At 44.8% G+C, this 72,089-nt stretch overlaps 1 long non-coding RNA gene and 1 pseudogene across 1 annotated transcript; both read left to right on the plus strand.

Annotated features, from left to right (window-relative positions):
• The first annotated feature begins 19,474 nt into the window (after nt 1-19,474).
• Nucleotides 19,475-36,029, plus strand: LOC119243981 (patched domain-containing protein 3-like; annotated as a pseudogene).
• LOC129145743 (uncharacterized) lies at nt 29,640-31,790 on the plus strand. The gene is made up of 3 exons (XR_008551739.1): nt 29,640-29,659; nt 31,099-31,224; nt 31,767-31,790. It is a non-coding gene; the product is annotated as an uncharacterized LOC129145743 (long non-coding RNA).
• Nucleotides 36,030-72,089: the final 36,060 nt, after the last annotated feature.

Here is a 72,089-nt window from a genome sequence, read left to right on the forward strand (position 1 = left end):
AGACGGGAAGGCTGTGCACAGGACAAAGGAAGGCCTCCTTAGGAAGGAATTATTTGAGTAAAGACCTGAAGGAAGTGAAGGAACCAATTGGATATGTGGCAAAAGTGCTTTCCCAGATTAAAAAAAAAAAATCTTTAATTTTCCCCCTATTCCTTCTGTAATCAAATCTACAGTATCTGGCATTAGCTGCAAGTGTAAGAAGATGAAAGAACTGTTCAGTGTCTGCAAAGTACCAAGCATTTCATTAGCTTTCATTTCCATATGAGATTTGGGACTTTCAAGAAGATTTTCAACTTAGTGAAGGAAAGAAAGCACATGTACACGATTCCTCTAGTTGTGTAGTTTTTATGAACAGAAATAGCTGGTTTGAAATTGCACCACCATAAGTTTTTATGCACTGGATCTATAGAGTCTACAATTCCCTTTCAAGAGGTACAGATGTAGGGAGGGAATTCTTCATTAAAGGAGGGTAAATCAGGAAATTCATACTTGGTCACTCTTATATGGTTTACTTGCGTTTACAAAGTGTGTTCATAAACGATCTCACTTACTCTTCACAGCAATCCAAGAAGCTGGTATTATTCTAAGACATACGATGGCCTCCATTTCTGAGCCAAGCTAACAGGTTCAGAAGGCGAGATAAATTAGCTGGCCATGTGGTACACTTGGGACCTATTTTTACCCTAATTTGCCTTTCCGCACAGTGCTTCCCCACGCCCTATGGCTGTTATGAGCAGCAACTAAACCAAACAAGCCTTACAATCCCTTGACTCAGCCCCTTCCCTTCGCCCATTGCACAACCAAGGCCGACTGAGGCCAGGGCCGGAAGGAGGAAGTGCGCAGGCGGGTGAGGTCACACACTTCCGCCCCCTGGGTCTGCGCTTGCGCGCGAGAGGACTAACCGCTCGGGGAAGCCGCCTGGAACTCTTGGTTGGCGCAGACGCAGAGCAACCTCCAGGCGGAACTGGGGCGTCGCCGGCTCCGGGGCCAACACACCCGGTGTGAAAAGGTGGTGGCACGCGGAGCAGTGCGCCTGCGCGGGCAGGTCTCAGGGTGAAGGGGTGAGAGCCAGACCCGGCGGCCAGCTGGGCTGGAGCGGAGCAGCGTCAGGATGGACGAGGACGTGCGGCCCGCCCTGAAGGTCCTCATCATCAGCGAGAGCGGCGTCGGCAAGTCCAGGTGAGGCGGCCCCGCTGTCGTGACGGGGGCGGCGGACGGGCCCGCTGTGGCAGCGTCTCCCAGACCGGCCGGGAACCGTCAACGGCTTGCCCCAAGTGGCCGCGCGGGGTCCCCGCTTGTGCGCCGCGGGCACCTCCGCCTCGCGGCCAGGCGGCCCCGGCTCCCGCGGCCTCACTGCCCACCCTGCCCGCCCCGCCCCGCACCCGCAGCCACCCCGGCCCGCGCCGGCCCGAGTGGCGGGTCTTGCTCCCCGTCGTGGCGAGAGCGCCCTGCGGCTGCCGCCAGCCGCGCGAGGCCTGGGCGCCAGGGCAGCGCTGGGTCCCACACCGACTGCCTGGAGCAGCCCCTCGCCCCGGGATTCCAGAGGATGGGGCTGGCTGTGGGCTCACACCCCTGGCTCTTCCTGCTGGCTCCCCTGGTGCTGACGGCTTTCCTGGGGACCGGGTGGATTTACCTGTGCAGCGAGACTGAAGAGAGCCTGGAGGAGCAGGACACCCCTTCGTGCAGCCCAGCCAAAGCCCAGCGGCGCTTTGTGCAGGCACATTTCTCCACCAATGAGTCACACCTCTTCTCCCCATTTCGGTCCAGTGCCGAGGTCAACTTCACCTGCATATTGGTGGTCTTCAACACTGCCAATCTGCTGGATCAAGTCATCTCAGAAATGAGTCAACTGGACGAGGCGGTGCAGACGCTGACAGTGCCCTGGGGAGACGGATCCCAGGTCTTCTACCCTCAGGTGTGTGCCAGGTACCAGAGCACCTGCATGCCCTCCAATCCACTCCTGTTCATCTGGCAGAAGAATAACAACATGGACGGGAAAAGCATCACCTTCCCTATTTACAACACCTCCGCTGCGCCCCTCTACTGGGCTGGCCTCTTGGGAGGAACCGTCCTAGGTCCCAGCTCAGGAATTAGCAGGTTACTCCTGCAAGCCAAGGCCGTGTGGCTGCAGTACTACCTGAAGACCGCGGACGCCAAGGACAGTGCGCGCAGCCAGAAGTGGCTGCTCGAGTTCCCGGACCAAATTCATGCCATTGAAAAGTGACTGGCCTTGAAGAACATCCAGGTGCCTGGGGCTGGGTTTAGAGGGAGGAGAAGTTGGGAGGTATAAGACCTGTCCAGGGATGTGTCCACGCCTGGCTACTTGGTGGAGGCCTTGACTTAAAAACGGCTCTGCTCCACTCTCTTTGATGCTTAAGCCAGCTGTCTTCAAGGGAAACCAAGGGAAGCCGCCACCCTAGATACTGGGTCGCATTCTAAAGGAAAACACTCATTCTACCCCCCAGCGGTGGGCATGTTCAGGGCAGACATTGATCTTCAGGATTCCTTTCGTTTTTCTAGTCAGAATGCTCTCACTTCACGTCTGTGCTGTTTCTGGAGCCCCTGAAAACTTGCTTGGTGGCACTGGAAGAAAAAAACAAACCTTTAAGCTGATGTTACAAAGTGTTTTTCATAAACACAACTAGCTCAGATTTCTGAAGTATTTTCTAGCATCCTGCCAGGCACCTCAGATAATGAGCAAAAATGCTAATAATTTTGTCCAGGTCTGGTGAGAGACACCTGCTGAGACACCTGCTGGGAAAAGGCCTTGAATACCTGGTCTTGCTGAAATTATACTTTGTATTTAAATAGCAAAAGATAGCAACCTACTCGTCATTTAGAAAAAGCCAAAATTTTGACAGTTATTAATGATTACACAATATTAGAGAAAATTGAGAATTTGTATACTCAGGTATGTTAAGCATTGACTTATTTTTTTTTAACAAAAGATATATTTATTTATTTATACAAGCACTGGGCACAGTCAGATGCCGGGAGGGTCAGAGAATTCACCAGAGCCAGAGTGGGGAACAGAACAGGCAGACTGACGAAATACACTGCTGAGGGGAGCAGCGGGTGTGGCAGGAGAGGTCTGTTGCATCAGGTGGGACCCTCACTGGTGGCCTGGGATGTAACCAGTGCTGCAGAGGCTGCCGACAGCTTCTCAGCCCACCTTTCAACTGCTGCGCCACCAAGGGAGGCCCAATCATTGGATTTTTGAAAGAAATATTAGAAAGCATGGCACGGAATGGTGGGGGAAATTTTTTATTACCTTTATTCTAAAATCATAATTCACACTATTTTAATCTTTTACCAAACTGTAACATGTTTCAATCAATAAGCTATAATATTTTGATACATCTTGTCACTCATACACAAATATTGGAATTCAAAGTTATCTACCTGCGTGTATTTTTACGACAGGTGGTCTACTTCACATCACTTTCTAGGAAACTGGAATTTGAGGCGAGTGCTAGGACAGTGGTCCCTTTGTTTTACACGGCATACCTTCCGATCATATTATCTGCAATTGTATCATGCCACAGATAAAAAAATTGTATTAGTTTTTAAACTTAAAAAATACTTGTTGTAAGATATTTAACGTAACACGGGCCATTCTAACCACTTTAAGTGTACAGTTCTGTGGCATCGGCCACATCCCCATGGCTGCGTACTCTCGTGACTGTTTCCAGTATCTTTCAGAACCTGAAGGAGGAACTCTGTGAGCAGTGGCTCCTGCTGCTCTTCTCTCCTCCAGTCCTGATAAACCTTGACTCTATTCTTTCTATGAATTTGCCTTTCTTAGATTTTTATGTCAATGGAATCATACATTTTTTGTGACTGACTTATTTCACTTATCATAATGTTTCCAGGGTTTATCCTTGTGCACATGTGACAGCTTCATTCTACTCAATGGCTCTGTGCTCCATTGTATGTGCGCTCCACAAATTGGTTACCCACGGTCTTTTGTGGGCATGGAGTATTTCCTTCTATTGACAATTGTAACACTGAAAGGAACATGGTGTGGTCATGTTAAGAGAATCATTTACAAGTGTAATTGGAGGGTTGCATGAGAATTCCATAGTCAGCTATTTGAAGAACTATCACATTGTTTTCCAGAGTCTAAACCATTTTCGATCCCACCAGCAGTAGATAGGGGTTCCAGTTTTTCCAAGTCTCCCTATAAACCAATACTCAATTTTTTTCCCTTTTATCGATTTTGCCTGTCTTAGTTGGTGTCAAGTGGTATCTCATTGTGGTGATGATTTGCATTTCTGTAAATATCTGATCACGTTGATTGTCTTTTCAACTGTTTATCGGCCTCTTGTATATCCTCTTTGGAGAAATGTCTATCCAAGTCCTTTGCCCTTCTTATAATTGGGTGTTTGACCTTTTGTTTTTCACTCACATTTTTCATTAGCACTTTGCATATTTCAGTTATTAAGCCCCTTACCACCTATATGACTAGCTGATTTTTTCTCCCTCGATATAGACTGTCTCACTTTGATTTATTGATTGATTGATTTATACAAGCAGTGGGTACAGTAAGAAGCGCGGGACGGTAAGAGAATTCACTAGAGCCAGAGCAGGGAGCAGAGCAGGCAGAAGGACCGAAGTACACTGCTGAGGGGAGCAGCGGGCGGCAGAAGAGGTCTGCGCACCATGCAGGACCCTACTCCAGTGGCCAGGGAGCAGCTGGGGATTGAACCGGTGCTGCCGAGGCTGCGGCCAGCTTTGCAACCCAGCACTCAACCTCTGCGACACTGTGGATGCCATGTCTCTTCACTTTCTTGACAATGGCCTGTAATGATTAACATTTTTTTTTTATTTTTTGATGAAATCCAACATATCTAATTTTTTTTGGTACTTGTATTTTTGGTATTATATCTAAGTGTCCATTGACAAGTTCAAGGTCATGCACATTAACCCTGTGTTTCCAAGTTTTATTGTTTTAACTGTTTTATTTAGATTATTGATCAATGTCTGTTTCAGTTCGTTTATGGTATTTAGTAAGGTCCCAGCATCATCCTTGTGTACGTGAAGATCCAGTTTTCAAAAATACATTTATTGAAGAGAACTTTCCAGTTTGCTAGACTTACAACAATTGTCAATCAACTGGCTATATTTATGGATTATTTCTGGACTCACAATTCTATTCTGTCAGCGTGTATGTTATTTGCATGCTAGCACCACATTGTTTTCATTACAGTACCTCTTTGTAAGTTTTGAAATCTGGAAATCTCAGTCTTGCAACTTTTTCTTCTATTTCGAGATTGCTTTGGATAGCCTGAGCTCCTTGCAATTTCAAGTGAATTTAAGGGTTGGCTCTTCCATTTCTGAAAAAGAAAAAAGGAAATTGCAATTTCAATAGAAATTGTGTTGAATCAGTAGATTGCTAGGTGATTGACATTTTAACAATACTAATCCTTCACATCAACTAAGGATGTATTTCTATTAAATTAGGTTTTCTTTAGTTTCTTTCACCAGTGTTTATAATTTTCAGTGTACACATCTTTTACCTCTTGGTCAAATGTACTCCTAAGTATTTTCTTCTTATAGATGTTATTTAAATAGAATTGCTCTCTTAATTTCCTTTTGCAATTCCTTTTTGCACATAAATAGAAACACAGCTGATTTTTGTAAGTTGTTCTTGTATCTTGTATTTTTGTTGAATTTTTTGTAACTAGTAGTTTTCTTGTGGATGCGTTGGAATTCTCATATCTGTGATTATGTACTCTGTGAAACAGGATAATTTTACATTTCTTCCTTTCCAGCTTGGTTTCTTTTTATTCTATTCCTTGACTAATTACTCTGGCGAGCAAATCCAGCACAATGCAAAATCTGGTCAGCATCTCTAAGTTTCACTTGTTTGTATTGTGTGCGTGTTTGTTGGTTGGTTTTTTAGCTTTTCAGCTCTAGAATTTGTTTTGTTCCTCCTAAGTTTTCTATGTATATTATTATAGCATTTATATATTTTGTTCCCTGTCAGTGTTCTCCTTTAGTATTCTGAGCTTATTTAAGATAGTTTTTCTCATAGTTTTTGTCTAGTATGCTTTCCTCCTTTCCATATTGCAAAAATACTTCCTGGGTTGGAGCAGGCACAAAGTGGAAAAGGAGCAGGAAATTTCTGTTGGCACAGGTGCTGAGTATAGTCGTAATACTTGCCTTGTTTGGACTTGAATATATGTAACTGATTTTCCTGCTAGTGCTTTTGTAGATTCTTTTGACATCTCGCCCTCCCTGTCATGTTATCAGTATGACTATCTTGAGTTTGTTTAGCTCAGGGATTCAACACATTTGAACATCCATATTTTTTGTCTTGGAATGAAATCATTTGGACAACAGTAAGACCTTCCCAAGAGAGTATGGCCAAATTGAACATGATTCTATGGCAAGTAGTGGTATATTGAGTTTGTAGACTATTTCAAATTTGGCATTTTAGAAATGACAAAACTTATTATACCATTAGATCAACTTCTGATAAAATCTAAGATTTCTGATAAAATCTTGAGAATTCAAAGATATCACTTTTCAAAGTTGGGAACGAGTCCAGAATTTTCACTCAGTTCATTCATCAAACATTTAGTATAATTTAACATTATATGCCAGGAACTAGACACCAGGGCTCTTTCTGTTCTCTTTGGGGAAGATTAGACAGTGAACAAATAAACTAGTAAACTATATATGAATATAAAGCAGAATTTATTTATCATGCATATGTAAGGATGGCAAATTCTGCGCAGAAAATGTGAAGAGTTATAGGGAAGACTGGAAGGCAGTGCACAGGACAAAGGCAGGCCTCCTTAGGAAGGCATTTAGTAAAGACCAAAGGAAGTGAAGGAACCAATGGGATATATGGCAAAAGTGCTTTCCCAGATTAAAAATAAAATCTTTAATTTCCCCCCTATTCCTTCTGTAATAAAATCTATTGTATCTGGCATTAGCTGCAAGTGTAAGAAGATGAAAGAACTGTTCAGTGTCTGCAAAGTACCAAGCATTCCATTAGCTTTCATTTCCATATGAGATTTGGGACTTTCAATAAGATTTACAACTTAGTGAAGGAAATAAAGCACATGTACACGATTCCTGTAGTTGTGTAGTTTTCATGAACAGAAATAGCTGGTTTGAAATTACACCACCATTAAGTTTTTATGCACCAGATCGATAGAGTCTACAATTCCCTTTCAAGAGGTACAGATATAGGAAGGGAATTCTTCATTAAAGGAGGGTAAATCAGGAAATTCATACCTGGTAACACTTAAATGATTTACTTGCGTTTACAAAGTGTGTTCATAAACGATCTCACTCTTCACAGCAATCCAAGAAGCTGGTATTATTCTAAGACATACGATGGCCTCCATTTCTGAGCCGAGCTAACAGGTTCAGAAGGCTAGATAAATTAGCTGGCCATGTGGTAGAGTTGGGACCTACTTTTACCGTAATTTGCCTTTACGCACAGTGCTTCCCGACGCCGCACAGCTGTTATGAGCAGCAGCTAAACTGAAAAAGCGTTACACTCCCCGGACTCGGCCCCTTCGTCTACTGCACAACCGAGGCCTATGGATGCCAGGGCCGGAAGGAGGAAGTGCGCAGGCGGGTGAGGTCACGCACTTCCGCCCACCAGGTCTGTGGTTGCGCACAAGAGAACTAACCTCTTGTGGAAGGCGCCTGGAACTCTGGGCTGGAGCAGACGCAGAGCAACCTCCAGGCGGAACTGGGTTGTAGCCGGCTCCAGGGACCGACACACCCGGTGTGAAAAGGTGGTGGCAGCGCAGAGCGGTGCGCATGCGCGGGCAGTTCTCGGGGTGAAGGGTTGAGAGCCAGACCGGGCGGCCAGCTGGGCTGGAGCGGAGCAGCGTCAGGATGGACGAGGACGTGCTGCCCGCCCTGAAGGTCCTCATCATCCGCGAGAGCGGCGTCGGCAAGTCCAGGTGAGGCGGCCCCGCGGTCGTGACGGGGGCAGCGGACGGGGCCGCCATGGCAGCGTCTCCCGGGCCGGCCGGGAACCGTCAACAGCGCGCCCCGAGTGGCCGCGCGGGGTCCCCGCTTGTGAGCTGCGGGCCCCTCCGCCTCGCGGCCCAGCGGCCCCGGCTCCCGCAGCCTCGCTGCCCGCCCTGCCCGCCCCGGCCCGCCCCGGCCTGCCCCACGCCCGCAGCCCCCGCCGGCCCTCGCCGGCCCGAGTGGCGGGTCTTGCTCCCCCTGTCGTGGAGAGAGCGCCCCGCGGCTGCCGCCCGCCGCGCAAGGCCTGGGCGCCGGGGCCGCGCAGGTCCCGAGGCTCGCCTGGGCGAGGCCGAGGCCTGGGGCTCAGGCCGCTCGTGCCCCGGCGAGCTGGAGCCGGGACTTTATCACTTCGGGATTCAGGTTGGACTTTCTCTAAGGACGTGATGCGCAGGGAAGTCTCGTGACGCCGCAGGTCGCCATCCTGGCCGCGCTGCAACGCCCGCCCTGGCTGCTGCTGTCGTGTTTCATGAGTCAGCCCTGAAAGATCTCTTTGGTCTTCCAGCTGCTTGAGTCACTCCCTGTGCTCTGAGATAGTTTTGCTGAAGCTGTGAGCCACCTTGACAAATGATGGTTCCTTTCTGCCGCAGCACAGAAGATAACAGAGTGTTGTTTTTTCTTTCTAGGTGCGAGGGGAGTGATACTGACAATAGTTAGACTTGAGTGTGTGGCGGAGACATGGAGCTCGCGGTGTAGGAAGAGCGTCCTGATTTCGTCCAGGTCTGTGGAGCAGTTCCCCGGGTGAATTTATCCTCACCATATTTCCTGTTATCGCTCCTGATATGCTTATATGTCAAGTCACTTTCTTAATCGCTTCCAAGTTAAGGATTTTTAGAGACTTAAGGATTTGAAATCTTAATCTCTAATATGTTCTGAAGGTTTATATATTTTTTAAGTATGGTAATCTATTCTCATATTTCTCCTTTAATGTCCTCTGCACCGTAGTGAAGGATTTGTGTTCAACAAGGATTGCAGTCATGGAACACTGGGTTAGGGAAAGTAAAGGGTGTTGGGGGGTGGAGGAGGGTGGGAGGGAAAGAGAAAGGGCTAGATAGAATGATCACCGTTCGTTTTGATGGTGTAAAAGGTTTATACTGGCATTATCTCAATAAGAACTCCATAGCCTTGTGACCTTTCTTTGTTTCTTGAGATATGACTCTCATTTCGGTTAAGGCATATCATATTGCTAAATCTGAAGTCAAGATGAAATCATTTCATGTGATTCAAGCCAATAAATGGTAGGGCACTTTTTCTCAATGTATTGGGTAGATCACTGCTTAGGAAGGCTCTGTGACAGGACTTTTGAAGATGAGCTCGAAGTACAGTGTTGATTTGATTGAGGTTCTTCCACCACACCACAGTCTTTTAAGTGATTTCTTGTTTTTCATTCTCCTCCTGCAAAGGTATGTGGATCTAATCTGTTCCAAACTTTTCTTCCATACTTAGTAGTGAGTTGTCAGATGCTCCCTGCAGTAGTTGAACACCTTTAATAACTCTTTCAAGAAGGATGGCGTTTGTGAAAAACTGTCTTATTTTTCTAGCAAGATAAACATTATTTATGATATGCTATGGAAAATAAACCGTGATACTTATTTTTCTGTATAAGATGAAAATAAATAATTCCACTAAATTGGAAATAGATGCTTTTTAAAGTGAGTGAGTATAAAAACATGGGTCATGGATATAATCTGAAAGTGTTCTAGCCAGTAGTTGGTTTCTTTTTTGCAGAAACCCAGTGTGTCAATGATAGATCACTTGTGTTGTTGAGAAATCATTGCACAAGTGTCTTTAATTCAAATTTGTGGGTTATTTTTCAAGTTAATTTCAGACTGTTGGAGAATAAACTATGTGTGAAATCAGGATTTTGAAATTAATGCTTCCATTTATGTGACCTTATGTGAACACTGAAGGCCTTCATTTTTCACTTTGACAAATGAGGGTAGAATAGAAATCTCTCAAACCCTATCTGATGTTAAATATGTCAAATTCTTTGATTCTGTGTCTAGGCATAGTGAACTAAAGTAGCAAAGTGTTTCAGAAGGGGTTAGAGAAACCTATTATCCAAATTGCTTTCCCTCCAATGCCCTTTTTATCCCCTTTCTTTTTGGCCTGTTTCATACCTGGGATGCAACCAGTGCTGCAGAGGCTGCGGGCAGCTTTGCAGCCCAGCACTAAACCACTGTGCCACCAGGGGAGGCCCTGCTTTTAAAGTTATTTTATGTTCCAGAAGTGATATGACCTTCACTTTAACAGCACAAATAATGTAGGAAATGGATGGTATTTGTTGTTCAACAATCAGATAAATTCGTAATATTTTGCCTCCTCTTTGACTCTCAGGCTCCTAGCTTAGGCGCTCGCTCACACAGAATTTCCATCAGAGAAGATGAAAGATGCAGGTGCACTTTTTTAGGGAACATTATCTGGTAGCCCATCTCAGAGAATAAAATATGTCTTAAGAAGAAACAATTCAGTAAAAAGAAGAAAAACAGAAAATAATACCTTGACATATTAGTAATTTCGGCAATCTAGTTTGCAATCTCTCTCCCTCTACATCTCTCTCCATCCTATGAGAGAGAAAAAGAGAGAGAATGGCTGTCACCATTACTGGTAACATCTCCTTAAAAATTGTGCGTACTTACTATGAACTTCTTGTATTCATGCAAATATCTGTTTCTTCAATAAATGAAAAAAAAATATTTACAGCTTCATCATTGCCTGCAGTTGATTCTTGGCTCAAGATTTAGTTGGCTTTAGGATTTTATGGATGAATTGTGCATTAGTTTAACATCTCAATTATAGTTGTTTTTATTGTTGTTGTCTTAGAGAAAAAATAGAAATATATTAAATATATTAAATATATTAAATTTATTTCCATTCAGGATTGGAAACAATCTAAATGAAAACCCCAGGAAACTGTCCAATATATCTCACATATACATAAAACGTTACAGTGTTCAATGAAGAAAGTGGAATATAAAATTCTAGATAGTGGTATTCCAGTTTGGATATAAAATATTAATGCAATAATCTAGTGTGAATGTAGAATAGAGTGGAAAATTACTTGGTATTAAGTGGAATAATACACAGCAGTGAAAACATGAGGCTGTAGCACAGCCAATCCTGTGGATCATCTTGCCCACATATTGTTGCAAGAAAGAGTCTAGATAGAAAATGAACATAATAAAATTTATTTATATTTTAAATACCAGACAAAATGAAAATCATGTTTTAATTATATATTTAATAATACGAATTATATGAGAATTTGTCATGAAAAGCAAGGGAAATAGTTACTGTAAAGATCGCATATTGGTGCAAACTCAGAGAAGATGATGATGATATGTGATTTTGTTTTTCCATCTAATTAATATGAGTTCATTTGGTGATTCTTAAATTCTACATTTATACAACTTGCCCTTATATAAGGGTGTTATAGTTCACAATTCAAAATAGTGGCAATCAGAAGGAAGAAAGTAAGCTAACTCATAAAAAATATTTCTCTTTTGATGAAAAATCACAGTTGGCCATTGGTCATTTTATTTCATTCGACTGTTCAAATTTTCTATAATGCATTTAGCACTCTCTTATTATCAGAACCAGTTGACTAAAACTAATGAAAACATCATCATTGCATTTACATCCCTGATCCTTGGCAGGTGAAAAGGAACTGCTAAAATTATTTTAAAATTAATAATTCCTTGATGGCCATAGAAAAACTACTATTAAGGATGAAATTGTGGCCTTCCTGCTAGTCAGGCAGGCGTGGGCACAGCAGCTTCATTTGGAGTGAATGTCAAATATACCTCATTGATTTTAGTGAGGGGCCTAAACCTAGGCTCCTGCTCATTTGCAAATCCAAATAAATACATTTTTTCTACAAAAGAAAGTAATTATAAATGTACTCTGTTTAACCCATAAGCCTTATATTGCTTTGATAAAAAAAGTGAAAGTAAGACATTAAATCAGAGCCCAGACCCTTCCAACTTTCATGTACAAGAGTTTTGAAAGTTGTACATACCTATGGAAAGAAAAAGGCAAAATGAAGAATGGAGCCATGATGTCTCATAAAAGGAAATCTGAAATAACTGAAAGATCCTTCCTCTACCTAGTTACCAAGAAACAAACAACGAAAAAGAATAGGGTAGAATAGAACGAAATTCCTGTGTTCCAAATCAACTCACCCCATGTTGACATCCTGTGGCAGACCAGCCCTGGCAAAACGTCCTTTCAGGCCGCAGCGGTTGAGCGCTGTGTTGCGAAGCTGCCTGCAGCCTCTGCAGCAACGGTTATATCTCCAGCTGCTCCCTGGCCACTGTAGGAGGGTCCCACATGGCTCACAGAGCTCTCCTGCCTCCCGCTGCTCACCTCAGCAGTGTACTTTGGTCCTTCTGCCTGTTCTGCTCCCCACTCTGGCTCAGTGAATTCTCTCACCCTCTCGCGCTTCTGACTGTACCCAGTGCTTGTATAAATAAATAAATAAATAAATATTAAAAAAAAAAAAAACTCTGGGAATAACCAGAGCCTTTTCAAGGAACCTTGAGAATGACAACAATGTCTAAAGTCCCTTTTTTATAAAAGGAATTTTATCTTTAGGTGAAAACATTTCACTCGAAATGAACTGATGTCAGCCGTCAATGAAAGAACATCACAAATACAATGCAGACGCCTGTTGCAATGTCCATCGTGCCCTTTATTGTTTTTTACAATTGGTGACTTTCAAGGTAGCAATGATGACAACCAATGTTCTAATCTAAAGCGCAACACATTTGAGCAATTTTGAAATGGAATTGCACACAGACCACACAAAATTGATATCCTAACCAACATTTCCACCAGAGATTGTACGAACACTTTCTTCCCCACTTATCTTAGAATTTTTAGATAGTCACGATCTTTGGAGAAAACAGAGGCTATTTATCTCTATTTCACTTTGAATTTCCACACCACCATGATGCAGCGGGACTGTCAGTTGGGTGATGCCAACATGAGCGAGTCCCATCCTCCCAATAGGAGCACCCTAAGAAATTGGAGAGGAGTCCCAGCCCGGGCCTGTGGGCACAGATTGGGGAAGGGGATGGACCTGGTCCAGCAGGATCCAGTGGGGCAGCACCCTGTTTGCTTACATCTGGGGAGAAAGTGAGACCCCAGAGGGAAGGCAAGTGAGGAGTATCTCCCTATGGGTGGCCTATGGCAGAGTTGGGGAGTACCGTTCAGGAGAACTCGGGGGAGAGAGGGCTGGAAGTGGAAAACTGTCAGGCTTTGGCGGGTTGCTTTATGGGCATGGAGGAGCACAGAGGTCCGGCTTCATGCATTCCTGAGCAGCCGAGTGGGTCAGAACCTGCACTGATTGGGGATCCCCAGGAGACACTTGGTCACCCTGGAAACTGCCCAACACTGTGAAGTCAATGAAGACGACACATGTAGGTGCTCACAGCTGTCAGGATGGGGTGAAGGTGTCCAGTCCACCCAGGAGGAGGAAATACCAAGCCATCTGGTGTGAGCACAGCCTGCCCATGTGGCCACAGAGCTGCGGGGTAAGGACGTGCAGTGTGGTGAGCAGCCACGCTAGGTAGGGAAGAGTAGGTGTGATGGAGAGAGGGCTGGAAAGAGGTGAAGGTGACTGAGAGGGGTGTTTTGAGCAAAGTGTTCTGGGAAGGCCCCTCTGAGGAGGGAGCTCTGTGGGAAGGAAGTGAGGGAACAGGCCCTTCAAGCACACAGAACATCAGGGGCCAAAGCACTGAGGCTGACAGGCTTTGTCTTCAGCGTACACTGTCAGTACGGCCAGCGGAAAACTGACAGACATAAAAGGTAGAAAGAAAATGAGGCCTAGACGGGAAGACCTCCTGACTGAAAGAGGCCACCCAGAAAAGGCCACCCATGCAGGAGTCGTCCTTGTTCTTCATCCCTGTGAAAGTGAGTAAAGGACTCAGGAGCAGTGACAAAAAAGGATCTGAATGGAATTAAGACCTGTTCACGTGGGCAGGGCAGGTGACGGGAGCTGAAATGGGCCCGTGGGTTGGATGATCATGTGGACACCATGATGACCACTCACTGGGTCCTAGGTGGTAGCCCCCTGGGATAGTTTGGTGAAAATGCACAATGGAATGGTGTGAAGAAAGCACAATGCAATGTGGGTGAGTTCAAACCTGCACTGGAGGAAGGCTCCTGGGAATCCCTGTGTAGAGATAGAGTGCTCTGCTATGAAAGATTTCTCTGCGTGTGAAGGAAAGGACAGTCAATTCCTTGTCAGGAGGCCTCTCCAGAAGAACAGAGAAGACACTGACAAGGGTGATGGAGGGCCAAGGTGAGGGGCCCAGGCTGCAGATGAGAAAAAAGGCACTGCCCACGGCTTAGGAATCTGCACAGGCACCCCTCCTCTGACGCGTAACATGTTTGCTCTGAGTTCAATTCCTACTCCAGGAGGTTCCTGGAAGAGGCATGGAAGGATGCCATTTCTGTCAGAGACTGAGCCATCCCAGGAGGCTGAGGGGAGCTGAATTGAGAGGCCAGTGGAGGGGGAGTTGCCAGGGAGACAGGCCTGAAGGGTCTGCCGTGAAGGTCATTCAGGGATCACTCCCGTCTAGGCTGAACTCCATCAGATGCCTGTGAGAGAGCAGGTGGCCACGGCTCTCTCTGGAGCATGCTGATCTGATCAAAGTGCATATCAGAGTCAATCCCTGATTGTCTTCACTGGGCAACAGGATGGTGGCAGGAAGAAAGGCAGCCGGCTTTTCCCAGGAAGTCACCAAAGGGCCAAGTTCGCATCCCTCCATGGCCATGTTGCTGAGGGTTCCAGTCTCAGGAAGAGGCTGTGTGTGGAGATTCCACCAATAGACCTGCTGCCTCGGGTGTGGCAGACGACCCGGGCTGTGGTAGAAACAGCAGCAATCTTTCATTCCAAGTCTCTGTCACTGCACAAAAAAAAAAAAATAATAATAATAACTTGGAGAAGATGAAATCAGGAAGGTGGCAGGACACAAAATCAACAGCGAAGCTCAGCTGTGTTTCTCTCCCCTGACAGCGACCAGACAGAGAAAGTCTTCAGGGAAACGACCCCACGAACGAGTGTCTGGAACTGCGCTGAGGCCAAAGGAGGGTGTCATGATAGCGCCTGTGCCTGGCCCTGCCCAGGAAGCCAATGCCCGACTCTGCTTCCGCAGCTTGCCCTGCCCAGAGTTGTGGGATGGGGGTCCTGTGCCTCAGGGGCTGAGGCCTGGGCAGGGCGGGCATAGGCCCAGGTGGGGCAGGGCCGGCTGTGGCGGGCCAGGTGGGGGAAGCATGGGGAGGGGCGGTAGGTCGGGGGCGGGGCTGGGGCGGGGAGGGGCAGGGGCAGCCTAGGGCGGGGCAGGTGCGGGGCGGGCCAGGACCGCCACAGTAAGGCTGGGCCCGCCAGGTCAGAGCACAGCAGGGAGCTCGGAGCTGCATGGTCTGGGCCAGGGAGGAGCCCGGAGCCCGCACCCAGGGAGGGGCCAGGTGGGCAGGGGATGCGCTCAGGGTCAGCGTCAGCAGAGCCAGGGACAGGGTCTCCCGCTCAGGGACGGAGCCGGGTCCCTGCGTCGCTTCGCGCCCAAAATGCGACGAGAAAAGCCTCCCGGTTGCCCGCCCGGAGCCAATGGCCACCCAGCGTCAGCGGCCCCAGGGAGAGGCGCTGCTCGCGCCGCTCTGGGCTCACCAGCCCAGGCCTCTGCCGCGGGCCCCCGGGTCACAGCGCGGGCGGTTCCGCAGGGACCCAGGGGCGGAGCTGGCCCCAGTGCCCCGGGGGCGGGGGGTTGCCCCCCATGGGCTCACATGGCCATGGCCAGGCCCACAACCCCACCCCATCTCCCCCCACACACACACCCTGGCTCAGACACTCAGGGGCGCACCAGAGCCCAAGTTTGCTCCAAAAAGGGCCCGGGCAGTCTCTGGCTCCTGGAGACACAGTGAGCTGCTGTGCGTGGAGGGCGCCTGGTCTCTGCTCGGCCCCACAGGCCGCTTGGAGGGGGCTGACTCCAGCACGTTCTGTTTGGAGGAAGCTGCGTCCAGCTCTGTGAACAGACAGCGCCGTGGGGGCCCCTGTCCCACGCAGATGTCTCAGATCTCTTCCCTCCATCTGTCTGCCCAGAACGCCCAGTCTCACACACAACAGAGCGGGCGCCTCAGCCCCGGCCCCGCCCCTGTCTCAGGAGTCCCCTTCCAGAGGGCTGCCCTGAGCCCACGCTGTTTGCTGTGGCTTCTGTAGGGTGGCCCGTGTCCTGAGGAGGAACCATTTTCTTGATAAATGCATGATAGAGGGGCCTCCCGGGTGGCGCAGGGTTAGAGAGAGCGCCATCAAGCTATCGCCAGCCACTTCCTTTTCTGAGACACCACCCGGCGAGCCGGAACATGGAGCCAGCCTTCTCCTCCTCTCCAGAGGAGTCTGGAAACTCTGGGGTGGCAGCTTGGTTTGCCACTACTGGATGACACTCGGACAAAGGGCCAGACTCCCGCTCCTCCTCTCCTGAGGAGTCTGGTGTCTTCATAACGGTGGGTTGGTTTCTCTGAACTTCTTACCCAAGAATCACCAAACACTGTTGCAGATCTTGCCTCTAGTCCTGCAGTTGCTGGATTCTGGATCACTCTTTGTGCCTAGACTCTCACAGAGCTGTGAGAACCACCCGCATACAGCCCCTGCTGCCTCACAGGCGCTATAATATCTAAAGTCTCTTCTATTTCGTATATGGCCTGCACCAACTGCAATAGGGATTCATCAACTTCTGGCCATTCCTGGGGAGGTGCCCGCTGGGATAGGAGGCTGGCCCTGAGTACCATCTACTTGTGGCTGGTCACCCCTTCATCCCTGCCCAGGTTTCCAAGGATTAATTTACCCGTTTAAATTCAAGCATCCTGCTTTCTACCCAAAAGAAAGGCAAACCCCAACATGGGTAGATTCATCAGTGTTTGAAGCAGTTGGGTTGTTTTCCTAGCTGTTGTCATCACCTTCCTATATTCTGCCATAATCCACAACACTCTACCCACTCCTGATACTCCAAAATAGTCGCCCAACCCCAAAGCTTGCCTAAGAAATACACAGCACAATCCACTCAGTGGCCAGCCAAAGGCGCACCCAGGGCCCACTGCCATCCCCAGGACCAAAAAAATGAAACCCATGGCCCCCCAGTGGTACAGCCAGAACCACCCTTCTCTCCTGGAGCCTGGCTGGCACCCCTGCCTGCCGGTGTTTGAGCGCCCGCCAGCAGTACCCACGGGTGTCCCCGGTACCCGGGTCGACCCCCGCAGGGCCATTGGGGCTGGCGTCCGCTGGCTGGGCGCAGGCCGTGCCCTGGGCCAGGCGACCCCAGGCCGGCGAGGAGGGGACCGCTTGTCGCTGCGGCGGCCAGTGTCCATTCGGGCCCTGCGGGACCGCTGGCCAGGTTGGGGACGCGGGCCTTCCTGCGCCTGGGCTGTCAGAAGCCGAGTAGCGAGGCGGGCCACGCCAGCCTGTGGAGTCAGGGTGGGTGCCGAGCTGCCCGCCAGCTTCCAGGCCTGGGGTGCTGGACTGCACCAGCCGCCCTCCCCTGGCTGGCCCTGTGTGTTTGTGCGTGTGAGTATTTTTTGTGCCCGCGGGCAAGCGCATGTATGCTTGCGTATTGGGCGCACCGGGGCCCCGCGCAGACGACCAGGAGCCCTCGGGTGGGGCCGGTGGTCACCTGGGCGGGCAGGCAGGGGGCCGAGGCAGGAGGGTCCCAAGGCCTTTGGGAGTGGGTGGAGCCCCAGCCCAGGCCAGTGACAGACGCCGCAGGGGCGGGCCGAAGGAAGCCAGCAAAGCGTAGATAGCACAGGGGCCAAGGGCCATCACACCGGCGATGCCCCTGCCGTCCTGCAGAGACCGAAGGCGGGAGATAAAGGCGTGAGCACACACAGAGGCGAGCCCATGACCCCAACGACGACCACGGGGGGACGCAGTGAATGCAGCCAGGATGGAGGTGGCCTTGCTCCTGGGGAAGCCAAAGGTCCACAGGCCCCGAAGGCAACAAGCCAGCACCCCCTTCCACTTTCAACCATGACTTTATGGAAAACCAACATTCAAAATCTATTTCTCCTTTAAGAGACTGTAAAAGATATTCCCATAAACTCTTGGACAGAGTAGTCTTATAATCTGGAGATTTTATGAAAATTTTTTTCTACTTAAATTAAAAAAAAATTGCTATTAATGCAAAGTGAATGCAACCATGGGAAAATTCAGGCAAATTTCCTTATAATTGGAACTGTACATCATCCGCCTTTCCAAAGCCCAGTTAAAAGCATGCTCTAAGAGGCTTTTCTTTGACTGAGTCATTCCCTTACTAGAGAGAGGTCTGTCCATTCGGCCTTGGTACCGTTGCTATTCCAAGATTTTTGTCTGTTTCATCCACTGTGCACAATTTATTGGCATGCTGTTTTTCAGAGTATTATCTTATAATTGTTTTAAATTTCAGAATGATCCATGGGTAATCTTTCATTTCTGACTTTAGTCATTTGGATTGCACTGATTTTCTCTATTTATCAAGTCTCTAATTTATGCACGTCCATTGTACTTTTCATTGTTTTCTTCTGCTCTGGAATTTTAAAAACATATTTTGAGACTACAATCTCCGCATATTTTAGGATTGTCCCATAAATCAAACTCTTTGTCACTATGTGGTCACCTGTTTATCTGCAATATTTTTTATTCTTCTGAATATCCACTTTCGTGATTGTGATCTAACTACCTCAACTTTCATGACTAGCATTTTATTAGTATTCGATTTCTCTTCACTTTTAAAATGAAAAGTGGGGCCTCCCCAGTGGAGCAGCAGGTTGAGCCCCGCACTGTGGAGCTTTCCGTGGCCCCGGCCACAGGCGAGGGTCCCACATGGCACGGCAGACGTCTCCTGTCTCGCCCGCTGCTCCCCTCAGCAGTGTATTTCAGTCAATCTGCCTGTTCCACTCCCCGCTCTGTCTCTAGTGAATCCTCTCAACCTCCCACGCATCTGGCCTTTACCCCAGTTCTTGAATAAAAATAAACAAATCTAAAAAAATAAATAAATTAAATGAAAAGCCCCCAGCAGGTCTTCACTCTGGGCTTCTCTGACTTCCTTCTCCCTTTCTGTCCCAGCCTCTGCTTCTCTCCCTGGATATATCAACACTCCCGCCAGGCCACAGGAGGGAACCCCACGACTGATAACAGTGTAGCAAATGAAGGCCTCTCTGGAAGGGGAATCCTAAGGGCAGGAGCGCAGACCCGCCTGGAAACCACTTCCCCCCACTAGGCCAGCTGGAAAGACCCGGCTCTCCAGAAAAGTACCCCCCTCGCTCCTGCCACCGCATCCCAGCATGCACAGCAGAGGTCAAAGTTTGCAGGAGCGGAGACCATTGGCTCAGCCTCCCTGTGGACTCCTCCTGGAAGCCGCTGGGGGCGGGGTGGGGGGCACTGAGCTTGCCAACCAGTCACTGCTTTCCAGGTCTCCTATTGAACAACTGGTCGGTCCTTCCGGAAATGGGGGTCCATTCCTCCAAGGTTGCACCCCAAGGGGGGTTCGAGCAAGGGGATGCTTCAGGGGCTCAGAGGCCAGAGCAGGAGGACTGGCCCGAGCCAGAGTCTGAGAGCAGAGCAGATCATGGGGCGGTGTCTGGGCCCCAGCAGCTCCCCGCCTCCACGGGGCAGCCAGAGCAGGTCCTGGTGTCCAGTGAGGGACAGGAGCCCAATGTTAGCTGGGCTTCAGAGCCTTCCTCAGACCCACCCCGACAGCCGTCTGAGAGAGGGAATTCACCGGTCCCAGAAGCCCAGGTGCAGCAGCCACCCCCTGGGAGGCCCCGCTGCCACACCAACTGCCTGGAGCAGCCCCTCTCCTGGGGAATCCAGAGGATGGGGCTGGCTGTGGGCTCGCACCCCTGGCTCTTCCTGCTGGTGCCCCTGGCGTTGACGGCTGTCCTGGGCACCGGGTGGATTAACCTGCCCAGCGAGACAGAAGAGAGCCTGGAGGAGCAGGAAACCCCTTTAGGCAGCCTGGCCAAAGCTGAGCAGCACTTCGGGCAGGCACATTTCTCCAACAATAAGTCGCAACTCTTCTCCCCATTGCGGTCAAGCACCGAGTTCAACTTTGCTTCCATCCTGGTGGTCTCCAACACTACCAATCTGCTGGATCAAGTCATCTTCTCAGAAATGAGTCAATTGGATGAGGCAGTGCAGACGCGTATGGCGCCCTGGGGAGATGGAACCCAGGTCCTCTACCCTCAGGTGTGTGCCAGGTACCAGAGCACCTGCATGCCCTCCAACCCACTCCTGTTCATCTTGCAGAAGAATAACAACATGGACCTGAAAATCATCAACTTCCCTATTTACAACACCTCTGCTGCGCCCCTCTACTTGGCTGGCCTCTTGGGAGGAACCGTCCTAGGTCCCGGCTTGGGGATAAGCCGGTTACTCCTGCAAGACAAGGCCGTGTGGCTGCAGTACTAACTGAAGTCCGCGGACCCCCTTGGACAGCGAGCACAGCCAGAAGTGGCTGCTTGAGTTCCTGGACCAAATTCATGCCATTGAAAAGTGCCTGGCCTTGAAGAACATCCAGGTGCCTGGGGCTGGGTTTAGAGGGAGGAAAGGGTGGGAGGGATATGACCTGTCCAGGGATGTGTCCACGCCTGGCTACTTGGTGGAGGCCTTGACTTAAAACCGGCTCTACTCCACTCTCTTTGATGCTTAAGCCAGCTTTCTTTAAGGGAAACCTAGGCAAGACGACAGCCTAGATGTGGGTCGCATTCTAGTGGAAAACACTCATTCTAAAGCCTAGGGTTGGGCGTGTTCATGGCAGATATTGATCTTCAGGGTTCCTTTTGGTTTTCTAGTCAGAATGCTCTGTGCTGTTTCTGGAGCCCCCGAAAATTTGCTTGGTGGCACTTCAAGAAAAAACAAACCTTTAAGCTGATGTTACAAAGTGTTTTTGATAAACAAAACTAGCTCAGATTTCTTAAGCATTTTCTAGCATCCAGCCAGGCACCTCAGAGGATGAGCAAACCTGCTAATACTTTTGTCCAGGCCTGGTGAGAGACACCTGCTGGGAAAAGGCTTTGAATACCAGGCCTTGCTGTAATTATACTTTGTATTTAAATAGCAAAAGATAGCAACCAACTCGTCATTTAGAAATAGCCAAAATTTTGACAGTTATTAATGATTAAACAGTGTTTGAGAAAATTGAGAATTTGTATACACAGGTATGTTAAGCATTGACTTATTTTTTTTTAACAAAAGATATATTTATTTATTTATACAAGCACTGGGCACAGTCAGATGCCGGGAGGGTCAGAGAATTCACCAGAGCCAGAGCGGGGAACAGAACAGGCAGACTGACGAAATACACTGCTGAGGGGAGCAGCGGGTGTGGCAGGAGAGGTCTGTTGCATCAGGTGGGACCCTCACTGGTGGCCTGGGATATAACCAGCGCTGCAGATGCTGCCGACAGCTTCACAGCCCACCATTCAGCCGCTGAGCCACCAAGGGAGGCCCAATAATTGGATTTTTGAAAGAAATCTTAGAAAGCATGGCATGGATTGGTGGGGAAAATTTTTTATTACCTTTATTCTAAAATCATAATTCACACTATTTTAATCTTTTACCAAACTGTAACATGTTTCAATCAATAAGCTATAATATTTTGATACATCTTGTCACTCATACACAAATATTGGAATTCAAAGTTATCTACCTGCGTGTATTTTTACGACAGGTGGTCTACTTTACATCACTTTCTAGGAAACTGGAATTTGAGGCGACTGCTAGGACAGTGGTCCCTTTGTTTTACACGGCATACCTTCTGATCATATTATCTGCAATTGTATCATGCCACAGGTAAAAAATTGTATTAGTTTTTAAACTTAAAAATATTTGTGGTAAGATATTTAACGCAACACTTGCCATTCTAACCACTTTAAGTGTACAGTTCACTGGCATTGACCAAATCCCCACGGCTGCGTACTGTCGTGACTGTTTCCAGTATCTTTCATAACCTGAAGGAGGAACTCTGTGACCAGTGAGCAGTGGCTCCTGCTGCCCTTCTCTCCTCCAGTCCTGATAAACCTTGACTCTATTCTTTCTATGAATTTGCCTTTCTTAGATTTTTATGTCAATAGAATCGTACATTTTTTTGTGACTGACTTATTTCACTTATCATAATGCTTCCAGGGTTTATCCTTGTGCACATGTGACAGCTTCATTCCACTCTATGGCTCTATGCTCCATTGTATGTGTGCTCCACAAATTGGTTACCCACGGTCTTTTGTGGGCATGGAGTATTTCCTTCTATTGACAATCGTAACACTGCAAGGAACATGGTGTGGTCATGTTAAGAGAATCATTTACAAGTGGAATTGGAGGGTTGCATGAGAATTCCATAGTCAGCTATTTGAAGAACTATCACATTGTTTTCCAGAGTCTAAACCATTTTCGATCCCACCAGCAGTAGATAGGGGTTCCAGTTTTTCCAAGTCTCCCTATAAACCAATACTCAATTCTTTTCCCTTTTATCGATTTTACCTGTCTTAGTTTATGTCAAGTGGTATCTCATTGTGGTGATGATTCGCATTTCTGTAAATATCTGATCACGTTGATTGTCTTTTCAACTGTTTATCGGCCTCTTGTATATCCTCTTTGGAGAAATGTCTATCCAAGTCCTTTGCCATTCTTATAATTGGGTTGTTTGACCTTTTGTTGTTCACTCACGTTTTTCATTAGCACTTTGCATATTTCAGTTATTAAGCCCCTTACCAGCTATATGACTAGCTGATTTTTTCTCCCTCTATATAGACTGTCTCTTCGCTTTCTTGACAATGGCCTGTAATGATTAACATTTTTTTTTGAGGAAATCCAACATATCTAAATTTTTTGGTACTTGTATTTTTGGTATTATATCTATGTGCCCATTGACAAGTCCAAGGTCATGCACATTGACCCTGTGTTTCCCTCTACAAGTTTTATGGTTTTAACTCTTTTATTTAGATTGTTGATCAATGTCTATTTCAGTTCTGCTTATGGTATTTAGTAAGGTCCCAGCATCATCCGTGTGTACATGAAGATCCAAGTTTTCCAAAACACATTTATTGAAGAAAACATTCCAGTTTGTTAGACTTACCACACTTGTCAATCAACTGGCTATATTTATGGATTATTTCTGGACTCACAATTCTATTCTGTCAGTCTATATATTTATTTGCATGCTAGTACCACATTGTTTTCATTACAGTACCTCTTTGTAAGTTTTGAAATCTGGAAATCTCAGTCCTGCAACTTTTTCTTCTTTTTCGAGATTGCTTTGGATATCCTGGGTTCCTTGCAATTTCAAGTGAATTTGAGGGTTGGCTCTTCCATTTCTGAAAAAGAAAAAAGGAAATTGCAATTTCAATAGAAATTGTGTTCAATCAGTAGATTGCTAGGTGATTGACATTTTAACAGTATTAATCCTTCACATCAACTAAGGATGTCTTTCTATTAAATTAGGTTTTCTTTAGTTTCTTTCACCAGTGTTTTTTTTTTTTTTAATTTTCAGTGTACACATCTTTTACCTCTTGGTCAAATGTACTGCTAAGTATTTTCTTCTTATAGATGCTATTTAAATAGAATTGCTTTCTTAATTTCCTTTTGCAATTCCTTTTTGCACATAAATAGAAACAGCTGATTTTTATAAGTTGTTCTGGTATCTTGCAGCTTTGTTGAATTTTTTGTAACTAGTAGTTTTCTTGTGGATGTGTTGGAATTTTCATATCTGTGAAACAGTATATTTACTTTTCTTCCTTTCCAGCTTGGATTATTTTTTTTTTTCTATTCCTTGTCTAATTGCTCTGGCAAGCAATTCCATCACAATGCTCTGGTCAGCATCTCTAAGTTTTACTTGTTTGTGTTGTGTGCGTGTTTGTTGGTTGGCTTTTTAGCTTTTCAGCTCCAGATTTTGTTATGTTCCTCTGAAGTTTTTCTATGTATATTATTATTTCATTCATATATTGTGTTTCCTGTCAGTGTTCTCCTTTAGCATTCTGAGCATATTTAAGACAGTGTTTCTTATAGTATTTGACTAGTATGCCTTCCTCCTTTCCATACTGCAAGACTACTTCCTGAGTTGGAGCAGGCACAAAGAGGAAAAGGAGCAGCAAATTTCTCGGCACAGGTGCTGAGTATAGTCCTAATACTTGCCTTCCATGGATGTGAATATATGTAACTGATTTTCCTGCTAGTGCTTTTGTAGATTCTTTTGACATCTTGCCATCCCTCTCTTTGTTATCAATACGACTATCTTGTGTTTGTTTTGCTCAGGGATTCAACACATTTGAGCATTCCATATTTTTTGGCTTGGAATGAAATCATCTGGACAATAGTAAGATCTTCCCAAAAGAGTATAGCCTAATAGAACACAATTCTATGGCAAGTAGTGGTTTATTGAGTTTGTAAACTATTTCAAATTTGGCATTTTAAAAATGACAAAACTTATTATGCCAACTGTTAGATAAATTTTTGATAAAATCTGGAAAATCTTTCTCTTCTCAAACATACTTTAAGTGTTCTTGTGTTTAATAGACATCATTATCTTTTAGAAAGATGTGGCCTCCTCCCCAAACATACAGTTTTTGAAGTGTAGTCATTTCCAATTTAGCCCGATGCTGTCAAGTTATTTGAATATTCAGAAAATTGGCCATTTTGCTGCCAGGGATGCCTCAATTTGACTGACCATTGGAATCGTGTGAGGAAATTTTTTTTGACACAATGATTCTGCAGCTTCATTATAAACCTACTTGTCCCTACCGCTGGAATTCGTAGGCACAAAAGGAGAAGGGCTGAGGGTTGATATGAAGGGCTTGAGACAACTTGACGCTAGTGGTTGCTTCTTTATTTTTTCTTTACCTTCTCTTACTTTTCCCTGTCTTCTACCTTCCCTGACCTTCTCTCTGCAACCCGCGCAGTAACCCCCCAACTTTCTCGTGGTTCTCCTCTTATATCCTGGTAGCTCCTCCCATCGTACCTCCCAGTCTCATTTGATTAACAGGAAAAACCTGTGGTTTCTCAGAAGGCAAAACTGTAAAGCGAAACTTAATTGATGGCACGTGTTGTGCAACACTGCCTCCGGACATCTCCCCCTTTTTTTCCTTTAATTGAGACACCTGTCCTGTCTTAGGTTGGCATATTCCTTGACCAGCCTTACCCGTCATCGCTAATATGGCGATGTTGGTCCGGACCACTGTCTTAGGTTGGCCTGGACAGGCTACGCTCTTACCCGTCTTTGGTGCTTATGTTCTCTAGGGCTACGTTGACCCATCCGGATGCCACTGGGGAGTCCTGGTCAAGTACCACGGCACCAAGTACTTGCCTGACTGCAATAGCACATTCTTTCTTTCACTTCCATAGCCGACGGAGAAACCATATGCCTAATGCACAAACAGCAACTCTGGAGGAGTCCTCTAAACCAGGCAATGAGACCCTCACTCGTAACAGGGGTAACCTGAGTGTTGTTAACAGTTATGAGCTTTCTCGCCAATTGAGCAGTCAGGTTCAGGAACTGGTGGTTCCAAGGTCCTCTGATTACAATATTTAACCTATTTACTTCCATAGACATATTTTTCACCATAACAGGAATTACATAAATAAAACAAAATGGTACAGAAGGTTACAAGGCATGTGAGCAGTTAACAAAAGTCTGTCTCTTCTTACATTAGAGCTATCTGCTGATTAAGCATCAGAAGTCCATTTCGTAAATGTTCATTCATATCTTGCTAAGTTGATAACGCAAAAGCAACATTGGCAGCTAAATTGTTTATAGTGTCAGCGTTTGCAGCAGCTTGAGTGACAGAGATGGCAGCAACAGCCGCAGCCGTGGCCACCGCTATTGAAACAGCAACAACAGCTGCAGTGATGCCAAAATCATGTCTCCTCCTAGGTAGAACAGGAAAAGGAAAGAAGTGCAGAAACATCCATGGGCATGATCAAAGTAGAAAGCAGACGAACGATCACCACCCTTTCCTCACTCTGGGTCTAGCAGGCAGAGAGGGTGCAGGGCTCCGCTGGACAGTTCAACACAGTTGCATTTCCTGCATTATTGGAGAGGACAAAAAAGAAGGAGGACACAGACAAACAACAGTAGACAAACTCTCTGATCTATTATTCTGGATACTAACGGATTGTTCAATGGTAGAACTAATGTTTGCAGATTAAATGCCATTAAATAATTTCACCTCACCCTGGCCCAACAGGGCACTATCCAATGGCTTGGAAGCCAGATCAGTAGTAAGATTAGTGGCAAATATTTGCGGAAATGTGGAATCATGATGATTAATGAGGAGCAAAAAAGGCAGCTGTTGCACAATCGCCCATCGTACTGACATCTGGGATGCTCTTGTCATCAAGGTTAGCAGGTTCAGGTATATTGACAAACCGAACCAATCGAGCAAGAACCCATCGGGGTGCTTCCACATCCTGTGGGAAAAGACAAATGCGGCCAGGCAACTGTATTAGTACTGGTGCGGGTGGTTGCCACTCATTATTGACCAGGTCCTTCCATCTTGTTTGCAGCATCATGACCTGCCGAGGGTCTGGCAACCAGTGCCGATCAGCAGCTGACCACCCCTGGGTATCTAGGGTCAAAAAATTAAGGGTAAAGAGAGCTGTAGTCAGACGGTCCCTGGGGGAGTGTTCTCCCCCTGTTTGTTTTAAAAGCATAGTTTTCAGAGAAATATGGGCACATTCAACAATACCCTGCCCCTGCGGGTTGTATGGAATTCCCGTTTTGTGCACAATGCGATGGACCGCACAAAAGGAGGCAAAAGCCTTACTGGTATAACCAGGACCATTATCTGTCTTAATGACACATGAGCGGCCCATTACTGCAAACGGTTGTAGCAAATGTGAGCGGACATCAGAAGTCTTTTCACTGCAATGTGGGGAGGCAAAAAGAAAGCCAGAGAATGTGTTGATGGAGACATGGACCAGGCTCTGTCGTCCAAAAGAGGGAACATGAGTCACATCGGTTTGCCAAATATGGTTAGGGAGGATGCCCCGGGGGTTAACTCCTGGGGGCGGCATAGCAGCTGGAGCAAAAGACGCACACTTGTGACAGGCACAAACAATGTCACGAGCTTGACGAGTCAACCCATAATGACCCTTAAGTGATGTGGTGTTGGTGTGCAAGACTGCATGCTCTTCCATAGCACTCTGAAGTGCTGGACAAATTAGATGTCCCCTAGTAAGCGAATCAGCCGCGTCATTGCCAGCCACTAAAGGTCCTGGCAATGGGAGATGACCTCTGATGTGACCCACAAAAAGGTGATGAATTCTCTTACAAATCAGTGTTTGCAACTGATGAAGGAGGGGTGCAATGGAGCTATGAACAGAAATATGAGCAACAGTTTCCAAAACATTTAAAGCATGTACCAGATATTTGCTGTCAGAATACAAATTCATAGGTTATCGTGAGTAGGTCTCGAGAGCCGAGAGGACAGCGGTCGCCTCAATGACTTGGGCTGAACCACTGGGCACCGAGGCCACTTTCTGATACCCTTCAGTGACAAAAGAGGCTGTACCATTACTGGAGCCATCTGTAAACACTGACCGCATCCCCACAATAGGTTCAGTAACGAGGATCCTGGGGAAACAGACTGGATGATTTTGTAAAAATTTGCATAAAGGGTTGCTAGGATAATGTGAATCAAAAAGCACTGAAGTGGTAAAATAAAGGATACTCCATGTTTCATCATGGCGTATTAACCACTGAATTTGTTCTTTGTTATAGGGGAGAATCACCGCTCCCGGGTGAGTACCTGAAAGATGTAGACTGGAGTCCAGAGCCATTGGTACAATTCTGGCAACCGAATGAAAATAAGGCTCTAAGACTCGTTTTGGACAGATGTTAAGATGGATCCAATAAACAGGACCATCTTGCCATATAAGCGCTGTGGGAATAAGATTACTACAAAATACCAAGACATCAAAAGGACTTGAGACAGACAATCTATTTAAGGTCACCTGGGCTAGAGCCTTTTCAACTCTAGTAATTGCTTCACGAGCCTCCTGCGTAATGGCTCTAGGGGAAGTGGGGTCTGCATCTCCTTTCAACATGTCAAAAAGGGGCTTCAGCTCTCCTGATGTAATAGAGAGCGAAGAGCGTATCCTTGCTAGATCACTACATAGGCATTGGAAATCATGCAAGGTGCAAAGGTGAGCTACTGCCAATTTTGGTACTGCTGGAGCATAACTGCCTTTACTCAAATGGTATCCTAAATACTGAAAAGGCTCAGCCATTTGTAAGTTCTCAGGAGCAATCTTTAGACCTGACATCAGTAAATGATTCTCCAGGTCCTGGAAACAGGCATACAGCAGGTTGGACGTAGGAGCTTCCAGTAACAAATCATCCATATAATGATATACATGCACCTGCGAATGTTTGACTCCAACAGGAGCAATGGCTCTGGAGACATAAATTTGGCAGATAGTGGGACTGTTTGCTATTCCCTGAGGAAGACACACCCATTGATATCTATATGCGGGGCAGCAGCATTAATGGCCGGGATAGAAAATGCAGAGAGTTTGGAATCCTGATGATGTAATGGAATTGTGAAAAAACAATCCTTAAGATCAAGGATCAAGATATAATGATCTTGTGGAATGGCACCTGGAGAGGGAATGCCAGGTTGCACTGGTCCCATAATCTCCATAGTCGCATTCACTGCCCTAAGGTCCTGTAATAGTCTCCATTTTCCGGACTTCTTTTTGATAACAAAGATGGGTACGTATTCCAGGGGGAGGTAGATGGGACTATGTGTCCGGCCTGTAGCTGTTCTTCTACTAACATTCTTCCAGCCCCTAACTTCTCTTTCGGTGGGGGCCGCTTTGGTACCCACACAGGTGTGTCAAATTTCCAGGTGATAGGAATGGGCGTGGGTGGAGGCCTAATCACAGCTGCCCCTAGAAAACAGGGTAACCGAGCCCTCATTTATCCCCCGCTTCCCTCATCACTTCCTGTAGATTAAAAAAGGGAGACTCTTGCTGTTGTTTACCCAAACCTTGTCCAGGCACGCAGCCCTGATTAATCATCATTTGGCCAGCTGGACTATCCATGACTAATGAAGCCCCCATCTCCACCAGAACATCTCATCCCCAGAGGTTCATGGGCATTCCAGGGAGGACATAAGGTTGAAATTGCCCAGTATGGCCTTCATTGTCCCTCCAGCAGAGCACAGTAGTACTCCTGGAAGGATGTTGGGATATTCCCTGACCCTGCAAGGAGGTATAAGCAGTAGCCACGGGCCACTGTGAAGGCCAATGCTCCTTGGATATAATGGAAGTGTCTGCCCCAGTATCCAAAAGGCCCTTAAATGTTCTGCCATTAATTATCAATTCAATTAGAGGCCTCTTATCTAATGTCAAAGCCAAATTCACAAGAGGGTTGCCTGAAGAAACAAAACCTTCAGCACTGCAAATTAAACGGTGGACTTTTCCGTCACTGGCTAGTCTTGGTAATGGTAAATTTGAGCTATTCTGTCAACAGGGGATATAGAGATAACTCCACGAGAAACAGACACAGGCATCTTAATTTCTCCAGTGTAAACAGTATCAACGAGGCCTGGGATGACCTGAAGTCCTTTGAGGGCACTGGAGCTGCGGCCGTTATTAGTCCCAAAATTCCATCAGGGAGAGGACCATACTGGCCCGTAGGTAAGCATTGCACTCCCATGCTAGCAGTCAGAACAGTGTATGCGGAGACACTCAAATTGAATCCGCCACTTCCTGGGGAGGTGCGGAAGAGGTTAGAGAAAAACTTTGTCTCATTTGGGGATTGCTGTGAACGGCCCCTATAATTGGCTGAGAGGGTCGCCGGGGCTGTAACCTCCCCCATGAGTTTCCCGGCTGCCCTTCCATACGGGGGGTCAGCGGATTTCCCTGATAATCTGTCTTAGACCGACACTCGTTCGCCCAGTGGCTACCCTTTTGGCAGCGTGGACAAACTCCTGGTTTCTTTTGAGGGTTAGCAATTCGTGGTGTCGTAGCACACCCGCTCCACCCCAAAAATGGGCAGGAGGCCTTTATGTGCCCTTGCTGACCACAAGCGAAACAGGCATGGTTTCGTTGTCCAGTGACTGGACCATCCAAAGCCTGAGCGATCACCGCACCGGTAACTTGAGCTTCACAAATATCCTTACAAAGTTTCACATAATCATCCAAACTTGCCCAAGATTTCCAGGGTCTAATAGCTTCCTGACACCATTTATTAGCATTTTCAAATGCAAGCTGTTTAACTATTGGTAGGGAGGCATCAGTGTTACCTAGAATTCTGCCAGCTGCAGTCATCAATCTTGCTAGGAACTCCGCATATGGTTCTGTTGACCCTTGAATGACCTTTGTTAATTGAATGTCGGCTCCTCCTTTATCTCCTATTGCCTTCCAGTCTGACCGTCCAGCTGCTGCAACTTGGGCAAATACAGCCGGATCATAATCCTTTTGTCGGTCATTACTATCATAGTGCCCTTCTCCTGCTAACATACCCTTGTTTCTAACCGGAAATACAACATCAGCATTGAGTTTAGCTGTATGGGTGCAGTTCTATAAAAAATATACCTTTCCATACCAAATAATCCCCTGGGAAGTCACCGCTCTGACTAGTGCTTTCCAATCATTAGGAGCCGGATTCATGCCAAACCAGCTATCCAATAAGATATGCGTAAAAGCACTCTGGAGACCATACTGAGTAACTGCCTCCTTTAACACCTTCAAATCTTTAAAAGCTGTGGAGACATGTACTCTAGTAAGCACCCCTTGAGGATCTGTCCCTTCCATGACTGGGTAAGCATAATTAGGGGCCTGGGAAAACAGGGCTCTTTCCATCATAGAGCACATTCTTTCCATTAAAGGAAGATCAACCCTGTTGAGTGTTCTAGGAGGTGGCTCAGGAGGTGGCTCCCCAGGTGTTTTCCATCTCCTTTTACGCTTCCCTGGCTTATAACAGAGGCCTTCCTCATCCTGTTCCTCCTCTCCTCCCGACTCATCGGTAGAATATTCTAGGGGAGGGGCTGTTGGTATTTTTTGAGAAGAGGAAGGGGGATTTACCGATGCAGAACTCACAATGGAACTTCTACCTTTTTCCTCCGATTGTTTAGCGGTCCTGATGGCCTCAGTGTCTAACTGAGTGGCAGCAGTGCCACCAGCATTAAGAGCATCTCCCACCACCCCGCAGACCGTCAAAGTAGAGCCAGGAACAGAATCAAGACCATATAATTGCTGATGTAAGACGATATCTCCTTTTACCTTATTCCATTTGGCACTATCGACCGATCCTTCTCCAGAAACCACTTAATAGTGATACTAAGGGTCTCTACAAACCCTTTAAGAATTTTTCTACTGAGAGGAACCCCAAACTCTTTTAAGAGAGCTTCCAGGGAAATAACTAACTGCCCCTTGGACATTGAATTGCCCATGATCCCAGCTACTTTACCTTATTTGCCGGCTCACCTTATTTGCTGGCTGGTCCTTCAGTGAGTCCTTCGTTCTTTTTCATGCCCCAAGTTGGGCGCCCCTGTCCTGACCCGCGGGATTCGTAGGCACAAAAAGAGAAGGGCTGAGGATTGAAATGAGGAGCTTGAGACAACTTGACACTAGCAGTTGCTTCTTTATTTTTCCATTACCTTCCCTTACTTTTCCGTGTCTTTCTACCTTCCCTGACCTTCTCTCTGCTCCTCTCGCAGTAACCTTCCGACCTTCTCGTGGTTCTCCTGGTATATCCTGGTAGCCCCTCCCATCTTAACTCCCAGTCTCATTTGATTAACAGGAAAAACCTGTGGTTTCTCAGAAGGTAAAACAGTAAAGTGAAACTTAACTGATGGCACATGACGTGCAACACTGCACATGCTCCGGGTACCTACTGAAACAAGATGTAGATCCAGAGTCTTAGGAAATCTAAAGTTTGATCATTCTCCAATCATTTTGATAAACTGCTTCTATCAAGTTCCTTGAAGGGTTCTAGAATATCTGCAAGTGCATTCATCAGTCTCCTACAGTGTCCATTTTCATATCTTTCCTTCACTTACAATTATTAACAGTTGCTTAGAGAACCTCAGCACAACTAGTCAAAGTAAAGTCACGGTAGCTGACTATTTACCTTCCTACTTAAGTGTCTAAAAATTTTACATAAAAATGAGAAACCTGTAAAAGGGATTGAGATTAAACATGCCCTGTGTAGCTCTCCCTAAACTTTTTTGCATTTGAATTTCATCTTTGTTATGTTCTTATCGTAAACAGTTATGAATATTGTTTTCAAGAAGTATTGCAAAAGGAAAATATTCATTATGTTCAAATTTATTGTAAACAAGCAATTTACTTTTGCACTGAAATTCGTGTGTGTGTGTGTGAACCCTAAATTTAACTCAAGGCACCAGCAGTTTGAGAAAAAGTGGAACACATTAATGGTGCAGAAGCCTTTTAATAAAAAGAAAGTTTTGCTATGTGAATACAGTCTGAAAAAGTCTTTTCGTCACATTCTGTTTTGGAAAAAGTAGCTCCATTTCCTCAGATGTCTCTCCTAGTCTTCAAACTTAGTTTCTTTTTCCTATAGAATTCCAGAGAGACTTTTATCAATCATTTGTTTTAAAACTGTTCACATAAAATTAAAATATAAAACCACAGGTGGCTGTCAATATTCAAAAATGTAATGTGGTTATTGTGGAGGCAAAGTACTGCATGCATGCTTTCAAATGCTCTCTCTATATCCCCATTTCTGGTGGTCGAAAAGAGAAACAGAAAAGTCTTGTATTGATCCAAAAACAGTACATTTCAAATTTTTTTTTCAATTAATAGCAACTTTTCTAGAACCCACTTCATCAATAAAGGAGAATCTTGAAAATATTTTAGCAGGATGCTTTCATACATTTTATTAACCACATACTATCTCTGTTGTACAGGAACCCTTTAGGTTGGTGTTAATAGCTAGTTGGAATCAGGAAATGAGTGCAAAGATAATTGGATGTGGGTACTTTCTCAACTACAGCTGCCTACCCTTTAGTGTTGTGTTCCATTCACACACAACTCCTTGAACACTAGAGTGGAATTAACCATCTGCTGTGCTCCAGTACATGTATGTGGTTCTGAAACACCATCAGGGAATTAGTGCTTGGCCAGCTGCATAAGAAGATAGTTAAGTAAAAGCACAAAATGCCAACTTTTATTTTCCCTCTTTGAATTGGTATAGTTGGTCTGGGATAGTGCTTGGGAATTAAAGGTCTCCAGGAGACAGGTGTAGAATGATTGCAGAAGAGATTTCAGAACAGGTCCAAATCAAGAATGTCATGGATTGATGGAATTTAAGTATGGCAGCTGCTGCCAAATATACATCATTTCCCCTCCCTATTTATAAGTTTAGCTGTATACGAAACCAAATGTTTACTGCAGTCTTTGGAATGATTTCTGTTGTCTTGGCAGTGGTGAGTGGCTTTGGATTCATGTTATACATGGGGGTGCCATTTGTGCCAAAGTTGCAAATGCACCATTTCTAATATTAGATGAGTAAAGTAAATGTGTGGCTACACTATGAGTGTATTGGGGAGAAAGTTGATAACAGAGTTTATGATAGAATAAGTAAAAGAAATGTACTTAGATGACTAGAGATCCAAAATAAGGTGTCAGAAATGAAGACAAACATTAAATTGTGTCTTCAGAACTGGAAAAAATAAGGACCCCAAATGCAAAAGTAAAGACAATGACATGAACAGGCAGTTATCTCTCTCTCTCTACCCCCCCTCTCTCTTTCACACACATACACACACACACAAACACACACAACCCTGAAAATGGAAAATACAAGTCACTGGAAATGCAAGGGGGACAAATATATGACATCTCAATCAAGGGATGCAAATTAAACCAAAAGTGAGATGCCTTGTTTTCTTATTAATTAGCATTGCAAGACTGAAACTTTTGGGGTGGTTGTGTGTAATGAACACTGTCTACTACTGCTCAGAGAAGATTGTCAATTGGCTCATACATTTCTTAGTCCAATATTTGTATCAAATCAAAAGGCTTAAAAGAGGATTCAAGGCGCATGTCTTTTACCTCTCCATTCTACTTCTAGGAATTTGTGCTAATAATTGAGAGAATGCTCCAAAAAGTAGACTAAGTATGTTCATTTCTGTGTGATTCAGAATTGAAAACTAATTGAAAACCATCTCCCTTGTCCACAGGCGATTGGTGAATTCAAACATAGGAAACCTCTATATTCCCACCAAGAAACAGACTAGCAGGAAAACTAGTGTGCATGCTTGTAAATGACACCATGCCTCTCAAGTCATACCACAATGATATACTGATGCTGTTGGTGGTCAGATTGGTTCAGTAACAGAATGTTGGCTGACAGTTTGTGCATTTCCATGAAATGGCTTATGAGAGAAAATGGTCTCTCAAGTAATCTAGTGGAATCAGAAACAGATTGCTTATCCTGCTTGAACTAACACGCATCCACCAGGTTTCCTGATCTCAACATTGAGGCACCACAATTGGAGAGGAGTATACTGTGCTGTGTGGAAATAATAGGAATCCATGCAAAGCACAAGCTTATTACAGAAGGAGGAGTTTGCGCTGTTGTGGACTCGGAGACAACCAAGGAAAGTGTTACCTAAGCACTGATTGTGCGAGATAAATAAAACCTGAAGGGACAAAGAATAAGACCTTAAGGGACAAAGGATCATTTCACTTAGATGTTGAATATAGGGAAACTAGACAAAGGGTCCGACAAAGACAAACTTTCAAAGCAATTCTTGGAAAGCTGACCTAGAGCTGAGACATCCAGGAAGCAGTTGGAGGAGGAGGAGGGTGGCAAGAGGGACAGGGAGGACAGCACAAGGACTCTGGTGGAGGACCACAGGTGCGTTGGTGCTGGGAGAGTGAAGGTGGCCACACCTGAGGGGAGAAATCCTAGACTGTCAAAAACTTAACAAGGATGTAAAACAATGTTGCTTTATTCAAAAGAGAAAAAGGGGGAAACCTTTTGAATTATGTGATTTACACTTTAATGGATATGAATATGCATTAAGATTTTTCTTAACAGGTGTTGGCATTGATGACATGTTTATCATGATTTCTGCCTGGCAGAAGACCAACATCATGGACAGCGTACAACAGCGAATGTCTGACGTCTACTCACATGTGTTGGTGCCCATCACCATCACCACTCTCACAAATGTCCTGGCCTTCTTTACAGGGGTGATGACCTCCTTTAAGTCTGTGCAGTACTTTTGCATTTACACGGAACAACCTTGCTCTTCTGTTATTTTTATAACATCACCTGTTTTGGCGCCTCGACGGCCCTAGATGGTAGGAGAGAAGTGGCCTGTCTGCGCTGGCTGCAAAAGTCAGAGGGTAACCCAGACCAAAATTCTTCCTCACTGATAAGGTGCTGCTGCCTCCCATTTAGTTCTCTTCGAACTGATGAAGAATCGAGCATCCATCCAAAGAACTTGCTCTTTAGAGATTATTTTGGCCCCTTTCTCACAAACACTAAGTCCAAGTTTGTGATAGTGGTTTTATACCTTCTGTACATCACATTCAGTATACATGGCTGTTTCCAAGTGCAGGAAGGTTTAGAACTTCGACATCTGGCAAGTGACAATTCTTATATCACACCCTATTTTAACATCCATGAAGAGCATTTTTTTCAGATTATGGTCCCATAGTGATGGTTATCATGACTGAAGCAGTTGACTACTGGGATAAAGACACTAGGCAAACATTGGGGAAATGTCTGACCACTTTTGAAAACAGTGACTATGTCATACGAAATCTAACAGAGTTTTGGTTACAAGCGGATGTACAGTATGTGGAAGCCAACATCTTAGCTGTAAATGGCAGAGATAGTTCTATAAACAACATTCCTGTTTTTTTAGTGCATATTCCAATTTTTACATATAATATTAATATTTCATCATCACATGAGATTACTTCTTCCCAGGCCTTCATTCAGACCACGAGTGTTCCTTCTTCCGCAGTAAGAAGAACATGTTATTCCAATTACGAAGTATTGCCAAAAGGTGTGAGATTCCCCTAATGGTGTATAACCCAGCATTTATCTATTTTGATCAATATTCTGCAATCTTCGAAAACACTATTTGAAGTGTCATTGTTGCAACCATAGCTATGTTAATTGTTTTTTTATTGTTAATTCCCCACCCACTGTGTTCCTTGTGGGTCAATTTTTCTATTGGGTCTGTGATTGTAGGAATAACAGGTTTCATGGGATTCTGGCATGCCAACCTTGATTACATATCCATGACAAATCTTGTGATTTGTATAGGGTTTTCTTTTGATTTTTGTGCACATATTTCATATGCATTTGTTTCCAGTTCTAAACCCTCAGCAAACCAAAAAGCCAATGAGGCATTTTTTTCTAGGTTACGCAGTGTTACAAAGTGCCCTGTCAACAATAAAAGGAGTGGGGGTTTTATCTATAGCTAACACATACATCTTCAGGACATGTTTTAAGATTATGTTTCCTGTCATGGTATTGGGGGCTATTCATGGCCTAGTTTTTATTTCAGTATTCTTAACCATTTTTTGAAGATTTGCTGGAATATCCACTAACAAGTCAGTGCCCAATGATAGAATTCTTGACTGACCCAACGCAGCCTGGTAAAAATGCTCTATTAAGTATAGTTGATAAACTGAAAACAAAGGCACGTTTCCTTGATTTGGAAATCTCATTCCAAGCTGTTCTTTAAAATATCCTGAGAAAAATTAATTAGTCCTACATTAAAATATTTTTACTCAATTAGGAAGTGTTGTCATCTTTATTTTAAACTATAAAAATTGGGTGTAAGGTAAAACTTACCAGTTTTTTTTTTTCTATTTTTTCCTCTTATCATTAGCCTTTATGCCTGGAATTAAGAATTTTCTACATTATATATACTATCAGTGGGATGTTATATGTATTGTACTTCCTATATGCATTACTATGTAAAGGTTCAAATTATTATTACTTAATCTCCATACTGGGACTTTTATATGCACTTTCTTAATTGTATATTCAGATGAACTGAAGTTGCTATCAATATTTTTTTTTTAAATTTTGAAGAATGAACCACTTTAGGGTCCTTCCGGGTTGCACGGGCAGTTGAGCGCCACGATGTTAAGATGTCCGCAGCCTCAGCAGCACTGGTTCGATACTAGCCAGCCGGGGAGAATCCCACATGGCGAAGCAGACCTCTCCTGTCTCGCCAGCTGCTCCCCTCAGCAGTGTGTTTTGGTCGTCTGCCTGTTCTGCTCCCCACTCTGTCTCTGGTAAATCCTCTCACCTTTCCGTGCATCTGGTCTGTACCACTGTTCTTGTATGAATAAATATATCTGAAAAAAAAAAAAGAATTAACCACTGAAGCCATCAGGTGCTGGACTTTTGTTTTTTGGTAGGGGTTTGATTGCTGATTCAATCTCCTTGCTTGCTAGTAATTGATCTGTTTGGATTTTCTTTATCAGTTAAATTTCATACCTAAATGAGTCTTAAAGGATAATGGATATATATTTTATTTATAGATAAACAGATACAGATAATAAAAATAAGTATTACTTAATGCTGTAAAGAAAGGAAGTGATATTCCTGGTATTTGTAGGTTTAAAACTATTTTACTTTTTTTTATTTTTTTACCAATAGAGAATAATAATTTGATTTCTATTATTATATAGAATTGAAAAGGATAAATTCTTTCTTTGAAAAGGAAAAGGTTTTGAGACTTCTCAGTTCAAGATTTTCTCTAATGGCATCTGACTGCTAAGGGTCTCATTCTCCAAACTTTACATGGATGATGCCCTAAACACACTCTTCCTGTCCAGACCATCTCTAGAGGCAGGTCAGGGATCAGCAATTACATCACCCACCAGGAGGAGCCACTAAAACCATGTCCTTTGTTAAGGCCATTTGAAACCCAGTAGGGAGAACAGATTCAAAGAATGTCTTCTGATAGAAGAGGGAGGTGGGTTACAGAGGGGTGGTTGGCAACACTTCTGTCCTTTTTTCTTGGTGAGAATTTTTTTTTTATTTTTCAAACAATATTTGTTCCCTGCTTTCAGGTGTAGTCCCCGTAGAATTTCCTTCACCAATTATGCTCAGTGAAATAAGCCAAAAGGAAAAAGAAAAATATAGGATGGTTTCACTTATAGCAGGGATATAGGGGAACCAAATATGCCATCAGTGTAAAAAAATAACAACAGTACAAAACGGAAAAAAGAAACATACAACTATTAATCAGAGACATCCTTCAGGGAAGGAGGAAGGACAGGGAGCAGAGGGAAGGAGGGAGGAGCACAGGGGACTGGGGTGAGGGTGCGCTTGTCTTCTTTAACAGCCGTACTAATTGGCCTTTGTCCTGGTTTTACATTCCCAGTGTTAAAAGTGCACAACTCATTTACTTCACAATTTGTTTTAAAGCACTTGCATTGTGGCAAACACTCTTCCAGGCTTTTTGCATAAAACACTGAAGAAAGTGAACAGCAGTCTCTGTCGTGGGCTGAGGAAGAAACACTCAAGGCAGATACTCAAATGCACATTTTAGGAAGTGATATCTGTCAAGGAGAAACCTGCCAATCACCATGGAACTCAGCAACATCATGTGAGCCCTCAGCACCACACAGGGAGCTGCATGCTTGAGCACACGCTGATGGGAAGGTGGCTGCAATGTGAAAGGGACTGAGAAACATGTGTTGTATGTATGTGTGTTAACATGCAGTGAATTGCAATTTGAAAAAGTGGGTTAAAAGAAGTACACTACTATGACATTATCAATCATGATTATTCTCTTTTCTAAAAAAACTTAGCTTCGACATCAATTTTGGGATATTTAAAAGAAACTGATTTTGAATTAAAATTCGAAGGCACTTAATTTTCTTAACATTTTTTTTATATTTGAAGTTTCACCCTAAGGTTTTTAGCTTTTCCTAAGTAGAAAAGCCATAAAGTGAACTGACATTCTAGGGGATTTCATAAGAAAGAGCCCACATCTCATTTCACTGTAACAAAGGTTATCACTCACTGGGGACTCCAGCCACGCCCTCCAGATCTTCAGCACAAGCTGGCTGTGCTGAAGCAAAATCCCAAATGCAGGAACCATTTAATTTCTCTATGGAGAGTGACCTTTTGAAAGGCAAAGGAGGAAAAGGAATTCCATAATGTGACACAACCAAATGCAACCAAAGGGAAATTGTCCCTCAAACTCAAAGTCTGTTCCCCAAGCATTTATGGAGAATCAGTTTATCAGACACTACAAAAACATGGAGGCGGGCTTACTTCAGGGAAACACACAACTATATCAGCAACAGCAAAATAGAGTCAAGGAGCATGTGCCTACGCTTGGCGTGAAAGCTGGTGATGAACAATGTTTTGTACAGCTTTGTCCAAAATCCAGGGGTTTTCTTAAAGAAATCCGAATGATGCCACTTTTTTCCTCCTCTGTTGCTGTGTTGTTCCAATAAAATGATTCTCATCCTCTCAAAGGTTTAGGTTGAGTTAACCCATGTGACTATCAAATCATCCAAATAATAACTATCACCATTAAGATGATGAGTAAATTCATCAAGATAAGGATTTTAAAATACCCTGAATGGAAAGAAATTTAATATATTTCTATTTTTTTCTCTTTCCAAGACAACAGCAACAATATCAACAATAAAAACAACTATAATCCAGGTGTTAAACTTGCACAATTCATCCATAAAATCCTAAAGCCAACTAAATTTTGAGCCAAGAATCAATTGTAGGCCATGAGAAGCTGTAAATATTTATTTTTGTCGTTTATTGAAGAAACAGATATTTGCATGAATGCAAGACATTCTTAGTAAGTATGCACAATTTAAAGAGATGGTACCAGTAGCGGTGACAGTCATTCTCTCTCTTTCTCTCTCATACGATGGAGAGAGGTGGAGAGGGAGAGAGATTGCAAACTAGATTCCTGAATTTACTAATACGTCAAGGTTTTATTTTGTTTTTTTCCCTTTTTACTGAATTATTTCTTCTTAAGACATATTTTATTCTCTGAGATGTGCAACTGATGAAATCATACAAATACATGAACAAACCTGGGCTCTCTCCCTCATTTTCTATCTTCTCCCCATATTAATTGTCTCTCTAATGCAGTCTTTCAAAATGTTATTCAAATAACAGGCTACCAGATAATGTTCCCTGTAAAAGTGTACCTGCATCTTTCATCTTCTCTGATGGAAATTCTGTGTGAGCAAGTGTCTTAGCTAGGAGGCCAAGAGTCAAAGAGGAGGCAAAATATTACGATTATTTCTGATTGTTGAACAAGAAATACCATCCATTTCCTACATTATTTGTGCTGTTAAAGTGAAGGTCATATCACTTCTGGAACATAAAATAACTTTAAAAGCAGGGCCTCCCCTGGTGGCACAGCAGTTAAGTGCTGGGCTGCAAAGCTGCCCGCAGCCTCTGCAACACCAGTTTGATCTCCGGTATGAAACTGGCAAAAAAGAAAGGGGATAAAAAGGGCATTGGAGGGAAAGCAATTTGGATAATAGGTTTCTCTAACCCTTTCTGATACACTTCGCTACTTTAGTTCACTATGCCTAGCCATAGAAGCAAAGAATTTGACACATTTAACATCAGATTGGGTTTGAGAGATTTCTATTCTACCCTCATTTGTCAAAGTGAAAAATGAAGGCCTTCAGTGTTCACATAAGGTCACATAAATGGAAGCATTAATTTCAAAATCCTGATCTCACACGTAGTTTATTCTCCAACAGTCTGAAATTAACTTGAAAAATAACCCACAAATTTGAATTAAAGATTCTTGTGCAATGATTTCTCAACAGCACAAGTGATCTCTCATTGCCACCCTGGGTTTCTGCAAAAACAGAAACCAACTACTGGCTAGAACCCTTTCAGATTATATCCATGACCTATGTTTTTATACTAACTCACTTTAAAAAGCATCTATTTCCATTTTAGTGGAATTATTTATTTTCATCTTATACAGAAAGTATCAAGATTTATTTTCCATAGCATAGCATAAATAATGTTTATCTTGCTAGAAAAATAAGACACTTTTTCACAAATACCATCCTTCTTGAAAGAGGTATTAAAGGTGTTCAACTACTGCAGTGAGCATCTGACAACTCACTACTAAGTATGGAAGAAAAGTTTGGAAAAGATTAGATCCACATATCTTTGCGGGAGGGGAATGAAGAACAAGAAGTCATTTGAAAGACTGTGGTGTGGTGGAAGAACCTCAATCAAACCAACACTGTACTTCGAGCTCATCTTCAAAAGTCCTCTCTCAGAGCCTTCCTAGGCAGTGATCCACCCAATACATTGAGAAAAAGTGCACTGCCATTTACTGGGTTGAACACATGAAATGATATTCATCTTGACTTCAGATTTAGCAATATGATATGCCTTAACCGAAATGAGAGTCACATCTCAAGAAACAAAGAAAGGTCACAAAGCTATGGAGTTCTTATGGAGATAATGCCAGTATAAACCTATTAAACCGTCAAAACGAATGGTGATCATTCTCTCTAGCCCTTTCTATTTCTCTCCCACCCTCCTCCGCACCCCCAGCCCTATACTTTCCCTAACCCAGTGTTCCATAACTACAATCCTTGTTGAACACAAATCCTTCACTCCGGTGCAGAGGACATTAAAGTAGAAAAAATATGAGAATAGATTACCATACTTAAAAAAATATATAAACGTTCAGAACATATTAGAGAATAAGATTTCAAATCCTTAAGTCTTTAAAAATCCTTAACTAGGAAGCGATTAAGAAAGTGACTTGAGGGCCTCCCAGGTGGCGCAGCGGTTGAGCGCTGGGTTGCAAAGCTGCCCGCGGCCTCTGCGGCACTGGTTCGATCCCCGGCTGCTCCCTGGCCACGACAGGAGGGTCCCACATGGCGCGCAGACCTCTCCTGCCGCCCGCTGCTCCCCTCAGCAGTGTACTTCGGTCCTTCTGCCTGCTCTGCTCCCCGCTCTGGCTCTGGTGAATTCTCTCACCCTCCCGCACTTCTGACTGTACCCAATGCATGTATAAACAAACAAATAAATAAATAAATACATAAATAAAAATACATGCCTCTTTAAAAAAAATATTGAAAAAAAAAAAGAAAGAAAGTGACTTGACATATAAGCGTATCAGGTGCGAAAACAGGAAATATGGTGAGGATAAATTCACCCGGGAACTACTCCACAGACCTGGACGAAATCAGGACGCTCTTCCTACACCGCGAGCTCCATGTCTGCGCCACACACTCAAGTCTAACTATTGTCAGTATCACTCCCCTCGCGCCTAGAAAGAAAAAACAACACTCTGTTATCTTCTGTGCTGCGGCAGAATGGAACCATCGTTTGTCAAGGTGGCTCACAGCTTCAGCAAAACTATCTCAGAGCACAGGGAGTGACTCAAGCAGCTGGAAGGCCAAAGAGATCTTTCAGGGCTGACTCATGAAACACGACAGCAACAGCCGGGCGGGCGTTGCTGCGCGGCCAGGATGGCGACCTGCGGCGTCACGAGGCTTCCCTGCGCGTCACGTCGTTAGAGAAAGTCCAACCTGAATCCCGAAGTGATAAAGTCCCGACTCCAGCTCGCCGGGGCACGAGTGGCCTGAGCCCGGGCCACGGCCTCGCCCAGGCGAGCCTCGGGACCAGCGCGGCCCCGGCGCCCAGGCTTCGCGCGGCGGGCGGCAGCCGCGGGGCTCTCTCGCCACGACAGGTGGAGCAAGACCCGCGACTCGGGCCGGCGCGTGCCCGCGGGGGCTGCGGGCGCGGGGCGGGGCGGGCAGCGAGGCCGCGGGAGCCGGGCCGCCGGGCCGCGAGGCGGAGGGGCCCGCGGCGCACAAGCGGGGACCCCGCGCGGCCACTTGGGGCGCGCCGTTGACGGTTCCCGGCCGGCCTGGGAGACACTGCCAAGGCGGCCCCGTCCACCGCCCCGTCCTCACCTGGACTTGCCGACGCCGCTCTCGCCGATGATGAGGACCTTCAGGGCGGGCAGCACGTCCTCGTCCATCCTGACGCTGCTCTGCTCCAGCCCAGCTGGCCGCCTGGTCCGGCTCTCAACCCTTCACCCCGAGAACTGCCCGCACATGCGCACCGCTCCGCGCTGCCACCACCTTTTCACACCGGGTGTGTCGGTCCCTGGAGCCGCGACAACCCAGTTCCGCCTGGAGGTTGCTCTGCATCTGCGCCAGCCCATAGTTCCAGGCGCCTTCCACAAGAGGTTAGTTCTCTTGTGCGCAACCGCAGACCTGGTGGGCGGAAGTGCGTGACCTCACCCGCCTGCGCACTTCCTCCTTCCGGCCCTGGCATCCATAGGCCTCAGTTGTGCAGTAGACGAAGGGGCCGAGTCTGGGGAGTGTAACGCTTTTTCAGTTTTGCTGCTGCTCATAACAGCTGTGCGGCGTCGGGAAGCACTGTGTGGAAAGGCAAATTACGGTAAAAGTAGGTCCCAACTCTACCACATGGCCCGCTAATTTATCTAGCCTTCTGAACCTGTTAGCTCGGCTCAGAAATGGAGGCCATCGTATGTCTTAGAATAATTCCAGCTTCTTGGATTGCTGTGAAGAGTGAGATCGTTTATGAACACACTTTGTAAACGCAAGTAAATCATTTAAGTGTTACCAGGTATGAATTTCCTGATTTACCCTCCTTTAATGAAGAATTCCCTTCCTATATCTGTACCTCTTGAAAGGGAATTGTAGACTCTATCGATCTGGTGCATAAAAACTTAATGGTGGTGTAATTTCAAACCAGCTATTTCTGTTCATGAAAACTACACAACTACAGGAATCGTGTACATGTGCTTTATTTCCTTCACTAAGTTGTAAATCTTATTGAAAGTCCCAAATCTCATATGGAAATGAAAGCTAATGGAATGCTTGGTACTTTGCAGACACTGAACAGTTCTTTCATCTTCTTACACTTGCAGCTAATGCCAGATACAATAGATTTTATTACAGAAGGAATAGGGGGGAAATTAAAGATTTTATTTTTAATCTGGGAAAGCACTTTTGCCATATATCCCATTGGTTCCTTCACTTCCTTTGGTCTTTACTAAATGCCTTCCTAAGGAGGCCTGCCTTTGTCCTGTGCACTGCCTTCCAGTCTTCCCTATAACTCTTCACATTTTCTGCGCAGAATTTGCCATCCTTACATATGCATGATAAATAAATTCTGCTTTATATTCATATATAGTTTACTAGTTTATTTGTTCACTGTCTAATCTTCCCCAAAGAGAACAGAAAGAGCCCTGGTGTCTAGTTCCTGGCATATAATGTTAAATTATACTAAATGTTTGATGAATGAACTGAGTGAAAATTCTGGACTCGTTCCCAACTTTGAAAAGTGATATCTTTGAATTCTCAAGATTTTATCAGAAATCTTAGATTTTATCAGAAGTTGATCTAATGGTATAATAAGTTTTGTCATTTCTAAAATGCCAAATTTGAAATAGTCTACAAACTCAATATACCACTACTTGCCATAGAATCATGTTCAATTTGGCCATACTCTCTTGGGAAGGTCTTACTGTTGTCCAAATGATTTCATTCCAAGACAAAAAATATGGATGTTCAAATGTGTTGAATCCCTGAGCTAAACAAACTCAAGATAGTCATACTGATAACATGACAGGGAGGGCGAGATGTCAAAAGAATCTACAAAAGCACTAGCAGGAAAATCAGTTACATATATTCAAGTCCAAACAAGGCAAGTATTACGACTATACTCAGCACCTGTGCCAACAGAAATTTCCTGCTCCTTTTCCACTTTGTGCCTGCTCCAACCCAGGAAGTATTTTTGCAATATGGAAAGGAGGAAAGCATACTAGACAAAAACTATGAGAAAAACTATCTTAAATAAGCTCAGAATACTAAAGGAGAACACTGACAGGGAACAAAATATATAAATGCTATAATAATATACATAGAAAACTTAGGAGGAACAAAACAAATTCTAGAGCTGAAAAGCTAAAAAACCAACCAACAAACACGCACACAATACAAACAAGTGAAACTTAGAGATGCTGACCAGATTTTGCATTGTGCTGGATTTGCTCGCCAGAGTAATTAGTCAAGGAATAGAATAAAAAGAAACCAAGCTGGAAAGGAAGAAATGTAAAATTATCCTGTTTCACAGAGTACATAATCACAGATATGAGAATTCCAACGCATCCACAAGAAAACTACTAGTTACAAAAAATTCAACAAAAATACAAGATACAAGAACAACTTACAAAAATCAGCTGTGTTTCTATTTATGTGCAAAAAGGAATTGCAAAAGGAAATTAAGAGAGCAATTCTATTTAAATAACATCTATAAGAAGAAAATACTTAGGAGTACATTTGACCAAGAGGTAAAAGATGTGTACACTGAAAATTATAAACACTGGTGAAAGAAACTAAAGAAAACCTAATTTAATAGAAATACATCCTCAGTTGATGTGAAGGATTAGTATTGTTAAAATGTCAATCACCTAGCAATCTACTGATTCAACACAATTTCTATTGAAATTGCAATTTCCTTTTTTCTTTTTCAGAAATGGAAGAGCCAACCCTTAAATTCACTTGAAATTGCAAGGAGCTCAGGCTATCCAAAGCAATCTCGAAATAGAAGAAAAAGTTGCAAGACTGAGATTTCCAGATTTCAAAACTTACAAAGAGGTACTGTAATGAAAACAATGTGGTGCTAGCATGCAAATAACATACACGCTGACAGAATAGAATTGTGAGTCCAGAAATAATCCATAAATATAGCCAGTTGATTGACAATTGTTGTAAGTCTAGCAAACTGGAAAGTTCTCTTCAATAAATGTATTTTTGAAAACTGGATCTTCACGTACACAAGGATGATGCTGGGACCTTACTAAATACCATAAACGAACTGAAACAGACATTGATCAATAATCTAAATAAAACAGTTAAAACAATAAAACTTGGAAACACAGGGTTAATGTGCATGACCTTGAACTTGTCAATGGACACTTAGATATAATACCAAAAATACAAGTACCAAAAAAAATTAGATATGTTGGATTTCATCAAAAAATAAAAAAAAAATGTTAATCATTACAGGCCATTGTCAAGAAAGTGAAGAGACATGGCCTCCACAGTGTCGCAGAGGTTGAGTGCTGGGTTGCAAAGCTGGCCGCAGCCTCGGCAGCACCGGTTCAATCCCCAGCTGCTCCCTGGCCACTGGAGTAGGGTCCTGCATGGTGCGCAGACCTCTTCTGCCGCCCGCTGCTCCCCTCAGCAGTGTACTTCGGTCCTTCTGCCTGCTCTGCTCCCTGCTCTGGCTCTAGTGAATTCTCTTACCGTCCCGCGCTTCTTACTGTACCCACTGCTTGTATAAATCAATCAATCAATAAATCAAAGTGAGACAGTCTATATCGAGGGAGAAAAAATCAGCTAGTCATATAGGTGGTAAGGGCTTAATAACTGAAATATGCAAAGTGCTAATGAAAAATGTGAGTGAAAAACAAAAGGTCAAACACCCAATTATAAGAAGGGCAAAGGACTTGGATAGACATTTCTCCAAAGAGGATATACAAGAGGCCGATAAACAGTTGAAAAGACAATCAACGTGATCAGATATTTACAGAAATGCAAATCATCACCACAATGAGATACCACTTGACACCAACTAAGACAGGCAAAATCGATAAAAGGGAAAAAAATTGAGTATTGGTTTATAGGGAGACTTGGAAAAACTGGAACCCCTATCTACTGCTGGTGGGATCGAAAATGGTTTAGACTCTGGAAAACAATGTGATAGTTCTTCAAATAGCTGACTATGGAATTCTCATGCAACCCTCCAATTACACTTGTAAATGATTCTCTTAACATGACCACACCATGTTCCTTTCAGTGTTACAATTGTCAATAGAAGGAAATACTCCATGCCCACAAAAGACCGTGGGTAACCAATTTGTGGAGCGCACATACAATGGAGCACAGAGCCATTGAGTAGAATGAAGCTGTCACATGTGCACAAGGATAAACCCTGGAAACATTATGATAAGTGAAATAAGTCAGTCACAAAAAATGTATGATTCCATTGACATAAAATTCTAAGAAAGGCAAATTCATAGAAAGAATAGAGTCAAGGTTTATCAGGACTGGAGGAGAGAAGAGCAGCAGGAGCCACTGCTCACAGAGTTCCTCCTTCAGGTTCTGAAAGATACTGGAAACAGTCACGAGAGTACGCAGCCATGGGGATGTGGCCGATGCCACAGAACTGTACACTTAAAGTGGTTAGAATGGCCCGTGTTACGTTAAATATCTTACAACAAGTATTTTTTAAGTTTAAAAACTAATACAATTTTTTTTATCTGTGGCATGATACAATTGCAGATAATATGATCGGAAGGTATGCCGTGTAAAACAAAGGGACCACTGTCCTAGCACTCGCCTCAAATTCCAGTTTCCTAGAAAGTGATGTGAAGTAGACCACCTGTCGTAAAAATACACGCAGGTAGATAACTTTGAATTCCAATATTTGTGTATGAGTGACAAGATGTATCAAAATATTATAGCTTATTGATTGAAACATGTTACAGTTTGGTAAAAGATTAAAATAGTGTGAATTATGATTTTAGAATAAAGGTAATAAAAAATTTCCCCCACCATTCCGTGCCATGCTTTCTAATATTTCTTTCAAAAATCCAATGATTGGGCCTCCCTTGGTGGCGCAGCAGTTGAAAGGTGGGCTGAGAAGCTGTCGGCAGCCTCTGCAGCACTGGTTACATCCCAGGCCACCAGTGAGGGTCCCACCTGATGCAACAGACCTCTCCTGCCACACCCGCTGCTCCCCTCAGCAGTGTATTTCGTCAGTCTGCCTGTTCTGTTCCCCACTCTGGCTCTGGTGAATTCTCTGACCCTCCCGGCATCTGACTGTGCCCAGTGCTTGTATAAATAAATAAATATATCTTTTGTTAAAAAAAAATAAGTCAATGCTTAACATACCTGAGTATACAAATTCTCAATTTTCTCTAATATTGTGTAATCATTAATAACTGTCAAAATTTTGGCTTTTTCTAAATGACGAGTAGGTTGCTATCTTTTGCTATTTAAATACAAAGTATAATTTCAGCAAGACCAGGTATTCAAGGCCTTTTCCCAGCAGGTGTCTCAGCAGGTGTCTCTCACCAGACCTGGACAAAATTATTAGCATTTTTGCTCATTATCTGAGGTGCCTGGCAGGATGCTAGAAAATACTTCAGAAATCTGAGCTAGTTGTGTTTATGAAAAACACTTTGTAACATCAGCTTAAAGGTTTGTTTTTTTCTTCCAGTGCCACCAAGCAAGTTTTCAGGGGCTCCAGAAACAGCACAGATGTGAAGTGAGAGCATTCTGACTAGAAAAACGAAAGGAATCCTGAAGATCAATGTCTGCCCTGAACATGCCCACCGCTGGGGGGTAGAATGAGTGTTTTCCTTTAGAATGCGACCCAGTATCTAGGGTGGCGGCTTCCCTTGGTTTCCCTTGAAGACAGCTGGCTTAAGCATCAAAGAGAGTGGAGCAGAGCCGTTTTTAAGTCAAGGCCTCCACCAAGTAGCCAGGCGTGGACACATCCCTGGACAGGTCTTATACCTCCCAACTTCTCCTCCCTCTAAACCCAGCCCCAGGCACCTGGATGTTCTTCAAGGCCAGTCACTTTTCAATGGCATGAATTTGGTCCGGGAACTCGAGCAGCCACTTCTGGCTGCGCGCACTGTCCTTGGCGTCCGCGGTCTTCAGGTAGTACTGCAGCCACATGGCCTTGGCTTGCAGGAGTAACCTGCTAATTCCTGAGCTGGGACCTAGGACGGTTCCTCCCAAGAGGCCAGCCCAGTAGAGGGGCGCAGCGGAGGTGTTGTAAATAGGGAAGGTGATGCTTTTCCCGTCCATGTTGTTATTCTTCTGCCAGATGAACAGGAGTGGATTGGAGGGCATGCAGGTGCTCTGGTACCTGGCACACACCTGAGGGTAGAAGACCTGGGATCCGTCTCCCCAGGGCACTGTCAGCGTCTGCACCGCCTAGTCCAGTTGACTCATTTCTGAGATGACTTGATCCAGCAGATTGGCAGTGTTGAAGACCACCAATATGCAGGTGAAGTTGACCTCGGCACTGGACCGAAATGGGGAGAAGAGGTGTGACTCATTGGTGGAGAAATGTGCCTGCACAAAGCGCCGCTGGGCTTTGGCTGGGCTGCACGAAGGGGTGTCCTGCTCCTCCAGGCTCTCTTCAGTCTCGCTGCGCAGGTAAATCCACCCGGTCCCCAGGAAAGCCGTCAGCACCAGGGGAGCCAGCAGGAAGAGCCAGGGGTGCGAGCCCACAGCCAGCCCCATCCTCTGGAATCCCGGGGCAAGGGGCTGCTCCAGGCAGTTGGTGTGGCAGCGGGGCCTCCCAGGGGGAGGCTGCTGCACCTGGGCTTCCGGGACCAGTGAATTCCCTCTCTCAGATGGCTGTCGGGGTGGGTCTGAGGAAGGCTCTGAAGCCTAGCTAACATTGGGCTCCTGTCCCTCACTGGACACCAGGACCTGCTCTGGCTGCCCCGTGGAGGCGGGGAGCTGCTGGGGCCCAGACGCCGCCCCATGATCTGCTCTGCTCTCAGACACTGGCTCGGGCCAGTCCTCCTTCTCTGGCCTCTGAGCCCCTGAAGCATCCCCTTGCTCGAACCCCCTTGGGGTGCAACCTTGGAGGAATGGACACCCATTTCCGGAAGGACCGACCAGTTGTTCAGTAGGAGACCTGGAAAGCAGTGACTGGTTGGCAAGCTCAGTGCCCCCCACCCCGCCCCCAGCGGCTTCCAGGAGGAGTCCACAGGGAGGCTGAGCCAATGGTCTCCGCTCCTGCAAACTTTGACCTCTGCTGTGCATGCTGGGATGCGGTGGCAGGAGCGAGGGGGGTACTTTTCTGGAGAGCCGGGTCTTTCCAGCTGGCCTAATGGGGGGAAGTGGTTTCCAGGCGGGTCTGCGCTCCTGCCCTTAGGATTCCCCTTCCAGAGAGGCCTGCATTTGCTACACTGTTATCAGTCGTGGGATTCCCTCCTGTGGCCTGGCGGGAGTGTTGATATATCCAGGGAGAGAAGCAGAGGCTGGGACAGAAAGGGAGAAGGAAGTCAGAGAAGCCCAGAGTGAAGACCTGCTGGGGGCTTTTCATTTAATTTATTTATTTTTTTAGATTTGTTTATTTTTATTCAAGAACTGGGGTAAAGGCCAGATGCACAGGAGTTTGAGAGGATTCACCAGAGACAGAGCGGGGAGTGGAACAGGCAGATTGACTGAAATACACTGCTGAGGGGAGCAGTGGGTGAGACAGGAGACATCTGCCACGCCATGTGGGACCCTCGCCTGTGGCCGGGGCCGCTGAAAGCTCCACAGTGCAGCGCTCAACCTGCTGCTCCACTGGGGAGGCCCCACTTTTCATTTTAAAAGTGAAGAGAAATCGAAATACTAATGAAATGTTAGTTATGAAAGTTCAAGTAGTTAGATTACAATCAAGAAAAGTGGATATTCAGAAGAATAAAAAATATTGCATATAAAGAGGTGACCACATAATGACAAAGAGTTTGATTTATGGGACAATCCTAATATATGAGGTGATTGTAGTCTCAAAATGTTTTTAAAATTCCAGAGCAGAAGAATATAATGAAAATTACAATGGATGTGCATAAATTAGAGACTTGATCAATAGAGAAAATCATTGAAATCAAATGACTAAAATCAAAAATGAAAGATTACCATGGATCATTCTGAAATTTAAACTATTGTAAGAAATTACTCTGAAAAATGACATGCCAACAAATTTTGCACAGTGGAAACAGGCAAAAATCTTGGAATAGCAACGGTACCAAGGCCAAATGGACAGACCTCTCTCTAGTAAGGGAATGACTCAAAGAAAAGCCTCTTTGAGCATGCTTTTAACTGGGCTTTGGAAAGGCGGGTGATGTACAGTTCCTATTATAAGGACATTTGCCTTGCATTTTCCCATGATTGCAATCACTTTGCATTAATAGTAATTGTTATTTTTTTAATTTAAGTTAAAAAAGCATTTTCATAAAATCTCCAGATTATAAGACTACTCTATCCAAGAGTTTATGGGAATATCTTTTACAGTCTCTTAAAGGAGAAATAGATTTTGAATGTTGGTTTTCCATAAAGTCATGGTTGAAAGGGGGAGGGCCTGCTGGCCTGTTGCCTTCGGGGCCTGTGGACCTTTGGCTTCCCCAGGAGCAAGGCCACCTCCATCCTGGCTGCATTCACGGTGTCCGCCCCGTGGTCGTCGTTGGGGTCATGGGCTCGCCTCTGTGTGTGCTCACACCTCTTTCTCCCGCCTTCGGTCTCTGCAGGGCAGCCAGGGCATCGCCGGCGTGATGGCCCTTGGCCCCTGGGCCTTCTACGCTTTGCTGGCTGCCTTCGGCCCGCCCCTGCGGCATCTGCCACTGGCGTGGGCTGGGGCTCCACCCACTCCCAAAGGCCTTGGGACCCTCCTGCCTCGGCCCCCTGCCTGCTCGCCCAGGTGACCACCGGCCCCACCTAAGGGCTCCTGGTCGTCTGCGCGGGGTCCCAGCGCGCCCAATAAGCACGCATACAAGTGCTTGCCCGCGGGCACACAAAAATACTCACACGCACAAACACACAGGGCCAGCCAGGGGAGGGCGGCCGGCGCAGTCCAGCACCCCAGGCCTGGAAGCTGGCGGGCAGCTCGGCACCCACCCAATCTCCACAGGCTGGCATGGCTCGCCTGAGTACTCGGCCTCTGACAGCCTAGGCACAGGCAGGCCCACGTCCCCAAACTTGCCAGCGGCCCCACAGGGCCCGAATGGACACTGGCCGCCGCAGCTACAAGCAGCCCCCTCCTCGCGGGCCTGGGGTCGCCTGGCCCAGGGCACGGCCTGCCCCCAGCCAGCGGACGCCAGCCCCCATGGCACTGCTCCGGCCGACCCGGGTATCGGGGATGCCCGTGTGTACTGCGGGCGGGCGCCCAAACACCGGGAGACGGGCGGTGCCTTCCAGGCTCCAGAAGAGAAGGCTGGTTCTGGCTGTACCACTTGGGGGCCATGGGTTTCATTTTTTTGGTCCTGGGGATGGCAGTGGGCCCTGGGTGCGCCTTTGGCTGGCCACTGTGTGGTTTGTGCTGTGTATTTCTTGGGCAAGCTTTGGGGTTGGGCGACTATTTTTGGAGTATCAGGAGTGGGTAGAGTGCTGTGGATTATGGCAGAATATAGGAAGGTGATGACAACAGCTAGGAAAACAACCCAACTGCTTCAAACACTGATGAATCTACCCATGTTGGGGTTTGCCTTTCATTTGGGTAGAAAGCAGGATGCTTGAGTTTAAACGGGTAAATTAATCCTTAGAAACCTGGGCAGGGATGAAGGGGTGGGTGGCCACAAGTTGATGGTACTCAGGGCCAGTCTCCTATCCCAGCGGGCACCTCCCCAGGAATGGCCAGAAGTTGATGAATCCCTATAGCAGTTGGTGCAGGCCATATACGAAATAGAAGAGACCTTAGGTAATATAGTGCCTGCGAGGCAGCAGGGGCTGTATGTGGGTGGTTTTCACAGCTCTGTGAGAGTCTAGGCGCAAAGAGTGATCCAGAATCCAGCAACTGCAGGACTAGAGGCAAGATCTGCAACAGTGTTTGGTGATTCTTGGGTAAGAAGTTCAGAGAAACCAACCCACCGTTATGAAGACGCCAGACTCCTTCTCGGGAGAGGAGGAGAGGGAGTCTGGCCCTTTGTCCGAGTGTCATCCAGTAGTGGCAAAGCAAGCTGCCACCGCAGAGTTCCTGACTCCTCTGGAGAGGAGGAGAAGGCTGGCTCCATGTTCCGGCTCTCCAGGTGTTGTCTCCGAAAATGAAGTGAAAGTAGCCCATGGCCCCGGGGTTGATGCTTCTGGAACAGCACAAATGACAGAATTTACTGCATACCAACCATACACCCAGGTGGAAATGGTGGACTTGGGCAACAATTCTTCCAGAAAGCAGGGCAACCATTGGCATCCTGGCTGCTACATTTGAGGGACATGGGGGTGTAATGGATTATTTGTATGGCAAAAGAGATGGAGAGCCTGGCCTCAGGGAATTACATCCATCCTTGAGACAGAGGCTGCAGAACAGCCGTTGGTATGGCCAAGGCAATCATATCCTGCTGGAAAGGATAATGGCTGCCATATGAACAGTATGGGCTGATGCAAGAGATGTGCCAGAGACAGTGAGCAGATGGCAGACGTATGTCGAGCTGGTACATGTACTTCGGGTATTGGGGATATGGCAGGCCCTGTTCAATGTGAATGCTCGTGGCCCCAATGGTGAGCATTTCACAGCAGGGATGAGAGATTCGGTATTAACAAGTGCCCTGTTGTCCTCATTTGGATTCCCTCATGGCAGTTCTTGCACCCTATGTGGAACGTCAAATACACAATGTCACAACAACGATAGCTAGCTTGGGTGAAGTCAAGAGCCAGCACTCTCAAACTCAGAAAGGAATATGCATAATTGTTGAACAATCAAGAGGAATGCCGAGGAGGGCATCACACAACCTGTTAAAGTTACCCATAATCAAATGTGGACAGATTTAGTGAGAGCAGGTGTAGATCACACTAAAATACATGCGAAGCCCAGTGCATATTTGTTAGAATTACGGAAACAGCTTCAAGAAGACCAGAGGCTCACACTAGTGAGAAGGACTGCTGCTAAGGGGGAGCCTGGAAACTCCAGGCCTCAGGCACGAACCCTCCACCTAGAAGACCACCTGCTGCCGACCCCATCCTTGGGTGATGTCCTGATCACTTTCGAATAGGTTGAGGGCCAAGGAACCTGTCCTCAGGGGCTAGACAGGGACCGGAGGCCACATGTGGAGCTTACCATCCTCTGGTCCCCGACTAATGTGCAAAGGGTTTTAGCTCTGGTAGACAGAGGAGCAGAATGTACTCTGCTCTATGGAAATCCAGAAAAATTTCAAGTGTCTGCTTACAAACATTTGATGGCTATGGAGGCCAGAGTGTCAAGGTGACAGCAGTGAGACTATCCCTGGGGACTGGGCGATTTCCCCTGAAGGAGGATAAAGTATATGGATCACCCATTCCAGAGTACTTCCTGGGAGTGGATGTACTACATGGCTTATGGTTAGAAATCACAGTGGAGAGTTTCTACTTAGAGTGCGTGTGATAAAGGCAGTGGTGCGAGGACATGCTAAGCATCCGCCCATACAACTGCCAGTCCCTAGGTGAGTGACTAATACCAAGCAATCTCGGCTGCCTGGAGGCCACAAGGAAATTATGGGCACAATATCAGAATTTGAGAAAGTGGGCATTGTGCATACAGCCCACAGCCCCTACTATTTGTCCATGTCCGGCAGTCCTGTGGGACCCCACTCTGCAACCTGTCTGTTGGCAGGGCGGCCACAGTACTGGCTGCCTTCCACGTCCTCGGTGGTCTGCACATGGACAGGGACACCCAGGGCTCAGATGACAAGTCATTTAGAGCAGCTGCTTTGTAGATGACAAGCGAGCACTAGAGGGATTGCAGGGTCCCAGAGATTTCAATCCAATTCCTTCAATGTGGATTCGATCCCCACCCATATCCACTGGAGTCTTCTGAACGGCGGCTGGGCTTGTCATTTTCAAAAACATCAGTATTCTTCCCATGGAACAGAAGATTTCCATCCATTCAAATGTCCTGCCAAAAATGCAGTTCCTCGAGGCCGAGGTCTCCAGTTTGTTTGGTTTTGTTTTTTAGGTCAAGTCGCATCCCAGCGAAGCAGTTGGGAGAGCAGAAAAGGGCTCTGGTGTGGCGTTGACACCCCATTTGTGTGCTATCTTGGTCAGTGAGGGGAGACTCTTTCCACACGAGGGCAGCAAGGCACCGTGTCCAGCCTTTGCGAAGCAACAGCTGGGCTGTGGTTTTGTCAGGGGGGAGGGGCCTCTGAGGGAGGCAACTGTAATCCCTTGGACAGAGGCAGCAGACACCGAGATGACACAGCAGGGATGAGGAGGGTCAGCGTGGGGTCCATCAGAACAAGTGTGGGTTCCAGACACCCCACCGGTGATGAGGACAGCCCAGCACACATGCCTCAGGAACATCCTCAAATGTGTCTCAGTGCAAGTGAAAACGTCAGGGAAGCCAAAACAAAGCAATCCAAGAGGTGACAAAAACCCACACATACTGTCCTGGGACAAAAAAGTAAAGCATAGACCCGTGGGCACTGCTATCTCCATGGTCACATCCTGGGGTGGATGAATGGATGGCCAATCAGAGTTTGCCCTTCCCTTGTTCCCAGGAAACTCATGTGACCACCCCCCACCCCCAAAGCCAAGAACAGATTTAGAGTCAGAAAGCGAGAAAAAAAGTTTCTTCGGAGGCACCTTCCTGCCCAACTGAGCCCATTCTTCTCTCAGCCCACCTTGTGCCAAGCCGCTGAGGCGGTGCTCCTCCCTCCCAGGCCACCCACTTGTGACTAGGCAGCCCTCGCTCTCCACAAACCTGCACCTTCCAGTGACAGTTCTCTCAGCGTGCTGGTGTCTGGGCCGGTGTCCTGTACTCTCAACTCCCTGTTTGGAGTAATCCTGCCCTCCTGGATGGAGGGAGATTTAGAGATAGAGACAGAGTTCTATCTCTCTATTTAGCATCTGTTCATTTATTTATCTTTTAAGATCTTTTTTTTTTGCATACAAGAGCTGAGGTGTAGGCCAGAGGAGCTGGGGCGTGAGAGGATTCACCAGAGACAGAGTGCGGAGCAGAACAGGTGGATCTACTGAAATTGAGGGGAGCACCTGGTGAGGCAGGAGAGGTCCGCTGCACCATGTGGGTCACTCCCAGGCAGGCAGCGCAACCAAACTAGCCCCGTGCTGCAGTGGCTGGCGATAGCTTGATGGCGCTCCCTTTAACCCTGTGCCACCCGGGAGGCCCCTCTATCATGCATTTATCAAGAAAATGGTTCCTCCTCAGGACACGGGCCACCCTATAGAAGCCACAGCAAACAGCGTGGGCTCAGGGCGGCCCTCTGGAAGGGGACTCCTGAGACAGGGGCGGGGCCGGGGCTGAGGCGCCCGCTCTGTTGTGCCTGAGACTGGGCATTCTGGGCAGACAGACGGAGGGAAGAGATCTGAGACATCTGCGTGGGACAGGGGCCCCCACGGCGCTGTCTGTTCACAGAGCTGGACGCAGCTTCCTCCGAAGAGAACGTGCTGGAGTCAGCCCCCTTCGAGCGGCCTGTGGGGCCGAGCAGAGACCAGGCACCCCCCACGCACAGTGGCTCACTGTGTCTCCAGGAGCCAGAGACTGCCCGGGCCCTTTTTGGAGCAAACTTGGGCTCTGGGGCGCCCCTGCGTGTGCGAGGCGGGGTGTGCGTGAGTGTGTGTGCGCGTGTGTGTGTGAGGGGTGATGATGGGGGTGGGTTGTGGGCCTGGCCATGCCATGTGAGCCCATGGGGGGCAGCCCCCCGCCCCCCGCCGCACTGGGGCCAGATCAGCCCCTGGGTCCCTGCGGAACCGCCCGCGCTGTGACCCCGGGGCCCGCGGCAGAGGCCGGGGCTGGAGAGCCCAGAGGGGCGCAAGCAGCGCCTCTCCCTGGGGCCGCTGACGCTGGGCGGCCCTTGGCTCTGGGCGGGCAACCTGGAGGCTTTTCTCGGCGCACGTAGGGCCCAAAGGGACGCAGAGACCCGGCTCCGTCCCTGAGCGGGAGACCCTGTCCCTGGCTCTGCTGACGCTGACCCTGAGCGCGTCCCCCCCCACCTCGCCTCTCCCTGGGTGCGGGCTCCGGGCTCCACTGAGGCCACAGACGGTGCTGCTCGATCTTCCTGCTGAGCTCCACTTGCCGTGCCTGCCTTCCTAGGGCTGCCGCAACCCATCACGGCCAGCCCTGGCCCGCCCCCGAGGCGCAGCACCCCCATCCCACTCCTGGGGCGGGGCGAGCGGCGGAAGCGGAGTCGGGCATTGGCTTCCTGGGCAAGGCAGGGACAGGCGCCATCATCCACCCTCCTCTGGCCTCAGCGCAGTTCCAGAGGCTCCGCTCGTTAGTGGGGTCGTTTCCCTGAAGACTCTTTCTGTCTGGTCGCTGTCAGGGGAGAGAGACACAGCTGAGCTTCGTTGTTGATTTTGTGTCCTGCCACCTTCCTGATTTCATCTTCTCCAAGTTATTATTATTATTTTTTTTTTTTTTGTGCAGTGACAGAGACTTGGAATGAAAGATTGCTGCTGTTTCTACCACAGCCCGGGTCGTCCGCCACACCCGAGGCAGCAGGTCTATTGGTGGAATCTCCACACACAGCCTCTTCCTGAGACCGGAACCCTCAGCAACATGGCCCTGGAGGGATGCGACCTCGGCCCTGTCGCTGACTTCCTGGGAAATGTCGGCTGCTTTTCTTCCTGCCACCCTCCTGTTGCCCAGTGAAGACAATCAGGGATTGACTCTGATATGCACTTTGATCAGATCAGCATGCTCCAGAGAGAGCCGTGGCCACCTGCTCTCTCACAGGCATCTGATGGAGTTCAGCCTAGACGGGAGTGATCCCTGAATGGCCTTCACGGCAGACCCTTCAGGCCTGTCTCCCTGGCAACTCCCCCTCCACTGGCCTCTGGATTCAGATCCCCTCAGCCTCCTGGGATGGCTCAGTCTCTGACAGAAATGGCATCCTTCCATGCCTCTTCCAGGAACCTCCTGGAGTAGGAATTGAACTCAGAGCAAACAAGTTATGCGTCAGAGGAGGGGTGCCTGTGCAGATTCCTAAGCCGTGGGCAGCCTGGGCCCCTCACCTTGGCCCTCCATCACCCTTGTCAGTGTGTTCTCTGTTCTTCTGGAGAGGCCTCCTGACAAGGAATTGACTGTCCTTTCCTTCACACGCACAGAAATCTTTCATAGCAGAGCATGCTTTGTCTCTACACAGGGATTCCCAGCAGCCTTCCTCCAGCACAGATTTGAAGTCACCCGCATTGCATTGTGCTTTCTTCACACCATGCCATTGTGTATTTTCTTTTTTTTTATAATAACTTTTATTTTTATATTCCCCATACAATTGCAACCCCCTTATTTTGACTCCAATCCCTCCCCTCCCGCCCCCTACCCCCCATAGATTGTCTCTGGTTGATATTTTTTTGTTGATTTTGATTTTCACTTTCTTATAGTTATTAATTTTCCTGGTCCCTTATTTAAGTTTTCTAGATTCCTTCTATGAGTGAGACCATCCGGTATTTTTCTTTTTCTTTCTGGCTTATTTCACTGAGCATGATCCCTTCCAGCGCCATCCGTGTTGCTGCAAATTGCATGTGTTTATCTTTTTTGAATGCTGAGTAATATTCCATGGTATATAAGATGTGGTACATATATACCATTGTGCATTTTCACCAAACTATTCCAGGGGGCTACCACCTAGGACCCAGTGAGTGGTCATCATGGTGTCCACATGATCATCCAACCCACGGGCCCATTTCAGCTCCCGTCACCTGCCCTGCCCGCGTGAACAGATCTCAATTCCATTCAGATCCTTTTTTGTCACTGCTCCTGAGACCTTTCCTCACTTTCACAGGGATGAAGAACAAGGATGGCTCCTGCATGGGTGGCCTTCTTGGTGGCCTCTTTCAGTCAGGAGGTCTTCACGTCTAGGCCTCCTTTTCTTTCTACTTTTATTTCTGTCAGTTTTTCACTGGCTGTATTGACAGTGTACGCTGAAGACAAAACCTGTCAGTCTCAGTGCTTTGGCCCCTGAGGTTCTGTCTGCTTGAAGGGCCTGTTCCCTCACTTCCTTCCCCTCCTCAGAGGGGCCTTCCCAGGTCACTTTGCTCAAACACACCCCTTTCTGCCACCATCACCTCTTTTCAGCCCTCTCTCCATCACAACTTCTCCTCCCTACCTGGCATGGCTGCTCCCCACACTGCACGTCCTTACCCCGCAGATCTGTGACCGTGTGGGCAGGCGGTGCTCGCTCCAGGTGGCTTGGCCTTTCCTCCTTCTGGATGGACTGGGCACCTTCACCCCATCCTGACAGCCGTGAGCATAGAAGATCTTGCCACCTACGTGTGTCGTCTTCATTGACTTCACAGTGTTGGGCAGTTTCCAGGGTATCCATGGGTCTCTTGGGGATCCCCAATCAGTGCAGGTTCTGACCCACTCGGCTGCTCAGGAATGCAAGAAGCCGGACCTCTGTGTTCCTCCATGCCCATAAAGCAACCCGCCAAAACCTGACAGTTTTCTACATCCAGCCCTCTCTCCCCCAAGTTCTCCTGAACGGTACTCCCCAACGCTGCCATAGGCCGCCCACAGGGAGATACTCCTCACTTTGCCTTCCCTCTGGGGTCTCAACTTTCTCCCCAGATGAAATCACAGAGGGCCACCGATCCTGCTGGACCAGGTTCATCCCCTCCGCCAATCCCTGCCCACAGGCCCGGGCTGGGACTTCTCTCCAATTCTTGGGGGGCTCCTATCGGGAGGATGGGACTCACTCATGGTGGCAACACCCACCTGACAGTCCCGCTGCATAATGGCAGTGTGGAAATTCAAAGTGAAATAGAAGTAAATAGCCTGTGTTTTCTCCAAAGATAGTGACTATCTAAAAATTCTAAGATAAATGGAGAAGAAAGTGGAAATGTTGGTTGAAATGTTGGTTAGGATATCAATTTTGTGTGGTCTGTGTGCAATTCCATTTCAAAATTGCTCAAATTGGTTGAGCTTTAGATTAGAACATTGGTTGTCATCATTGCTACCTTGAAAGTCACCAATTGTAAAAACAATCACGGGCCATGATGGACATTGCAACAGGTGTCTTCATTGTATTTGTGATGTTCTTTCATTGACGGCTGACATCAGTTCATTTAGAGTGAAATGTTTTCAGCTAAAGATAAAATTCCTTTTTTAAAAAAGAGGCTTTAGACATTGTTGTCATTCTCAAGGGTTCTTGAAATGGCTCTGGTTATTCCCAGAGGTTTTTTTTTTTTTTTTAATCCTTCATCATTTTTTTTTTAAGATTTATTTATTTATACAAGCACTGGGTACAGTCAGAAGTGTGGGAGTGCGAGAGAATTCACCAGAGCCAGAGCAGGGAGAAAAACAGGACCGAAGTACACTGCTGAGGGGAGCAGCGGGCTGCAGGAGTGGTCCGTGCGCCATGTGGGACCCTTGCTGGTGGCGGGGGATCGAACCGTGCTGCTGAGGCTGCGGGCAGCCTCGCAGCCCAGTGCTCAACCGCTGCGCCACCAGGGGAGGCCCCCTTCCTCATTTCTTAATTTAAGTGTTAGCACCCAAATAAGTTAGCATGCTTCTGATGTTGGATGGTTGGCAAACCTGCCCAAAAGTAAGACCAATGCTGAACTTCCACAAAAGTGTAAACATATATTTTGCCACCACCATCTCTCATGTTGACTGTGGAATTTCTGCTAACATAATCAGGATTGGAGTTCTAGGATGAGACAGAAAATGAAAGCTTGCTGTTGTGCAAGACATTGAGGGTGGATATTGTTGCAGGTGGCATTGATACCCCAGCCAGATAAGACACTGGCAAGCAGCAGGATAAAGGGCCTCACACCGTGGGGCCCAAGCTAAAGAGCCTCACACCATGGGGCTGAAGATTAAACATCCCTTTGGTTTTTTTTTTGTTCTTGGTCATAAAAAGAGAAAAAATTCTCAGAAAGTACATTAGGCAATAAATTATATGTATCAGTATACTGCAAGCAAATGGCACGGAAAATTATCTGTTTAGAAATTAGTTATTAAACAATTTGGCCCACTTGACAGTGGAAGACAATTTATTGTCCTGGACACCACAAGATGGTCATGTGGAACTCTTGATGGTGCAACAGGACAGTCGTAGACACTGGGCTTGAACTGACACAGATACAATAAAGACTTTACAAGTTGTTTCAAATTTGTTCTGTACAGAGGAATCCAGCTGCAATGGGTTCCTACTGTCAGAAAGCTGCTGAAAGCAGTTAATCCTGTCATGACACCCAAGAGAACATTTAGGGAGGCATCTGGTTTGACACAAACTGAAAGCTTCCTGGAGACCACCTGTCTGTAGATTGCAGATGAGAAGAGTAACATAAAAGGACCTCTGTCAGCTAAATATTGAACTTTCAGAGTTAGTGCTTTTTTTTTTCAGTGTGATTTAACATTGTCCTCCAAAAGTACTCATGGGAAGCATTTGGAGCACAAGTGTTTGTCCTTCATAACAAGAGAATGTAAAATCTCAGAAGTGAGAAATCTGTGTGTTTTACTCACTCTTGAGAAAAATTTCATAAAATTAACTCTTTTAACTAAATATTGAACTTACAGAGTTAGAACAGGTTTTCTTTGAAAAACACCTCTTGACCCAACAGCACGCTTTGGAGGTATTTGCAACAAAAAGTTTCTTTTTTCTCACAACAAGAAAATACAAAAACACACAAGCGAGACATCTGTGTATTTTACCTACTTTCCTGAGAAAAGTAAGAAACAAGTAATTCTTTCAATGAAATATCGAACTTTCAGAGTTAGAAAGGTTTTCTTTGGAACAAACACCTCTTGTGTTCAAAAGCACTTTAGGAGTAATTTTGAGCACAAGTGTTTTTCTCACAACAAGAGAATGCTGATACACACAAGTGAGATATCTGTGCATTTTACTTACTTTCTTGAGAAAAATCACATAAAAATAACTCATCATTGACTTTCAGAGCAGTGCATTTTTTCCAGTGTGATTCAGCATTTTTACCAAAAAACACTCTTTGGAGGCTTTTGGAGGACAAGTATTTATTCTCATAACAAGAAAATGTAAAAAAACAGATGTAAGATGTCTTTGTATTACACTTATTTTTCTTGAGAAATGTAATATAGAAGTAAATCTTTAAACAAACACCACTATAACACCAAGAATATTAGATATTTGCATATGCATCTTCCCTGCACCTGGCATACTCTTTGTATCAGTGAGGTATCACCGTCAAAGCTATAATATTGATAATAAACTGGAATGACCCTTCTGTGTGTTCCAGTAGTGCCCTGTATTGCATCTATGTTGGTATATATGATTCATGGCAATTGCCTGTTTGTTTCTTATTCTAGTTGACAGTGTATGTCTGTTGAGGGTGGGCTGTATCTTGTCAAGTTACTTAATTACAAAGCCTTTTAGCTAAAGAATATAATTCTTGAGTGAGCCCAGAGGGAGAACGGGCATCCAAGGCCGGGGCAGACCGCATGTGCAGGAAAGTGTGCCTCCAACTCACCATTTTAAAACAGGGACCTTCCTTCAATAAAGACTGCTTGAAACTGGGAGAAGGCTCCTTGCACCGCCAGAGGTGAGCTGAAGGCCCCCACAAGCCTGGTCCCACCTGGCAGGGAGATGGAGCCCACAGGGGGATCCACTGATTTAGAGCCCAGAGTGCAATCCAGCTGCCCCACCTCCAGGGAAGTCTGTGGGACTTCAAGACACACCTTTGGAATTAAACAAACACAGAAGGAGGAGATATTCTGTGACGGCGACCATTAACATACTCAAAGTGCCACTGCCACACTGGACTTCTGGCATAACAGTATTTGACTCAATTGGACCGCCAGTGTCTGAAATCCTGGAGAAAGAACACCAAAAAGATGCTGGCCAGTACCAGCAACACAGTGCCCCAACACATAGGGCGAATTAGGAAACAGGCAGCAGGGGAAAAAAAAAAAAAACTACATGCAACCTAGCAACTCCTCAGGAAAAAGACACACCACAAAAAGAAAAACAGCCACCAGATTGCAACGACAATGATTGGAAGAACTTCTGAGCCTTCCAGAAAGAGAATTTAAAATCGCTGTGATGAAAAAACTGGCATAAGTTATTAAGGAAAATAAACTCAGAAGAATAAAATTGAGTCTGTAAAGAGAGAAATGAAGGAATTGCAAGAGAGAAAAGAATTAACAGAGAGCTAAAGAATGCTGGGAAAAGCAGTGATAACAGAAGGGTGAAATGGAAGAATGATTAAGCACTCTCGAAGACACAGAAATAAAAATAACCAAAACAGAAAGGAAAGAGAAGTAGGAATGAAAAAGACTGAAGAAAGACTTCAGGAACTATCTGACTCCATGAGGAAAGGAAACATAAGAGTTATAGAAATCCCAGAAGGAGAGGAGAGAGACCTAGGAACAGAGAAAATACTCAAGGGAATAATTGAAGAGAACTTCCCAAACATGAAGAAGGAGCTGAAAATAAACATACAAGAAGCAAGAAGAACACCAAACTTCCATGATGAAAGGAAAAATACCGCAAGACACATAATAGTAAAGCTCCCAAGAATCCAAGACAAGGAAAAAATAATGAAGCTGGGCCTCCCCGGTGGCGCAGCGGTAGAGCGCTGGGTTGCGAAGCTGCCCGCAGCCTCTGCGGCGCCGGTTCGATTCCCGGCTGCTCCCCGGCCACCGGAGGAGGGTCCCACATGGTGCGCAGACCTCTCCTGCCACCCGCTGCTCCCCTCAGCAGTGTACTTCGGTCCATCTGCCTGTTCTGCTCCCCGCTCTGGCTCTGGTGAATTCTCTCACCCTCCCGCGCTTCTGACTGTACCCAGTGCATGTATAAACAAAACAAATGAACAAACAAATAAATAAATAAATAAAACATGCCTCTATAAAAAAAAAAAAAAATAATGAAGCTGACAAGAGGGAAGAAATAGATAAAATACAAAGGAAAACCAATCAGACTGACATCAGACTTCTCTGAAGAAACACTACAGGCAAGGAGAGAGTGGAGGGACATAGTCAACAGACTCTAAGACAACAAATACCAACCAAGAATACTCTATCCTGCAAAGCTTTCCTTCGTCTATGAGGAAAGAATAAGGACCACCCAAAGAGAAACTCTGGAATTTCATTACGACTAAACCCCCACTCCAAAAAATACTACAAGGAGTCCTAAAGCTAGGACCAACAGAGGGATGAATAACAACAAAACAAGGGCAAAAAAATATTAAAATCATAAATAAATAAAATCAGAGGAAAGAGAAACACAATGGCAAATTCTGATGCTAACATATCAATATTAACTCTAAATGGAAATGGACTAAACTCCTCAATTACAAGACATAGAGTCGCAGCCTGGATTAAGAACCAAAACCCAACCTTTTGCTGTCTCCAGAAAACACATTTAACTACAAAAGTTAAAAATAGACTCAAAGTCAAAGGATGGAAAACAATCCTATATACAAATGGACCAAAAAAGAAGGCAGGAACAGCTCTACTTATATCAGATAAATCAGATTTCAAACTCAAAAGGTAAAAAGAGACCCCAACAGTCACTACATCATGATCAAGGGGACAATACATCAAGAACAAATAACACTCATTAACATATACTCACCAAATGAAGGAGCACCGAAATATATCAGACAACTATTATCATCTCTGAAAACAGACATAAGAGAAAACACATATGTAGTAGGAGAGTTCAACGCACCACTATCAACAATGGATAGATCAATGAGACAAAAAATAAGCAAGCACACTTAAGTGCTAAATAAGGATCTAGAGCTCATGGGCATAACAGACATCTATAGAACACTAAACCCCAAAAAATCTGAGTACATATTTTTCTCAAGCACACACGGATCATTCTCCAGGATTGATCACATACTGGGACACAAAACAAACATCAAAAGATACACCAAGATTGAAATGACATGAAACATCTTCTCTGACCACAAAGGCATCAAACTATAAATAAACCATAAAAAAGGCAAGGGACTCTCCTACCTCATGGAGATTGAAACCCACACTACTGGAAGACCACTGGACTAAAGAGATCAAAGAAGAAATTAAAAAATACTTTGAGTTGAATAACAAGGAGGACACCAATTTCCTAAACATATGGGACACAGCAAAAGCAGTAATAAGAGGAAAATATATAGCAATAGAGGCTCACATCAAGAAACAAGAAATAACTCAAAGAAACAACCTAAGCTCAAAGCTCAAATAACTAGAAAAAGGACAACAAAAACCCCCCAAAACCAGTAGAAGAAAAGAAATTAAAAAATCAAAGAAGAAATAAATGAAATCAAAACTAAAAAAAAAAAATCCAAAAGATCAATGAAACCAAAAGCTCATTCGTCAGAATGGGGGGATTGCAATTGTATGGGGAATGTAAAAATAAAATTTATTATTAAAAAAAATGAAATAGGCAAGCTCCTAGCCAGACTCAAAAAGGAAAAACAGGAGAAAACACAAATAAATAGGATCACAAATGAAAGATGAGAAATCACAACAGACACAGCAGAAATCAAAAGAATAATCAGAAACTACTACTACGAACAGTTGTAGGGGGGAAACAGTAGTAGGAGGGAAAGGGCAGGTAGAGGGAGGACTAGGGTAAAAATAAGGGGGGGTGCAATTGTTTGGGGAATATAACCCAAATGAAAATGCATACATTGTGCAAAAATGAAAAATGATGTAAGAATTATATAAAATAAAGTATTAAAAAAATAATATAATATTTTGGACTTTTTTTTTTCTAGCTGCTGCTGAATTTGAGTCTGTATCCTATAGAGCTTCTCCTCTAAGATCTACTGATGAATCAAATCAAGATCTGCTTTGGAGAACATCACAAGAATATGTACAGATTTTGAAGAAAAAATATATGATCTGAATGCTAAATGATGAAAAATTTTCCCCTGGGCTGTTTACATAACACTGTAATAGTTTCTTACACTTTATTAAAGAAATATTAAAATTAAATTAAAAGGAATATTAAAATATTTTTGTGTCATGAAAATGTGTATACTATTTCTATGTGTCTGTCTAGTTCATATTTTATTGATTATTAATTATGTCAGGTCACATAAGTTGAGTAAACAGAGTTATGAAATGCACTGGGAGGTTAAACAGGTGATGGCAGAAGGTTCAAGCATTCTACCTGACCTAATACCTCACCACATGAGGCAGGAGGCACCACTGCCCCCATCACCCTGGAGATTTGTACATTTCATAATCAAAGAGTAAAAATAGTTCATTGACACCTATCTAGCATCATTTTTTAATCCATGACCTATGAAAAAAAAATAATTTCACAATCTTTAGCACAAAACAAGGTATTTTCCAGCCCTTGAACTGCCTACAGTTATGAAGTCAACATTACACTAATACCAAAACCGAACAAGGACAACACACAAAAAAGAAAACTACAGGCCAATCTCACTAATGAACACTGATGCAAAAATCCGATATAATATTTTAGCTATCAGAATCCAACAATGTATCCATAAGATAATTCACCATGACAAAGTTGGATTCATTCAAGTACACAAGAATGGTTCAACATCCGAAAATCAATCAACGTCATCCAACACATCAACAAAAAGAAATAAAAACCATATGATAATATCAATAGATGCTGAGAAAGTTTTCAACAAAGAACAACACCCATTCATGATAAAAGCCGTTGAAATTCTCGGGATACAAGGAACATACCTCAATATCATAAAGGCCATATATGAGAAGTCAACAGCCAGTATCATTCTCAATGGTGAAAAGCTGAAAGCATTTCCATTAAGATCTGGAATAAGACAAGGATGACCACTCTCACCTCACCACTGCTTTTCAATATAATACCGGAAGTCATAGCCAGAGCAATAAGACAAGAGAAAGATATACAAGGAATCCAAATAGGAAAAGAAGAAGTCAAAATATTACTATTTGCAGATGATATGATAATATACATAGAGAACTCCAAAAACTCCACAGAAAAACTAATTCAACTAATCAGTTTAGTAAACTGGCAGGATACAAAATCAACATGCAAAAATGAGTAGCCTTCCTATACAAAAACAATAAATCTGAAGAAGAAGAAATTTAAAACAAATCCCCTTCACTATCGATCCAAAAAAAATCAAATACTTGGGAATAAATCTAACAAAAGAGGTAAAGGACCCATACACAGAAAACTATAAAACACTGTTAAAAGAAATAGAAGAAGACACAAAGAAATGGAAAGACATCCCCTGCTTGCTCATGGATTGGAAGAATTAACATCACCAAAATGGCCAACTTACTGAAAGCAATATGTATATTCGATGCTATTCCAATAAAAATTTCAATGACATTCTTCAAAAAAACTAGAACAATTACTGATGAAATTCACATGGAATCACCAAAACCCCCAAATAACCACAGTTCTCATGAAAAAAAAATAATAATAATGAAAAAGAAGGGAATGGAGGCATCACACTCCTAGACTTCAAAATATACTACAAAGCCATAATCATCAAAACTGCATGGTATTGGAACAAGAACAGATACACAGACCAATGGAATTGAATAAAAAATCCAGAAATAAACCCACAGATTTATGGTCAACAAATATTGGACAAAGGAGCAAAGAATATGCACTGGAGCAAAGAAAGTTTGTTCAATAAATGGTGCTGGGAAAACTGGGTCACTACATGAAAAAGAATGAAGCTTGACCACTACCTCACACCATGAACAAAAACCAACTCAAAATGGATTAAAGAACTAGACATAAGACCTGAAACCATAAAATACATAGAAGGAAATATAGGTGAAACACTACATGACATGCACCTCAAAGACATCTTTACAGACACATCACCCAAAGCAGTGATAGTGAAGGCAAAGATAAACAGCTGGGACTACATCAAATTAAAGAGCTTCTGCACAACAAAAGAGACAATAACCAAAAAAAAGAGAAACCCCACCGACTGGGAGAACATTTTTGCACACAACACTAATGATAAAGGACTGATCACAAAAATCTACAAAGAGCTGATGAGACTCAACAAAAACAAAGAAATAAATCCAGTCAAAAAATGGGCAGAAATGGGCCTCCCCAGTGGCGCAGCGGTTGAGCGCTGGGCTGCGAAGCTGCCCGTAGCCTCTGCAGCACTGGTTCTATCCCAGGCCAAGGGCGAGGGTCCCACATGGTGCGCAGAATTCACTGCCGCCCGCTGGTCCCCTCAGCTCTGTACTTTGTCAGTCTGCCTGTTCTGCGCTGGCTCTGGTGAATTCTCTCACCCTGCCACATTTCTGACTGTACCCAGTGTTTGTATAAATAAATAAATAAATAAATAAATAAATAAATAAATAAATAAGCGAACAAATAAATAAATCTTCAAGAAACAGTGGAAACATAAAATATTATTTTTTAAAAAAATGGACAGAAGAGCTAAAAAGAAACTTCTCTGAAGAAGAAATGCAAATGGCCAACATGCATATGAAAAAATGCTCAATATCACTTGTAATCAGGGAAATGCAAATCAAAACTACAATGAGATACCATCTCACACCATTGAGTATGGCACATATTAAAAAAAAAAAAACACTAACAACAACAAATGTTGACGAGGTTGTGGAGAAAAAGGAACTCTCCTGCACTGTTGGTGGGAGTGCAAACTGGTCCAACCACTATGGAGAGCTGTGTGGAGATTTCTTGAACTACTAAACATAGAGCTTCCATATGATCCAGCAATCCCACTCCTAGGTATTTACCCAAATGACACAGAATCAGTAATTCCAAAGGGCACCTGAACCCCCATGTTTATAGCAGCACAATTTACAATAGCTAAGCTTTGGAAACAACCCAAATGCCCAAAAATAGATGACTGGATCAAGAAGATGTGGTACATATACACCATGGAATATTACTCAGCATTCAAAAAAGATAAACACATGCAATTTGCAGCAACATGGATGGCGCTGGAAGGGATCATACTCAGCGAAATAAGCCAAAAGGAAAAAGAAAAATACCGGATGGTCTCACTTATAGCAGGAATTTAGATAACCTAAATAAGAGACCAGGAAAAAGACCAATCAATACAAAGTAAAAATCAAAATCAACAAGCAACTATAAACCAGAGACACACTATGGGGTTGGGGGGCAGAGGGTTGGAAGGGTGGGAAACGGAAAGACTAGTGTCAAAATAAGGGGGGAGTGCAATTGTATGGGGAATATAACCAAAATGAAAATGCATACATTGTGCAAAGATGAAAAAATATGTAAGAATTATATTAAATAAAATATTTAAATTAAAAAAATAAATAAAGGAAACTTGTCAAATTATTGGCACCAGACCCTCGGGTCCAGGGCTCCCCACACACGTGTCCTTCACACCCTGTGGGGAATGGCTCTCAGGGCCACGCCCACAGCTTAACTGCTGACCTCACAAGTGCATGTGTCCTTTGCCACCATGGTCCAGTATTCCTGGTCACATGGTCTTTGTTTCCATTCGTTCTCCGCCTCGCTGGTTCTCACAGGCCCTCTTGCTCTAGCCCTCTGAGTGCACAGGGCTTCTACATTATATTAATGTTTCAGCTGATAATTTCAACTGAGAACATCGGGTGAGAGAAACCTGGTTAAATAAGGTAATGGATGCTTCCAACAGTCTAAAAAGGAGAAGGTTGAAGATTTACTGATGCATTCTCTTTATTTATTTTCAGATTTGTTTTTATTAAACATTTATCATTTTTTACATTTTTGGACAATGTTTGCTTCCCCCCACACCCTCAGGTTGAGTCCCCGTAGAATTCCTGTCCCTTAAGGCACCCATGCACCATCACCACAGTCCCCTGTGCTCCTCCCACCCTCCCTCTCACCCTTCTCCCTCCTCCTCCCCTGCAGGATGTCTCTGGTTTATAATTGTCTGATTTTGCTTTGTTGTGTTTTGTACTGTTATTATTTTTTTACACTGATGTCTTATTTGGTTCCCCTATATTCCTGTTATAAGTGAAACCATCCGATATTTTTCTTTTTCCATCTGGCTTATTTCACTGAGCATAATTCCTTCTAGCTCCATCCACGTTGCTGTGAATGGCATGAGCTTATCTTTTTGGATTGCTGAATAATATTCCATTGTGTATCGATACCACAGCTTCTTGATACAGTCATCTATTTTTCGGCATTTGGGTTGTTTCCAGGTTTTACCGATTGTAAATTGTGCTGCAATAAACATAGGTGTACAGGTGCTCTTTTGAATCACTGTTTTTGTGTCCTTTGGGTAGATCCCTAGGAGTGGAGTTGCCGGATCGTATGGTAGCTCCATTTTTAGTAGACTGAGGAACCTCCACAGAGCTTTCCACAATGGTTGGACCAGTTGGCACTCCCACCAGCAATGTAGAAGAGTTCCTTTTTCACCATATCCTTGCCAATATTTGTTGTTGCTTATTTTTTTTGATATGTGCCATTCTCACTGGTGAAAGGTGGTATCTCAGTGTGGTTTTGATTTGCATTTCCCTGAATATCAGGGATGTTGGAAATTTTTTCATATGCCTGTTGGCCATTTGCATTTCCTCTTTGGAGAAATGTCTTTTGAGTTCTTCTGCCCATTTTCTTGACTGGATTGTTTATTTTGTTTTTGTTGAACAGTGTGAGTTCTTTGTATACCATAGTGATCAGTCCCTTATCAGTTGGGTGGAGTGCAAAGATTTTTTTCCCAATCAGTGGGGTAGCTCTCTGTTTTGGTTAATGTCTCTTTTGCTGTGCAGAAGCTTTTCAGTTTGATGTAATCCAAGTGTTTATCTTTGCCTTCACTATCACTGCTTTGGGTGATGAGTCTTTAAGGAAGTTTCTGAGATATATGCCTTGTAGTGTTTTACCTATATTTTTTCTATATATTTTATGGTTTCAAGTCTTATGTCCAGTTATTTTATCCATTTTGAGTTGATTTTTTGTGCACAGTGAGAGGTAGTGGTCTAGTTTCATTTTTTTGCATGTGGAGGTATAGTGCTGCTAATTGTCCATGTTCCACTGAATAGTCTTTGCTCCTTTGTCAAAGATTAGTTGTCCATATAAGTGTGGTTTTATTTCTGGGCTCTCTATTCGGTTCCATTGGTCTGTGTGTCTGTTTTTGTTCCAATACCAAACTGTTTTAATTATTATGGCTTTTTAGTATAGCTTGAAGTTTGGAAGTGTGACACCTCCTTTATCCATTGTTTTCATCAGTAGGGCTTTGGCTATTCATGGTTTTTTGTGGTTCCATATGAATTTCATCAGTATTTGTTCTATTTCTTTGAAGAATGTCATTGAGATTTTTATTGGAATAGCAGTGAATATGTATATTGCTTTTGGGAAGATGGCCATTTTAATAATGTTGATTCTTCCAATCCATGATCAGGGGATGTCTTTCCATTTCTTTGTGTCGTCTTCAATTTCTTTTAACCGTGTTTTATAATTTTCTTTGTATAGGTCTTTCACCTCTTTTGTCAGGTGTATTTCCAAATATTTGATTTTTTTTTGTTTCAGTTATAAAAGGGATGGTTTTCTTGATTTCATCTTCTTCTGATTGAATGTTTGTGTATAGGAAGACTACTGATTTTTGCGTGTTAATTTTGTATCCTGCTACTTTACTGAACTGGTTGATTATTTTGAGTAGATTTTCTGAGGAGTTTTTAGGGTTCTCTATGTATATTATCATATTTTCTGCAAATAGTGATAGTTTGACTTCTTCCTTTCCTATTTGGATTCCTTGTATGTCTTTCTCTTGTTTTATTGCCCTGACTAGGACCTCCAGTATTACATTGAAGAGCAGTGGTGAGAGAGGACATCCTTGTTTTGTCCCTGATCTTAGAGGAAAGGCCTTCAGCTTTTCACCATTGAGAATAATATTGACAGTGGGTTTATCGCATATGGCTTTTATCATGTTAAGGTATGTTCCTTCTATCCCGAGAACTTCAAGGGCCTTCATCATAAATCATGTTGGACCTGCCCAATGCTTTATCAGCATCTATTTATATGATCATATGTTTTTTTTTTTCTTTTTGTTGATGTGTTGGATTACACTTACTGATTTTTGTATGTTGAACCATCCTTGTGCCCCTGGGATGAATCCCATTTGATCATAGTGTACTGTCCCTTTGATGCATTGTTGGATTCTGTTGGCAAGGATGTTGTTGAGGATTTTTGCATCAGTGTTCATTAGGGAGATTGGCCTGTAATTTTCTTTTTTTTGTGTGCTGTCTTTGTTTGGTTTTAGTATTAGTGTAACATTGGCTTTGTAGAACGTATTTGGTAGTATTCCTTCTTTTTCAATTTTTTGAAAGAGTATGTGTAGGACAGGCAGTAATTCACTGCTGAACGTTTGGTAGAATTCATTTGTGAAGCCATCTGGGCCTGGCCTTTTTTTTTTTGGAGAGCGCTTTGATTACTGCCTCAATTTTTCTACTTGTAATTGGTCTGTTTAGTTGTTCTATTTCTTCTTT

This window comes from Talpa occidentalis, unplaced genomic scaffold (assembly GCF_014898055.3).
Source record: "Talpa occidentalis isolate TD23 unplaced genomic scaffold, MPIMG_talOcc4v2.1 talOcc4.14, whole genome shotgun sequence".
Classification (NCBI taxonomy): Eukaryota; Metazoa; Chordata; class Mammalia; order Eulipotyphla; family Talpidae; genus Talpa; species Talpa occidentalis.